We start from the raw sequence: 60,948 nt of genomic DNA, 5'->3' as shown, positions 1-60,948 counted from the left end.
AGATCAGCTGTGAAAACAACGCAGCAGCTGAAGCTTGCCTGTTGAAATTCCACTCGCAAGAAGAAAGTACGCATAGCAAACGATGCACCAGCTCGACGAGCTCGACCGAGCCAAGATGGAAACCGGAAGTTGTGGGCGCGGTGTTGCCAGACTGCCAAGCAATTTCGCATATCATTAAGAATCGCCATCATCTTTACCTAGTTTCCTACAATTCTAACCTTATGCCACATCTCTGCTTTTCAGCCACCAATCCTCCAATCGCTTTTTGCTAACTTCCACTGCAGATTTGTTTACATGGCCTTTGTTATCTTTAAACCCTAGGTGGCGTTGCGCCGCAGCGCCGCGGCGCGGCTGTCCGCCAGTGCATATATCACTTCAGCAGTTTTTTGAGGAGTCATGTGAGGAGGATAATATCGTAGGTTCTGAAATTTTTTCACTACATTACATTTTTCACTATTCTCTGGTGTTTCAGCGGCGTTTCTGAGATTTTTCCCCCAACACAGGCGAAGAGAAAGACGAAGACGCGCGCTTGACCATTGCGTCCTCTATGCTTGACAGCGCTCTCAGAACGGCACACGTGTTGAGGTTCTGAGCCCCGCACTGCTACCAGACGTTAGTGTTCTGAGCTCATACTGAGGAACGCCTTTCAACTACCTCGCTGGACAGACTGGAGGTGATCAATGCATGCCTATTTTATTGCAATTGCCGTCAAAACTAAATCATAATGTATGTGGCCTCTACAACATCCGGCGGCCCGGGAAGACTTTGGTACTTTCTGTAATTGGCTAGGCTTAGCCGCCGAGCTCTGATGCTGAAAAACTTTCTTCCTTAATGTCGCCTCATCCCGCAGAAGCTACCAAATGAGCGTCATATGTGCAATAGCGTCTAACGGTAGTGCGTTGTGTGTAGTAATTGTATTTAATTACGGCGTGCCAGTAATTCACTCGCGCTGAGCATTCTGTGATCGGAGGCTTCGCAACAATGCCTAGGACTTCGATTGAGCTCATTAACAGCGAGTGTTTCTGCATTGCTTTTCAATCAAAATGTTGCAGGCGTGTCCAACACAACCTACAATCCGTTTCCGATATCTAAATGCCATAGACACTTAGTCGCCGTGGCACACCTTAAGAGCCTCCCTATACAGTGTGCCGCAGACTTCACCTGGATAAATACCTTCGAGGTAAATTCCTTCATTGTAAAGGACTTTACGGTAAAGGCCTTGTAGTGAAGGCCTTCATGGTAAATGCCTTCCTAGTAAACACCAGAGGCAAAAATTTTTTAGGCTCAAGGCCTTTATGTTAAAGGCACATGAGGACCATAAGTGCTCATCATAACTGGTGTTATTGCCCGATACCCCACGCTGTCATGCTAAACCATCTGCCATTTTTAGGGCGTGAACCTTTGTTGCCTCATAAGTGGCGTGGACGGAAGCTGTCCGCACGTGTCCACACAAACTGTCAATCATTAGTTCCATATGATAATAAATAAAATGTAAAAGTTGATCAGCAACATGTAATGATTTTAGGAATGATAAGTAGATAGTAAAAAATAGTGATAGTGACAATGGTAGCTACTGATAGTGACAGTTACTGCTAGAGATAGTGATGGTAGTGAAAGTTACTTAGCAATTGATATATTCACTAGATAGTGAAGACTACAGATATTATGATGACAGCTATACTGTTAGTTGGTGATAGAAATCATGATTATAGCGTTAGTGATAGTCTGTGATAGTGAGGCGATTGAGATAGAAAATAACAGATAAGGCAATGAGGAAAAGTTGAAAAAAAGAGAAACAATGAAAAAGTAAATAAAAATAGTAAAATTTAAATAAAGAAAAACAAAAATAAGAAAAAACGGTAAACGAAATGAAAAAGGGAGGGAGAAATAGTGGAAAAGGGAAGGCCTTTCCGTTTCTGCTCCTAAGGAGACTTAAATTCATTGTTGTAATTTTCTTTTACAGCAGCACTGCGTGCTACTACAGAATTGCTAGTGGGTGATACAGATGCTATGGATGCACAACACATGGCTCCTACTTCTACAAAACTGATTCACTACGTAACATTTTCCTACGGTATGCCTGAATGCAGCTGTCGAAGATGGCTACCTTGAAGCAGCATAATGGATGCCTACACGAAGGTATATTGATGCCGCAGCTTGGCTTAGCCTCCACGCCGGCGCTCCTGCTGTTCCTCAGCGGCAAGAAGCCGCGACTTCAGGAAGCCGTCACACTGGTGGGCCGAGTGGACGTGGTGGTCGTGGTGCCCAAGTACCGGCTCAACCTATCTGGCTTCTTCATGGCAAACAAGAATGATACTCCAGGTGATTGTCGACAAACGACAGCTGCTTGGATTCAACTTGAGAGCAGTAAATATGTGCAATAAATTTAAAGACATATCTTCAATTTGTTTTATTATTGTTCTTTTACTGTGGCCAAAGGAGCATTTTTCATCATTTTGAAGTAATATTCCAAAGCTATTACGTTGCGAAATAGTGTTCCGGGCCTTGAACGTACAAGCAAAGGCGTAATTTGATTGAATACTTATTTCAACAGTGCACTCTTTCCACAGTTCTAAAGCAACGTTACAAAGAAAAATAATTCAATAACTATTTTAGAAAAAGCTTAGTAAACTCTTTAGCTTACTAATATAAACATCCGTAGTTTCTCTCTCTCATTGAAAAGTTGCCAAAACCATCCAAGGGTCACGTGATAAGAGTAACGTGACAACGATGATTTGCCAAATAAGTTCCTGATATTGAAATGCTGATTTATGCAATACAGCAGACTGCAATTCTCCAATTATTTTTTTTTAAATTTCTCCTCATGCTTGTTCTGCTCAGTACTAGAGATAATAAATGCTCGTGTACGAATGAAGCTCTTATGGTAAAAACAAATGTTAATGTTGACTGCCAGCCACCTGCATTTCTCATCATCAGAAAGCGTCACTAATATGTTCTTCAAAAACCAAATGGCGAAACATGCCCGAAGAGTGAAGGGTGCTGAAAGGGGAAGGAAGCATACTTATTAGCATGGTATCAACAGCACTTGCAGCATTCGTGAACAAAGCACTGCGACGACTTATAACCCAAGGGGGGGGGAGACGACCGCTCTGATTTTTTTCTTTTCCTTTTTTTCCAATGTGCTTTTGAACTTTCACAAGCAAAACAACGCAAAGCTACCATGTTATCGTAAGCAATGCATAAAGTGACCAAGAGGTGGAGGGGAAAAAAGAATCAGAGCAACGAGCTTTATTGAAATTTCCTTAAGCCTCATGGTTCTTATCTATAGATTATATTGTAAAAAGATGTGAGCAGTGGATAGTTATTTTCAATATTGTTCTTATACTTCCACTGTTTTTTTTACTCTCATTTCACTTTCGCTTTGTTTAATAGCAGGTCATGAAAAAACAAAAGATGCAGTCTAACGCAAGTGAATTTGATTTCCCACAGGAGGAAAAGAATGGCCTGCACACATTGTGTGTGGGTGCCCCGTTGCAACTCAAAACGCGCATCCACAGTGCGTTGGAGCCGCGCTTCCAGATGTTGTGCCGGCCGTGGGAGAAGATCTGCGACTTCTCAATGCCCCCAGCTGGTTGCGAGAAGAAGCTGGTAATGCCTAAGTCATCGATAGCTCCCTCTGGGTCGCCACACGGAATGTGCTTTTTGGACACTAATTCTCAATGACAGTATCGCAGTGGCATTACAGAAAAAATTGAAAATGGCCGTGCTGAAAACTAGGAAAGCATCCATTTAAGGCACTCTAAGAAAGCTCGACAACACAACGGTGTGAAATATTGCTTGGAATCTTGAAACAAAATGCACAAATTTATGTCCCCTAGCATGTGCCAGGAAATATACGAAGCTTGACTCAGAGAACAACAAAAAACAGTGACACAGGATCTTCTCCCAAAATGTTTAAAAATAATCTAAGTGAACAAATGAAAATGGAGCACTCGGCGGTGGTATATTCGTGCCACTTTTAGAAGTGTTTTCGTTTTTCTGTGTTTTTTCTGACCTTATACTCTAATTGTTCTTTTTTGAATGCAAGAGGTCTCCTGTTGTTCTACTGGGGGCACTTTGGGTGCGCAGTCTTCTTGTTGGGTCTGGTGACAAGTTTTCTGTTCTGTGCGGTTGGCTCACAGTTTCAAAAAGGAAAAAAACAAAAATTACGGGACATTCAGACAAATGATGTGCCAATTCTGTGAAAGCAGTTAGATTCATCCTTAGTTATTAGTTTCATGTTTTCACATTAATGAATGCTTTTGCTCTACTCCGAGGCTTCACAGATGTGATAAGAGGGTTTCTGGAGGGCAAATAGGGGCAGATATGAGTGGGTAATGGTGGGTGGATTTGTGGAAGGTGCAGGTGGGGTGAAGGTTGGCGGCGGGTGGGGGGCAGTCCCCTAGATACGGGGAAGAGCCTGGTGGATAGCGCTTCTGGAGGCCAGCAGATTTACTCGCTGCTTCCTTAACTTCGATTTCACCGTCACATTTTGGTTCAGCTGTTGCAGGGGTTTCTAGGGAAAGGAGGCCTCGTGGATGGAGAGGTATCAGGGCTGGTGGTGCGTGGTGCATCTGGAAAGTAGAATTCAGTGGTGAATGGCACCTCTGGTGGGTGGCAGGGGGCGGGGGTGAGGAGGTTGACCGAGGGTGGCGGTGCGTAGATGGGAGCTCCCTAGCTTGGGGAGTGAGGTCTGGAAGGTGGCCGGTGGGACGTGTTGTCTCCGCAAACGCTTCTGTCAACCAGATCGGGGTTTTGCCGATGGACACTAGCTGCTTCTGGTGAAGCAAGGTTCATATCATCTGCACATATTCAGTTTGTTGTATTATGTAGTCTTATAACGGTTATATCACACATGTCTCATTTGGTCTTTGGCAACAAATTGAAATCGGTTTATAGGATTTAACATCCCAAAGCGACTCAGGCTATCAGGGATGCTGTAGTGAAGGGCTCCAGAAATTATGACCTCCTAGAGTTAGAGAACCCCAGGTGGTCGAAATTTTCTATGGCGTCGTTCATAGCCTGAGTCGCTTTGGGGCATTAAACCCTATAAACCTATTAGCATTTGTTTCGAAGTTTATTCCGATGCTGTTCCCTACTGGTCAGTACGCATATGTATGTATATGCATCATGACTGTAAGGACAGGACACAGACAACGCTGACACCGCTGTGCTTGTGTCCGCCTTTATTTGGTGTCATGTCGCAGCATTTACAGTGAACTCATTATAGATATGTACAATCATTATAAAAAAAAAAAACTGGAGGGTACACTTAAGCGCCACCTTAGCGTTCATTGCGATAAGTGCGGTATTGTTAACAGGTAATAAGTCTGATAGCAGTAACTGGTCATTGCCCTTATATGCGGAATTGGTCATCCTCAACTTCACACTCGTCCATCCCTTGGGGCCCTCATGCCACCCCTGGCAGAGTGGTGCAGGAGTTAAGCTATGCACCACTGCCTGGTGATGGCAGGTGCTGCCGTCGGTGCGGCTTGAGACTCAGGTTGCTCTTTCCGAGCAATCTCTTGCAACAAATTATTAGAGTTTTAGAATAGGGTCAGGGTGAATAGGGTGACCCTATCTGCATGTCCTCAGCGTTAAGGAAACGGGTTCAAGTTTTCTGTCTAGAATAGGGTGGTGGATGGTCGCTTTGCATTGCTTGAAGGCAGCGACATAACGGCGGGAAAGGGAAGCTTTCAGAACAAATCACTTAATATATATGCTGTATTTTTCCAATGCGTAAATAAAACGACATGCAAACTGTTGCAGTTACCAATTTCTAATTAGGAAATGCGGAAAATGATGCAAATATTTTTTTATAATGCGGACATGTTCAATCTGAGCCAAGACTATCCACATAGGAAGATCAAAGTTGTAAACCTGTTTGTGGAGATCAGTAGTTCAAACCTCCCGCGCTTTCTGACGTCAATCGACGTGTACTCGCTAAGCCTAGCAGCTCTGTAAACACAGAAGCAATCTGAGAATTTGGTGTGTTATATCGTTAGAATTTTGTTGTTCAGCCAACTTCAGCCAAAGCAAAACCTTCGGGCACCTTTAGTTTGCCGTGAGCGTGAGCCACAGAGTAGCAGCAACGACAAATCGGTGATGAAGCGAGACGGCCTGCTTCGATGGCCGCCACCATGTTGACCCAACGTAGAGGGGCTTTGGGGTGCACGCTATTTCGTCGATTTTGCGTTAGTGTCACCCGCTCACCGAAACACCCAAGGGCCGTTAGCGTTCTGCGCATGCGCAGTAGCATCCTGCTATTCCCCTATGACCCAAAGCGATAGGGTGACCCTATACTAAAACTCTCTATTAACTGAGCTGCCACCTGCCACAGTGGTCAGTTTGCTCTCAATCCGGTGGGCAGGTTGTGGTGATGCCTCTAGATCACTTGACCAACGTGGCTCATCTAGGCTCCTTCTCCGAGGATTTTTCACTCACTGCGCTGAGGCCACCGCCGGAATTTCTGCAGAATGGAAACATTAATGTTATCGCTTTAACAGAAAGCTGAAATGGTCTCCTTTCCAGCCGTGTGGTGCGGCTCTTGTTAACCTTTTGAAGATTTATGCTCAGGACCGCTTAGGCCAAGTCCTGCCGCCACCTTCGAAAGATTCAGAACGCCCAAGAGGCATAACAAGCCTGAGGCCCCGACTAGAAACACACCAAGTGGTCTATATATTTTTGACAATTTCTGTAGCAACTACCTCAGCCTCAACCTCAGTTGCAGTTCTAATACAGTCTGTTTTCGTGTGCCAGCAGGAGCTGGGGAGGTCTTGTGAGGCTTACGGTGTCAGGAGGTTGGGCAATGGAAAGTTGTACTCCAACTGATATGGATTTCACATTGTGGTCCACGACACATTGCTACCCCACCCCCTCAGCCTCGCCCCCCACAGTTCAGGTGAGACGAATGAAATTCTTGCTGGCTGGCTTTCTATTTAACGGATTCTTTAGCTGAAGTTAGCAGAGCATAGCTGATCATCGTGTGTTTCCTGTGGGAGAGACATCACGAAAGATTACAGATTGGGGATATTCCGGATCTGTAGCACATGCTTCAGTGATGCCCTTGTAGTATCTCCAGTAGCGCGCAGAACCCAGCGATGTTACTGAGCCTGTTCTCATATCGAATGCTTGTGTTAGATTCCCAGATGTTCTGCTGGTGATTTGAGCCGTGTGCTGGTAAACGTGCGGAAGAGAAATGAGTGTTGCTTCGCACATTAACACTTGGACCAAACCAAATCTTATAGTTTGTGAGTTTGTGTTGCAATGTGTTGGAATCTTGCCGTGCAGGGTCTTCCCCAGGTTGGACAATGGCTGTTGCACGGCAGCCTTCCGGAGACCAGAGGAGAGCCGCCACAGGTGGCAACGTTTGAGACTGGAGTTGTTGGCCGCAGGCACTCAGCAACCACATGGCGTTTTTCCGAGACTTAGGAGCCAAGTGACTGCTTTTTGGCCTGGAATTGATTGATCGCGATGGCGTATTTTGCTGCCATGTATAGAATGTCTACAAGTCGTGGCATATTTTGTATTCTTTTATAGTTTGTAAAACGCAACATATATTGCGGACCAAAAATTTGTGTTGTGCGTGTGCTTATTACTTAACCATGCCCTAAAGCTTGCAGTATGCGGTTTCGATGCGAAATATATCTGCGCAGTCAGCCAAAACACATCAATTAACAGCAATGAATCGCGAGGCAACATGTCTGTTGCATAAACTGGAATAATACCAGCTGATATACTGGTGAGCCTGCGCAGAATTGTTGTTTTTTCTTCCCTAAAAATCCACATACCCCGAACTTTTGTCCATGACAGTACAATGTGAAATTATACACACCGAACCTTACATTCAGTTCCTTGCAGGTGTTTGTAGCGCTTGATGCATTTGAATACTTTAGCATTTGAAGCCCCACCATGAAAAAGCGTGTCAGTCGACGTCCTGACTAGTGCAACATGGCAGGTGGGGCCACGTGCAACTGCCATCCGCCCGCCATGGTTGTCACGCAGTGGAAAGCTCGGCGAGACATTCCCCTCTTCACTTGTAGGGTAGAAGAGGCGAGGCCGAAAGGTGGTTAGTACAGGAAGAACAAAAGACTAAGAAGGTCTAGAAAATCTCAGCAAAAGTAAAAATGACTAAGAATGACTGAGCAAAGAGCCCAGCAAAGTTGCTCAGCAGTTTTCATTAATGAGCAAAAGAAATGCACACCAAAGTATGTAAGAAATTATGAAGAAACAATAAGTAGATGTGAGGAATTGGAAGGAGGATACCTAATGCTTACGTATTGCCACCACAGAATGACGGATAAGTACTCCCATAATTTGTTACTGTGTCTGGCCACTTCCAGACCGTTAGAGCTAGGAGGAAGCAGTCTTGCATATCTGCATTCGATGCAAGCGTAGATGTGAGAGAGTGTGCTTTGCAATGTATTCGTGCAGTCCAACGTGTAGCATGTTTGGTTTCGCTACGCTTTATCTATGCCAAAAAAGACTACAGTGACGCATTGCCCTGCTTAATTGTCCATGCATCACGGAGAGGCCTCCCTGTGTTCTAAAGGGAAAAAAATTTCCTTGTCTGCTGCACTAGCGATCCCCATAGATTGCTTGGGAGTTGAAGACAATTATCTTAGGACAACCGAGTTCTTTTGGGCCAGAAGGGTGACGGAACTCTTGCAAAATCGCCTAATGTTCACAATCGTCGCATCGACGATAGTGGGCTTCTGCAATAATCCGTTGATATTAACATGCCCGCAGCTTTGAGGCAGCATCACCATTACAGCAAGTAGCGGTAATGTATTGCATCATTCTGGGTAGAGGAATGTAAAACAACAAAGGGAATTATTTTTATGAAATTAGCGCTATAAGAAGAATACAGAGAACTGATGCAGGAATAAATTGTGCTTAAAAAAATCATAGATGCAGGGAGCAGTTGTCGACCAGCACTCGAGTGAGGCCTTGCACTGGAGTACCAAGCACAAATGAAAAACCATACAAAACCGATAGGGAATGCTTTTGAGGATAGCAAAAATTCTAATAGCAGAGAAAGATTCAAAGCGCCATCAAGTGGTTGGTGGATATATTGTAATTATGGAATCTTGCATAATACGAAAAAATTGCATGTGAAGTGTTTCTTGTTCAAAAATGCTATTGTCTAGAATCGTTGGCCATGGAAGTGAGAAAAACAGATATGGAAGTGACAAAAACAGATTTTTAATGCCTGCCATGAAGTACTGCATTAAAAACTTTATTAAAAGTGAACTATGGCCGAGTTCTGGGAGCGAACCTTTTGAAATTCGGAACATCACTCACAACCACCGTGGCCATGTAAGAAAGGAGATGGTCTTTCGGGCCGCGCCCACTTGACTCTAAATATTCACGAGAACTGTTTAAGCAAGTTTACTACGTAGTCACCACTCTCACTTTCCTGCGCTGTGCTGCTAGCACTGTGGATCTCCTTTGAAAATTTATCATCATCAATCAAATCCATAGTTGGTGTCCCGAGGTGGCACCAACCCCTTCAAAGTTGCACCCTGCCCTCGGACTCAGCAGCAAGTCGGAACATAGCACACGCACTCTATGGTCATCTCACACTGTCACGGGTTCTTTAGCGAGCCTTAAGGGATCCTGAATTTCCAGAAGCAACCCACAACCCATAGACCACCGCTGCTGCCGCTGCCACTGCCGTTGGGTCTGTCGTATAGCGTTCTGCGGTGGTGACGGCCCAGCGTGAGCCGAATAATTAGTAGTGCAGTCACCTTTGCTGGCTTCAACCCCTCTTCTCCTTCCCTGATGCTTCGTCCTCGACCGGCGGGCAGGACCCCACCGTCAGCACCGTTGGCGAGTCTGTAATCCCTTTGTGTCCACCGACTTCCTCGGGTTATGAAACATCTCTTGCTGCTGCTGCTGTTGTTGTTGGCCTCATAAAATTGCCCATACCCACAAAGGGGATTGGCCATAACCAGGTGGTGACGATCTGTACTGCAAATTACAGGTGGTAAACATGGGATGATCTAAAATTGCTATACATTTATGTTTTGTAATTGTGAAGCTGCAAACGCAATTACTGTGCAGAGTGTAGAAGTCTAACCAAGTGACTTGGTATATTGCCGTATGATCAGTGCTGCACCTGCGGCAGAAGGAGGAACCGTTTCAAACATTTCTTCACACATTTTACACAGTCTACAGTCAGTCTACAACTGTCTATAGGAATCATTGCATAGAAGTGGAGGGATGAGGCAGACATACTGCATGAAATGACTTCTGTTGCGTTAATCACAGCGACAGGTGTGTTCTACATGAAATACTGCAGAATAGTGCAGAATACCTATCTTGAGATGGCCTAAATAGCGCACGCTCTCTTGTACGTTCCGTAGTTTCTTATGATGTGAGGGAACGAAACTGCCGATAATGAGGAGGTGCACACTGTTCGCATGCTTTGCTGGCTGTATTCAGGTGCCCCAGACCGCTGAAATGATTGACAAAACTGTTTCCAGATGATGGCTGACGATAAACAGTCTGAGAAGGGTGCAGTGAAGCTCACATTTTCCACTAATTCATATAGAACAGGCCACCTTCGTAGGGCCTCTTACTAGGCACTTGGCTGCAGACTTGAAAAGCTGCACAGCCCATGCGGGATTCTTTACGCCTTTTGAGCGACACGGGTGTCGACTCGCGATTGTGGTGCCAACGAACTTGCATATACATATTAGAGAGTTTTAGCTGAGCGGGTTTACTATCCGCTCCGCTCGCAGTTCCCAGCGGAGCCACAGCGGAGCATCGCATAGAGTTTTAGCACTGCGTCTTCCCCGTCCGCTCAAGCGAGGCGACTCGTTACGCCTCCTAGTGGTGGTAACTGGACTTGCCAGAAAATGATCATAAGTAGGCCTCTCTGATATATGCGTGAATAAATAAATAATAGCTGTTTACGTTTGCTGTATGCTTTCTGGTAACAACAGAGATTTGGTTTCAGCAGTGAAGCTTTCGTATTACAAAACAAATTTAAATGTCTGCCACTGCGAGAGCCAAGCCAAGACCACGCAGGTCACCCCTCGCAGCGTGCGCTTGTACGCATTTGTAGCGTTGTCTAGCGTGTGCATTCATCCTCTACGCGTGCGAGCGTCGATCGTGATCGATTTACGTTCGCAAGTTATCCGACACCGCCTGCGATCTGTTCGCCATGCCAAAAAGTATCCGGCAAGACCCTCGCTGGCGGCCGCCATGTTGAATGTTTACGTTTGGTTCGGCTAGCGCGAGCCCAGAAGGCTTTGCGCGAGGCCCGCTCGTCGGCCCGCTCCGGACTCCGCTTGGCTCGCGCGGGAGCGGGGCGGAGGAGCCGTTCCGCTCGCGCGCTCCCGCCTGAGCGCTTCGCGCATGCGCAGTAGCGCTCCCGCTAGCTCGCTGAGCGGAGCGAGCGCACAAACCCGCTCAGCTAAAACTCTCTATTTACTCTCAGGGCCGAAGCATTAGAGAAAGAAGTGGGTAATAATAAAAAATATACAAGAACAATATTGGCATATTAGAATTAGATTATATAATCACTAACAACATTCTTAAATGATATTCATGATTAGAACAGCGCGAACTACAAGGGACAAGAAAAGAAGGGACACAGGACGAGCGCTGACTCGCAACTAAAAGGTTTATTCACTGAAACCTTCTTATATGAAGAAACAATCAAAGGGAAGAAACACAAAAAACACAAAAAAGCATGAAACGCAACATTCGTCAGGTGCTCCCGAGAAAATTCATCTCCCTATCGCAAAGGAAAACAGATGGTTTGCTGACGCAATTCAGTTGCCCTGCGATGTGAAAAGCCTCGACAACTTCTCGTGTCGTCTGATCACTGTGGGTGTATAGTACACGTGTTTGATTGAATAATGCAGTGCATTTTTTCTTTTTCTTTTTCATGACTTTACACTCTAGACAATGTTTAACCAAATGTGAAAGGTCATCACCATTGTTTAAGTTGTTCCTGTGCTCTTGTAGGCGCTTGTTAAGGCAACGCCCTGTCTGACCAATGTAACGCGATCCACAGGAAAGGGGTACACTGTATACAACACATGTTTTACAGGCCACAAACTTATCCCTGTGCGCAACGCCACATCCTTCTTTTTTCTTCTTGGCCTCTTTCTTTCTTTCAATGGCAGGGCATATCTGTTTGAGCTTGACGGGGGCTGAAAGGAACACGCCAACTTTGTACCTACTTGCTACGTTCTTTAGCCCGTGGGAGACGCGGTGAACATATGGCAAAACGGCAAATTTCTTCTTTTCAGGCTGGACGTCTGTCGTAAGCGGAGTAGCCTGACGCTTTAATGACTGAATTAAACGAGAACACGCCCCTGCTATCATCTGGTCTTGATATCCAGCAAACTTAACCCTAGACAACTGGGTCTGGAAGCTATCTTGAATGTAGGTACAAGTAGGTACAAAGTTGGCGTGTTCCTTTCAGCCCCCGTCAAGCTCAAACAGATATGCCCTGCCATTGAAAGAAAGAAAGAGGCCAAGAAGAAAAAAGAAGGATGTGGCGTTGCGCACAGGGATAAGTTTGTGGCCTGTAAAACATGTGTTGTATACAGTGTACCCCTTTCCTGTGGATCGCGTTACATTGGTCAGACAGGGCGTTGCCTTAACAAGCGCCTACAAGAGCACAGGAACAACTTAAACAATGGTGATGACCTTTCACATTTGGTTAAACATTGTCTAGAGTGTAAAGTCATGAAAAAGAAAAAGAAAAAATGCACTGCATTATTCAATCAAACACGTGTACTATACACCCACAGTGATCAGACGACACGAGAAGTTGTCGAGGCTTTTCACATCGCAGGGCAACTGAATTGCGTCAGCAAACCATCTGTTTTCCTTTGCGATAGGGAGATGAATTTTCTCGGGAGCACCTGACGAATGTTGCGTTTCATGCTTTTTTGTGTTTTTTGTGTTTCTTCCCTTTGATTGTTTCTTCATATAAGAAGGTTTCAGTGAATAAACCTTTTAGTTGCGAGTCAGCGCTCGTCCTGTGTCCCTTCTTTTCTTGTCCCTTGTAGTTCGCGCTGTTCTAATCATGAATATCTACCAACTCGCCCAACTGAACGTTTTGCTAAATTCTTAAATGACTCTTGAGTTTGTAATGCATGCAGTGGAAGTGGGAAAGTGATTCCATTCCTTAGCTGTCTTTGGGATGAAAGATGCGAAATGAATGTTCGTGCGACTGCTTGGCACTTCAACTTTGAACTGATGTTCGCTGCGGGAAGAAATATATGAAACCGGCAGAAGTAGCGAGTTTCTGAGATGAGGGTTATAATGGTAGATTTTATGGAACAGGCAAACACGCAATTCTTCGATGAATGGAAAGATCACGAAGGCCTAGATTCCTTCCGGTTACACTAGCATTTCGATTATAGTTGGAAAAAGTGAAACACGCCACCTGGTTTTTGATGGATTCGATCTTTTTTAGAATTAGTAAGGAAAGTTGAGGGTCCCTTACTGATGACGCATGTTCTAGCTTTGGTCCGAACTAGTGTTTTGTAAAGTATAAGTTTCAAGTTGGTGGGCACTATAGAAAAATTCCAACGTAAGTAAGCAAGTGTACGATTAGCATTACTTGTTATGTAGTCCACCTGAGCTTGCGAGGAAAGGTTACTGCATATATGAACACCGAGGTATATATAAGATGAAACCTGTGTTAGCGGAGTTTTATTAAGTGAATAATCACAAGAAATCTCATTAGATACATGACGGTAAATTCTCATTAACTTGCACTTAATAACATTAAACTTCATTAGCCAAGTGTTACACCAAGAAGAAATCTGATTAAAGTCTGATTGGAGGGTAAGGTGGTCAGCAGAGCTTTTTATTTGACAATAGCACAATCACTGGCAAAAAGTTTCGTGGAGAAAGATATGCTATTAGCCAAGTCATTAATATAGATAAGATTTGGCTGATTGGTTTATTGGGGTTTAACATCCCAGAGTGACTCCAGCTATGAAGGCCACCGTAGTGGAGGGCTCCAGAAATTTCGACCACCTGAGGTTCTTTAACATGCACTAGCATCGCGCAGTACATGGGCCTCTAGAATTTTGCCTCAATCGAAATTCGGCCGCTCTTTCAGGTCAGCAGCTGAGTGCTATAACCACTAAGCTACCGCGGCGGGTTATATAGATAAGAAATATCAAAGTTACCAGCACTGATCCCTGCGGATCCCAGAGTCCACACTGCAAGAATCAGAGCTACGGCCATTCGCATTTACAAAGGGTGTGCAGTTAGACAAGAAGCATTCGATCTATCTTAAAACGTTAAGATGAAGATTAAGCTTACTTAGTTTCAGAAGTAGTAGTCTGTGGCAAACCGTACCAAAAGCTTTGGCGAAATCAATGAAAATCCAGTCAGTAATGAGTGAAGAGTCAAGGGCGGAAAACAAGTCATTCGTGCAGGCTAAGAGCTGAGTTTCACAAGAATAGTGCTTTCGGAAACCGTGCTATTGAACACTGAAATCGAGTTATACCCTTGTTACATGGGCAGAGTTAACTGCGATTAGCATAACCACGGTCAATCATAACCGTGGTTAGCGTATGTTACATGGCAGACCAAACCACAGTTACGTGACTAACCGCGGTTCTCGCGAACCGAGCTTGGCGACCTTGGTTTGCGTCATTAACCGAGAACATGGCGGCGTCTGTGGACAAAGTGCCCGTAGGCGTCAGAGTTTTGAAAAGCGTATGAGCTGGTGCACTTCAGCAACATACTTTTTTCGCGTGAAATCACGTTTCAAGAGCAACACATTAAATGAGACTGCACCAAAGCGCCGTCCGATGGCGCTTTGGTGCAGCCTCTGAGTGCCGTCTGACGGCGCAGCAACAGTGTACTGCAGCACCGTCCCACAATGCTCGAGCTGCACATTGTAGCGCTGTAATATCGAAAAAGGACCGCTCCCTGCACCGCATCTTTAAAGCAGGCGACAAGAGCGCAACACTCGCTGCACCAGATTTCACGAGCTGACTGCGGTGGTGCCGCTTGCGAGCGCGGCGGACGATGGCGCTCTGACAGTGCGCTACTCCCTAGTCGTTGCTAAGCCTAACTTGTTTCGCATCGAAGCCACAGTGGGCTGCGCTTTTGAATTTACCAGCGCTACAGTAAATGGTCTACTCATTGCACTGCCTTACTGACTACCCCATTGTCTCATGCTAAAAGAAAATATATGATCAATTTCAGTGACGGCTTAGCAGCGGAGCTAGAATGCAAGAGATCGGGTGAGCCACAGTGCACCAGCGGCAGCTGGTACGCCCTAGCTTGTATCGGAGTTATTACTCCTACAGTCAACGTGGTACAGATCAGCGATCCTCGAAGAGGAATCATTTTTGACATTCCCTTATCCCAGGGCTTATTATTTACGACAGCATGAAAGCATAGCATGATTTTCAGATGCTGGTGCCAGGGCTCCGTCGCAAAGGCATTGCCTTGGCGTGGACGGCTTTTCAGGAGGTGCGCCGATGTTTGTACTATGGCAGTGGAGGCAGTGCTGCCACCGGACGGCACCGTCGGATGACACTCTAGACACTGCGTTGTAAGGTATTTGCAAATGCTGCTTCACTCTGCTGATCATTGTGTCACTTCGTTCGTTGCACCCGGCCAGTGGATGCCAAAACCGAGAACGGTAGCGAGCAGTGTGACAACGGCGAACCGCGGTTTGAGATAACCACAGTCAAGTTTGGTAACCACGGTTAACTCTGCCCATGTAACAAGGGTATTAGTCTCAAGGAAAGTTATAATATGGCTATAAATAACATGCTCCAGTAGTTTGCAAGGAATGCTTGTTAATGAGATGGGTCTGTAATTGGAAGGGGAATTTAACATCACCTGACTTAAAAATAGGAACCACCTTCCCCACTTTCCAGTCGTCCAGAGGTTCACCACATTCCAAGGACTGCGAAAGAAGTTTTTACAACAGTATCGAAGAATAAGCTTCAGTGTTTTTCAAAAATTTTGGGCTGATACCATCTTTGCCTGGTGAAGAAGAGCTAATTTCATGCATTAATCTGCTTATTCCAGTCCAATCTATGATAAGATCCATGGTCTGGTAATCAAAATGGGAAACAATAGGAAGGGCAACAACTTTCTTTGGAAACAATAGTTTTGTCAGAAGCGAGTAATTCGATTTCTGACTTATCACCGCGAGCAACATTCCAAAATTTGCACGGGTTTGAGGCAAGCATCGACAGCAGCGTTCGTTCAAAAAATGTGCGCTTCGCATTTCTAAGCCCTTTAGTGTACTCTGCTGCTGTGCGATGATAAGCCTCTCATCTTTCTTCAGACACACATAACTTGACTTTATGGGAAAATTCGTTTTTTTTTGTTCAGTAATCGCTAGAGTGATGTTGTAAACGAAGGGGTATTAGAGAATTTTTTTATCCTGCATAAAAGAATAAATTGGTTAGTAAGCTAGATGATTTTCGATTTGAAGGTGAGCAAATTTTCTTGCACTGAACGCTCTCAAAACTCTGAAGAATTTGCTTGAAAAATCTGCTAGTCCTGTGTTGATAGAAGTATAGTCGACTTTCCCATAGTCCCTAGTAAACTTTTTGCTTACTTCCTGGCGAGGTGAAACGTTCATAATATTAAAATGAATAATGGAATGATCACTCAAACCAGGCAGAAGTGAAAGTGAGTGAGCGAGGTCCGGATGTACGGCAAGTACTAGGTCAAGAATACTGGCGCTAGATTGAGTAACACGCGTTGGACTTTTAACTAATTGATAAAGATTTAAGTCAGAGCATGTGCGAAGAAAGGAAATGCATTTGGAGGAGCTGCAGTTTGCAAGTGGAGGATGCATGTCCCGATTAATGTTGGGAACGTTAAAGTTAAAGTCGCCCTGAACGAAGCTGGGTGATGATGGAAACTTGGTGTGCAATTGCTTAGAACATCGTGAACATCCGACGAGAAACCATTAGATGAATTGGGAGGATGATAACATGTGACGAAAATAATATCTTTATAATTGAGGCAGATGTTCAAACAAACCATTTCAAGCGGGGAAAGAACAGAAACATTGAAGGAAACAAGGTCATTATCGACTGCTATCAAAAAGCCACTGCCAAATCGCGTTCCCCAATCACGCTTGTAGAATTTATATTTTCGTTTGCAATTCAAGAATTCTTTATCGTTGTTTTTTGCGGAAAGCAAAGTTTCTGTAAGAATCACCACATCAGCTGAACAGGTGTAAATCAATGTTGACAGGGAATCATGTTTATTGCTAACGCTCCTAATGTTAGAAAAAAGAAAAGAGAAGCTACATTTGAACGACCGATGTCTGCTAACATCTAGCTACGGTGACGACGGAGGGGCAGATGCACTAGAAGTTATTAAGCTAGTCTTGTCTGTGGAAAGTGCGCCACCAATACAGAGCTCACATACGCTGTCGGTGACGGGGCAGTAAATGTAACTTTAATTGTCGATAAATACTTTGTTGTATTTCAGTGACTAAGCCCGTACAGTAGCTTTTGCAAAATCCACCAGCTTTCTGTGACTAGTGCCCACCGACTTCCTTGTGTTCTGAAATGTCTCTTGCTGCTGTTGTTCACCTCATAAAATAGCCCATACCACAAAGGGGGATTGGCCATAACCAGGCGGTGACTACCTGTTATGCAAATTGCAGGTGGCAAACACGGGATGATATCTAAAATTGCTATACATTTGTGTTTTGTAATTGTGAAGCTGCAAACGCAATTACTGTGCAGAGTTTGGAAAACTCTAATCAAGTGCCTCGATACATGGCCATATGATGAGTGCCGCATGTGCGGCAGAAGAAGGAACCGCTACAGATATTTCTTCACACATGTTTTATAGAGCCTACACGCAGTCTACGACTGTATAGGAATGGAGGGAGGGTGCAGAAATACTGTGTGAAATGACTTCTGTAGTGTTAATCATAGCGACGGGTGTGTTCTGTATGAAATGCTGCAGAATAGTGCAGAATACCCGTCTTGTGATGGCCTTAATAGCACATCCTTTCTCACATATTCCGTAGGTTCTTGTGATGGAATGAAACTGCCGATAATGAGGAGATGCATGCTATGCGCATGCTTTGCTGGCTGTATTCAGGCGCCCCACGCCGATGAAATTATTGATAAAAGTTCTTGCCAGACGACGGCTGCTGATAAACAGTCTGAGGAGGGTACAGTAAAGCTCACATTTTCCACTTATTCTCCTAGGACAGGCCACCTTCAGAGGATCTATTGCTACGCGCTTGGCTGCAGAATTGGAAAGCTATGCAGCCTATGTGGGCATGCATGAATTTTGAGCGACACGGGCGCTGACTCGCGATTTTGATGCCAACGAATGTGCGTGCACATATTCTCAATTCTGTTCTCACCCCATCGTCACTGGCCCTCTTTCTTCTCCTCTTCCACTTTCCCAATGCAGAGGAGCAGGTGGAGTATTCATCTTTCCTGCCAATCTTTGTGCCCTTCCAAGCAATCAATTTGTCTTTCCTTTCTTACAAGCTTCGAGTCCATAAAGGTGCTATACGTAATCCATGTAAAAAAAAAATGTTGCATCTCCATACTGGACAGTAGTTGTCACGGCTGTAAACTAAGATGATTTCGATTCAGTTGAATTTATTTTTCAGTATACACTCAAACGTTCTCCAGGCTCGTACGATCACATGATCGTATGAAGACTCCCTAAACATGACTCACACCACTGACACCAGTGGTGGCGATGCCTAATCACATGCTGCGATATGAGTCTGATGTTGTTGCGGTCCTCGTGCTGGTCATGTGACCTCATTAATTTTGTGCGGCGGCGGCAGCAATCCGACTATCGATTGTCAAACATTATTACAGTAAAACATGCAACTAAATGCATTGGTTGTGAATCTGCATTTCACAGTGGACATGATAAATGTGAAAAAGTTTAGCAGAATTTGTAGTGTAATATTCGTAGACCGAATTGTGGTACCCATAATTATTCTTCAAATTACGCAGAAAAGAGTGCGTTGGCAATCGCTCGGCAGATATATGGCAGAAGGACAAATGCAATGGTGTACAGCGTGGCTGGCATTGAATTTTTATTTGTAGGTATTGAAAACAACTGGACTACGCTAACGTAGAAGCTGCTGTGTCTTACTTAGCTTTAGCCCCCCCCCCCCCCCCCACCTTCTCTTACACTTCGCTGGGCTGCTGCCGCTAAGAATTCTACACTAATGAGCAAGCATATGAAGGAGCTGTATTTAAAAGAAAAAAATAGTAAAAGCATTCACAGCAACGTGCAGGAAGACGATGAGCACAATGAAAATTACGTCAGATCAAGTAAGAGCAATGAGTTCTCTTAATTGCTTAATTTCAACTCCAGTACCGTGTTTACGGTGGAGGTTGAGTAACCTACATAAACAGTTTGCTTTTTCCAAGCCAGTAACTTGTTTCTGTACACGTAATGTGTTACTTTTAATTCACGCTTTTGAAGAGTGAATGAAGGAATGCGGGAGTGGGGTGGCGGACGCAAGTAAGGATCAACCCAAAAACCCTTGTTTCTGAAATTCCTACCTTTCCTGCTCAAGCTTACACTGAACGTTCGCATCATGCACTGGCAACCATACTCTGAGTGATTCCGCCTGCTAGATGAGAGTGGACTTGCCGTCGATGGGGTATGTCGATTATGACCGCATCCACTCTACCTCGGCCACCGGATCTTGGAATTTTGGTGTGAATTGACTACATTCAGGAAGCGCTCGCTGCAAATAATAGGATATGAAAACTTTCAATGTTCAGCAGAAAGAGAGCAGCTAGAGGGCTACTCGCCTAGACAATGACAAAAAGGTCTTGGTTCTCAGAGGTGGCTTCAGCCAGTCGGATTAGTTGTAGTTGTCTGCGGGTCGGAGCTCAGTAGTGAGGCCTCCCATTAGTCTTTCGACTTTATGTGTCGTCGTCCCGAGGGGCATGAGGACACTCCAATAATATGTGGTCCAAGGTTGCCCTAAGTTCACAGTGTGGGCATTTTTCTGACAACTGCCCTGGGTACATAAGACTCCAGAGGGCTGGGTTTGGAAATGTGTAAGTCTTAACCAGCGTGAGCTGATGGCTTCGTATCCAGTTAAGAACCTGCCTGCAGGAGGAGTCTACCTCGTTGAAAATGATAGTGCTGCGTAATTTCTCTGTATCCCACCCTGCGATCCCTGTCTGTCAAGACCACCTCACTCAGGTCCGCCCGGAAGGAAAAGCCTCGGGCCAACTCGTGCAGGGATGCATGTGCTGGCGTCCAGACTAGCGTAATTTTTTGGTCTATTACTTGGTGGCTTAGAACTGTACTCGTCAGGAGGGGGGGGGGGAATCCGACCCCTGCTGAAATCTAGTATGGCAACAATGGAGTCACTGATGATATACATTGCTTTTCTGCCAACACAAGCCAGTGCTACGGCAACTTCCTCTGCAGTCTCTGAGTTAGTTGACAGTATCATCATCATCATCAACCTGACTACGCCCACTGCGGGGCAAAGGCCTCTCCCATGTCTCTCCAATTAACCCTGTCCTTCGCCAGTTGCAGCCACCGCATTCCTGCAAATTTCTTAATCAAATCTGCCCACCTAACTTTCTGCCGTCCCCTGTTACGCTTGCCTTCTCTTGGAATCCACTCCGTTACCCTTAAGGATCAGCGGTTATCTTGCCTTCACATTACATTCCCTGCTCAAGCCCACTTCTTCCTCTTGATTTCAACTAGGATATCATTAACCCGCGTTTGTTCCCTCACCCACTCCGCCCTCTTCCGATCTCTTAACGTTACACCTATCATTTTTCTTTCCATGGTTTGCTGCTTTGTCCTTAACTTAAGCTGAACCCTCTTTGTTAGCCTCCACGTTTCTGCCCCATAGGTGAGTACCGGTAAGATACAGCTGTTGTATATTTTTCTCTTGAGGGATAATGGTAAACTGCCATTCATGATCTGAGAGAACCTGCCATATGCACTCCATCCCATTCTTATTCGTCTAGTTATTTCCCTCTCATGATCCGGATCAGCAGTCACTACCTGCCCTAAATAGACATATTCTGCTGTTCTGTTGCTAGACTGTTGAATATTGCTTTGGTTTTCTGCATGTTAATTTTTAGCCCCACTGTTCTGCTGTGCCTGTCTAATTCATTGATCATGCTTTGCAGTTCACGTCCTGAGTGACTTGGCAAGGCAATGTCATCAGCAAATTGCAGATTACTTAGGTATTCTCCATTAACTCTTATCCCCAACTGTTCCCATTTCAGGCCCCGGAATACTGCCTGTAAACAGGCAGTGAATAGCATAGGGAAGATTGTGTCTCCCTGCCGGACACCTTTCCTTATTGGGATTTTATTGCTGACTTTATGGAGAACTATGGTAGCTGTGCACTGAGCCCTATGACATCCCTATTAATGCCCGCTAATTCCTCCAACAGCAGTGCTAAACTAGCCTCACGGGATAAGGTTCTCGCGTTAAATGTTGCTAGGTTCAGTTTCGAATGGTGATCTGTCCAGAGCCAATGATTTTTAACACCCTCCGCTGCGTCACAGGTCTGACCGTCGCCCCATATAGAGGCACTTATTTTTAGGAGTTGGTTATTATTCACGACTGCGAGGGTAATTGTATTATTACCATGCTCCATGGCACCCACGTAGACCACGTCCTCGTCTTTGCAGGAGTTGAAGTATTTCTCACGCTCTTCTGTCCGTTTGGCCTGGCACAGAAAGAGTGATGAATAGAATCCATATTCCTGGGTAGTGGTGGTACGATATTGCTCTGAACTTCTTCGAGCTGTCGACTTTGGCGGTTGTGCTGTTGTCTTGACTCAGATGGAGTCTAGAATGGCCCTGCCGGTTGTGTTCAATTTGGGACGTTCTTACCGCTTGCATAATTTTTTCCAGGGTATTGTGCATGCCTAGCTCTAGGAGGCGGTGAGTGGATGTATGGAAGGCAGCCATAGAGCTTTACTTCATGCACTGCCTGATAATTCCATCTGTCTTTTCCTTTTCTGCCCCTTTGAGATGGAAGAAGTGGGCAGCACGTGAGATATGGCTAACTACGATGGCCTGTACTAGCTGAAAGAGATTGTGCGCCTTCATGCCATGCCTCCTGTTACCAATCCACTGAGTGACGCGTATCGTTTGTTGTGCACTGTCCTTCATCTTAGCTCAATGGCAATGCAGAACTCGAATGCAGTACTAGACAGCTGCCTTCATATATGGGAGGCCAAAGCTAGTATGGAAAAGCGATTAAAGAAACAAAAGTGGAATTGCAATCTCAGAAGACGCCTAAAATGCCATAACAAAGAGATCGAGGAATATCCATTTCAACTCTGCAATCACAACTGGGGAACAATATGCGACCATATGGAGGGCAACATCCCGCTCGCCAAAACATGGAGCCTCCTTCATCATCTCCTGAATCCAGATGGTAGAAAGTTAACACAGCGACAAAATTTACAGAAATTTGGTCGTAAATGTGAGGGTTCAAAACAGGAACTCCTCGATGCAATTCTTTGCCGATACATAGGATCCACCTCCACAACTTCCTGTGGGTGAAACTCGCTTGCATGGCAAAGGTGCGTACTATACATAAAAAAAATTGGCTGTAGTTTAGCTCTGGTCAAACCTGGAGTGACACGATAGCTACAGCTGGCCGAGTGGAACTCGCTGAGTCGAACTGCAAAGTCAGTCTTTCGCCGCTGCGTTTTGCTGGGCATTCGTTGTTTGGCTGAGCATTCTACTCCATCTTCATCCCTGGACGTGGATTCACAGTTACTGCATAACTTCCTTTCCTCAAATTCATTTTCTTCACTACGGCCCCTCTTTCTCTTTCTTCTTTCACTCCCACTTCCTCCCTCCCTATACAAACGGATGACGGGTGTCCACCGAGGTATGCAAGACAGTTACTGCGTATTTTCCTTTCCTCAAATAAAATTTTCAGTTTCTTTATTAAGGCCCCTCTTTGTTCTTTCCCTCCCACTTCCTCCCTTTCTGTAAGGTGCGGTGAGGGTGTCCACTGAGATGACAGAGAATTACTGCATCACTAATTAGTGAGCTACAGGATATGACTACGCTTAGGCTTTGCTGTGGTTAAGCAATGCAATGCTACTGATGATTTCCTTGGGTAATCTCTGACGTCGTCAAGTGGATTACGGGTGTCTACAGAGATATGTGAGACAGTTACTGTGTCATTTCCTTCCCTCAAATTCATTTCCTTCATCATTTCCTGTTACTTTTTTCACTCCCTCCCTTCCTCAACAAATGGAAGACAGGTGTCCACTGCAGGCATGGGCGTACGGCCGAGGTGTGACCACGCTCAACAAGGCAGAGTGGCTGGCGTAGTGAAGCTATCGCTTCAAAAGTATGAGGTGTGGAACGCATGCGGACAGTTGGGCCACCACAAAGATGTTTGCTCGGACCCTGACACCGTCAAGTGTCGAAGATGCGGAATGGAGAGTCTGGAATCGGGCCATACTTGGGAAGTGAAGTGTCAGCTCTGTGGCAAAAATCACCTCCTTGGTGACAATAAATGCAGGGAAATCTACAGGACTTCCTATCTCACCAAGAAACAGCAGTGGGAGCGAAAAATTGCCTAGCAACAGCAGCAGCAAATATCTGACGGAACTCCGGAAGGCAATTCGAGATGACGGGACTCCTGAGGCCGGTGTGGGGATTTCCGTGCTGAGAGCGGAGACTTTCGAACACGGAGCGGGGACTTGCCGCGATCAATGCAGACTACCAGTTGGGGCCGTCCAAGCTCCCGTGGCAGCGGGCGATCCGGTTCCGGAGCCAGGGCCAGCTTCAGGAACCCACTGAACCCGTGGGCACTGTTTCGGTAGCCGAGCCTCTCAGGCTAAAAATGAGAAGGTTAAGGGAATAGAAAATTTAAAGAAGGAAGTCGGTGAACTTAAGGAGGTCATTAAGGAAATCACTCAGGAGCTTCACCAACCTAGACTACAGGCAAATTCAGGGTCCCCCCCACCTCAGCAGGCATTCCTCTCAAAACGGGCAGCTCAACCTGCAACCCCCCCCCCCCCTCCAGGTTTAAAATGTGGTCAAACCATCCCCGGCACCGGAGACAGTAAAACAGTCAAGGAAAAGATGGTCATTGGGACTGTACCAATTAGCCCCCCGCCCTTCCCCCCGCAGAAATGGAGGGGTGGGGAGACGGATAAGCTGGTGGCATTAGAACGGACTAGATGCCAAGTTTCAGGCCAGATTCGAAAGAATCGAGATCAGCATGACCGAAATTATGGGTGTCCTAAAACAGGTCTTGTGGCGGGAGCAGTGCAGCACTAGACAAAGAAGAGTGAGGCAAGACACGATGCTGAGAGCTGGCATAAAGTGCTCATGTCAGCACCCAACAAGTTAAGAAGCCTGTGCACCAAAGTTAACAGCGAGCAAAGAAAAAAATCAATGCAAGAAAAGCACCGGTCATAACATGTGAATTGTGTGAAAAGCGTGGTTTATGAAATACCTTTGTCATGTGGACGCACCTATATTGGCCAAACAGAGCGCTGTTTGAATGAACCGCTTCAAGTACACAAAAGATCCCTAAAGGGCGCCATCAGCAGTGAATTAGCAAAACATTGCAGCGAGCATGAATGCGCTCCACAGCTTAGCAACACAATGGTCATCACGTCATATTTTTATCAACGGAACAGGGAGATTCAAGAAGCCTTGAACATCCGACAAAAGAGCAATGTTTGCGTCAGCATACCTTCCATAGTGCTTCATGACAGCAAAATTGGTTATCTGCGTGATTTGTTTTAATCTTTTACCCCGTGTACATCTTTTGTGTTTTTTATACTTCTGTCCTTTCCTTCTTGAATGAGCGAGATGTATATATTCGATGAACGTGCATTAAAAATCTGGTTGTTAGCGTCATATCCCGCCACTCTCTTCTTTGTCTCGTGGTGCACTGCTCCTGCCACAAGATCCTGCACCAACCAGCCCAACTTTTCACCTTGTCCTAAATCAGATTCAGGAACACCTTAAACACATGAACGCGGCCTCTGCTGCGGAGAGGCAGGCAATAGTTGAAAAAAAGATTTGACCAATCCCAGTATGGCCAGAACTTCAATAGCGAAAACTCGACCTTGTGGCAGTGGAACTGCCAAGGGTTCCCACGCATGCGAGCGCTCGTCCTACAGTAGCTCTAACAGGAAATTCAGAATCCTTTGGCCATAGCCCTGCAGGAAGCGGGCAAGGGCGTGGTTAAATTTTCATATCAAGCGTTTACTAGTGACTGCGGGGAAAAAATCCCGGGCTACTACATTCTTCAAAAGGAATGCAGCGGCAATTGCACACGAAATCAATTCTCCTGACGTTGAGACAGTTCTCATCGAAATTCGCACGGGTAGGAAAGAGGAGGCCTGTATTTTCCTGCTAAAGATTCACAGCACCCCCATCAGCACAAGGTTAGGTTCAGGGCCCTCGTTCGCAAAGCGATCAAGGTGGCAGGAACCAATCCCCTGCTAACTGCAGGGGACTTTAATGCGGACCACCAACTGTGGGGATACAATACGCATGACCCAAAGGGAAGGCAGCTGTGGGAAGACTTTCGCGAACTGGGCCTCACCCTGCAAACAGACCTGGGCTGTCCGACCAGGGTGAGCAACAGCGTGAGCATCGGCACTACCCCAGACCTAACCTTCACGAAAAGCGCAGAGGAGGAGGAGGAGGAGGAAAGGCTGGCAGGTTAAATGCCCAGTAACCGATATAACCTCACATCGACATCAGCAGGATATTTACGCTGGACATTAGACACCTCCACCAGACCTCCAGTTTAGTACCGTTTACCAAAAATCCACGTACCTACAACACCAAAATTCGTGTCCAGTCCAAGGTATAGTACCTTGTGCAGACATCTAGCTCGATATTTACCAGATATTTGTGCATAGTGTAAGCATGCCCAGTCTACGTAGTCTAGACATCTATATAAAGAGTATATGACTACATATAGACCAATAATTTCTCTTAAATACTGCAGCTGTAATAACTGAAAAATTCTGCATTACAAAAATTGTTGATGTCCTCATCCTACTATTCTTTGAGTCATCTCTTGCCTAGAGGCTTCCATGCCACTATAGCATGCTACGATAATGCTAACATAATGCAAAGAGCATTATGTTGCAAAAGCATTCTGTTCACAATGCCAGCGGACTGTCACGGGAAAAAATGCTCAAGGGACAGAGGAATGAAGACCTTATATTTTTGTAATGCAGCACATAAATCATGGGTGCTTGCAACCCATGCTTTGCACAATTATGCACGCTTTACGAAAAAAAAAATTAACTGTGGTTTATCTCCGGTTAAACCTGGAGTGACACGATAGCTACACCTGGCCAAGTGGAACTCGCTGAGTCGAACTGCAAAGTCAGTCTTTTGCCGCTGCATTTTGCTGGGCATTCCTACTTCATCTTCATCCCTGGACGTGGATTCACAGTTACTGCACAATTTCCTTTCCTCAAATTCATTTTCTTCATTACGGCCCTTCTTTCTTCTTTCACTCCCACTTCCTCCCTTCCTCTACAAAGGGATGACGGGTGTCCACTGCAGCCACGGGCATACAGCCGGGGTGCGACCACGCTCGACGAGGCAAAGTGGCTGGCGTAGTGAAGCTATCGCTTCAAAACACAATTGCATTTTTTCCTTGACCCATGCCGGCTTTATTTCAACTACGATGTTATTAACTTAAGTTAAAAACATCCTAGTCGAAATAACAAACAGGCATGTGCAGTGCAAGTAACGTGAAGGCAGCTAACCGATTGTCATTAAGGGTAATGGGCTGGATTTAGAGAGATAGCAAGCACAGCCGAAAGGATCAGGTCAGGTGGGCAGGTGAGGTTTGGAGGTTTGCTGGGATAGGGAGGCTGCCGCTGGCACAGGACAGGGTCAAGTGGGGAAATTTTTGGCCAGCAATGGACATTGGCTGGCGATTTTTGGACATTGGCTGGTGGTTTACTCTCAAGAAAGATGAGGTCACACATTCATCTGCACAAATGCCAAAGCTTTCCTCAGTTCAACTTACCAGTAGTTAGTTATCATTGCTAGCACGACTACCAGTTTTAGCATATTTTTGAAAAAAATTTATTCCAAAAAATTGAATTGAACCAATTTTTGTACTTTAAATAGTTGGATATGTTGAATAAAACACGCTTAATCGAAAAAAATGGTTATCATAATCCTGGCTGCTGATTTATAAAAAAATTTTTAGTGTGGCCTTGCACCTTAAGCTGAGATAGCTTGTTTGTTGTGTTGTGTTGGGTTTATTGGCGCATAAGCAGCTAAGGCTATCATGCGCCAAGAACAAGGTATGGAAAAAATATGCTTGAGCAGAGTTTGAAAACAAAGTGTATAAAAACGTTGGTGTAAAGGGCCTAAAAGTTATTTTTACTAACTAGCTGATAAAAGACAAGAATTTTAAAAATGTCTGATAGAGAAACTTTTAAAGGTTGGGTTACCTCCGCAGACATCCTTGGCTCGGCAAGGATTTCGAGGCTCCCAACAACTCAGAAAAAGACCTCAGCCTCCTTCTCATGATTGAGAAAGTGGCTGAGGTGTATAACTGTATGCAGTGAAGAACGGGGTGAGTAAATTAGAGTTGATGAAGAATACTGGCTTCCCTTAAAAAGCTAAAAACACAGGGTATACTGACAAGTGCATCTTCGCCTAAAATCAATGCTGGATGAAAAGGAATGTGTTCTTTGTAAAAGGCAGTAAAATGTTTTTTCCTTAGTGATTCAAGTTCTGTACATGAGAATAATATGTGGTTTATTGTTAGATCATCTCCGCACTTTTCACAAACAGGTTTGTCTTCTTTTGTAAGTAGGAAGTTGTGTGTGAGATGTGTGTGTCCAATACAGAGGCGGCATAAAATAACTTCGATGAAACGTTCTTGGTGGGAGCATGACTTCCATTCTTCTATAAATGGTTTTACTAAGTGGAGCTTATCATTACCTTCAATATTCCATTCAGACTGCCATTTATCTCTGAGCTTAAACTGTACTAACTTCATGCCATCTTTGTAGGGAATGTTCACTTTCTTTATTTCTTTGTTCCGAGCTTTTCCAGCATATTCATCTGCTTTCTCATTGCCAGCGATTCCAATGTGGCTGGGAACCCAGCAAAATTTTGTCTTGTCCCTGTATTGTGGCGCTCTTTATGTTATGTATGATATCCCCGATTAGTGGCATCACTGCATTGCTATGGTGAAGTGAGGTTAGTATGCTCAGAGAATCAGTGTAAATGATACTGTTCTGAATGTTCTCATTTATTATTTTTTCTAGAGCCACCAAGACTGCGTAACACTCGGCGGTAAAAATGGATGTACACTCAGGTAGCCGTACTATTTTTTCCCAATTATTCTGAACTACAGCACTTCCCACGTAGTGCGGCGATTTTGATCCATCGGTATAAAATGCTTCGTATTCTCCGTATTTTTCGTTGAGTGCTAAATATTCTTGTAATATCTGTTCATGTGGTGTATGTTTTTTCCGAAATTGTGTTAATGTGAAGTCGCACACAGATGGTAGGCAGTACCAAGGCGGGAGTGGATCAGGTTTGCGGGCAATATTAGGTAATATGTTCATTATGTCTAGTTCTTGGCATTTCTCTTCAAAGCGGAGAAGAAGTGGTCTGATTGCTAGAGGTTTGTTGGTAAATAGTGTTCGGGATGGGCACTTTGTAACGAGTGGGTAACAGATGTGTTTAGGCTGGGAACGGATCTTTAAAATGTAAGAGCATGTAAGCATTGTTCGTCTGTCTGCAAGTGGTGGTTCATTGGTTTCCACGTAAAGGCTTTTTATGGGTGATGTCCTGTAAGCACCAGTTGAAAGACGCAAACCCATATTGTGCACAGGGTCCAGTCGCTTCAAGTACGACGGCCGTGCTGATCCATACACTATGCAGCCATAATCTAAAACGGAACGTACTACAGAGCGATAAATCTGTAGAAGGCATACCCGATCAGAACTCCAGTGTTTGCGTGAAAGGAATTTAAGAATGTTCAGTGATAGCGAAGCTTTCTTCTTTAGTGCGTTTATGTGAGGAAGGAAAGTAAGCTTTTTATTAAAGGTGATGCCTAGAAATTTGTGTTCCTTTTTTAAAGGCAGTTTGGTTTGGTTTAGGTGTAATGTGGGATCTGTGTGCAAGCCTCGTTTGAGTGAAAAAAGTAAGGCTACTGTTTTCTGTGGTGAGAACTGGAAACCATTCTTGTCTGCCCATGTTGCCAGTTTGTTGATTGTAAGTTGTACTTGTCTTTCACATGTAGATATATTGGAAGATGTGCACGCTATCTGAAGATCGTCAACATAGACTGAATATGTTATGGACCTTGGTATTATTTTCTTAAGAGAATTCATTTTTACAATAAAAAGGGTTGTGCTTAAAATACACCCTTGAGGCACTCCATTTTCCTGAATAAAATCCCTTGAAAGGGTTGAGCCTAGACGGGCATTAAATGAACGGTTAGTCAAAAAGTCTTTAATTGAGTTCAGTATTCTGCCACGGATGCCAAGCTCATCTAAGTCCTGGAGAATCCCGAACCTCCAGGTAGTATCATATGCTTTTTCTAAATCAAAAAAGACGCTAAGACAGTGTTGCTTGTGTATAAAAGCTTCTCTGACAGTATTTTCAAGGCGGACTAGGTGGTCTGTAGTGCAGCATCCCTTTTTAAATCCACACTGATGGATATCAAGAAGTTCACAAGATTGAAGAACAAAGGTTAGTCTTATATTTAGGACACTTTCGAAGGATTTGGCGAGGCAACTGGTCAGGGCTATGGGTCTATAACTGCTAGGAGAGGTTGGGGGTTTACTAGGTTTAAGAAGCGGTACAATAATAGCTTTCTTCCAGGCTTCCGGTATTTTCCCAGATATGAAAATTGTGTTGAAGAATCTTAAAAGTGCGTCCACGGCTGGCTCGGAAAGATGTGCAAGCATTTCATAATGTATTTCGTCGGGTCCTGGAGCAGTTTTTTTGCCGGCAGATAGTACTTTATTGATTTCTTGGAGGGTAATTAGACTATTGTATTCTTCATGTGAAAGAAAAAGTGTTCGTGACTGCGAATCGCTTTCTTGCTTCTCGAAATGATATATTTTCCTTTGTTTTTATGGTGATTATTTCTTTCTCTTTCTTCCAGGACGGATATGCCCTGGAGTACGCAGCATGGTTTCCTTCACAGTTAGCGCAGCGTAGAGCTGCGTCACATTCCTCAGAATGGTGGTCTTTTGATGCACATTTCGCGCAAGTTTTGCGGCCGCGGCAACTCTGTGAGCCGTGGCCAAACCTCTGACAGTTAAAGCATCTTCGGGGGTTAGGGATATAGTGTCTAACATTTACTTTGAGGTATCCAACGTCGATGGTTTCTGGCAATGTGCATGTGTTGAAAGTCAGGATCAGGTGTTTGGTATCTATTTCGTTGTTGTCCTTGTGGATTTTGATTCGGTACACATCAATGACATTTTGATCGGAAAGGCCTTCCAGCATTTCTTTCTCTGTAAGATGTAGAAAATCATTTTCTGAGATGACGCCACGGACAGTGTTGAGGGATCGGTGTGCTCTGATGGAGACAGGTGTCTCCCCCTTACACACTATGTTTGCGAGTTTGGAAGTTTGAACATTATCTCGGAGTTCCAGCAATAGATCGCCGCTGGCCATTTTTGATACTTTGTAGCCGGGGCCCAAAGCCTCTGTTAAGCATTTCGATACGATGAAGGGGGATAGAATTCTGGCCTGTTTATCTTGCACTTCACTGTGGACGACATGGAATTTGGCGAATGTTGGTTTCTTTTTGGAAAAAAAGTACTCTGCTTCGTTCCGCCCTCTCTTGAGAGAGCGATCAGGTTTCGAAAGGTGGGGAGCCATAAAAATTTAAGGTTTTTCGGTCATGGTGCCAGCCACCCACCATGGAGCCCAACAAGGGGACGCGACAGGAACTTGAAAGAAAGTCCTGCCCACGCCAGCTGTACACCTTAACTATAACCTAATATGACTCAACTCAGGGTAGTTGGTCACACACGGTTAACCCTCGCCGCCAGGAAAAAGAGGAACAAACGAAGAAGAGAGGAGGATACAGGAAAGTTGTAAGAAAGGAAATAGGAAAGTGAAAGATAGAGGGGCGGACAGGAAAAGGCGACTGCTGATTTCCTCCGGTTGGGTCAGGCCGGAGGTGCCGTCTACAGGAAGCTGGGGCCAAAGTGGTGTGTTGCTTCCGCCGAGGGGCCTTAAGGGTCCAAACGCCCGGCATTGGCTCAACCACCAGGATCCCCTTTTCCCCGGACACGGCGATGCCACGCACGGCTAAGCGCGGATGCTCGGGTCCGTGGTGATGCATTGTTCACCATCATCCCCCTGTGGGGATGTCCCTGCGGATGTTCGGGTTAACCCCGTGGTGTCGCCACTCACCAACGTCTGCATGCTGCAGACGCCTCCCTGCGGGGATGAGATAGCTTGATTTAAAAAGTAAGAATAGTAACGAAATAACATTGCGAATCCTGACCAAAGTGACTGGCATTTTAAACCACCTGCGTCCAGTTGAGTCAGAATTCTGATGGGTGTGCATTTGCCTTTACTACTTCCAATATTTTTTCTTCTATTTAGGCATGGTAATGTTTCCATGAAGCAAGCACGAACACACATGCAAAAATACAGGCAGTGCTGGTCATGCCACCTATTTGCAGTCAACAGCAATTTCCAACTTTAAATGCAGTAAGGCAACACGAAATATCGAATGATTGAAAAATATGGAATTCTTAAATCATATCTCACATTCCCAGGATGTCGCATGTAATATCCACAAGGAGTCTAGGTTAAGGCATATATAATGTCGTGGGTATGTCTCCAGATTTTCCCCGAAAAAAGATTGGTGAATAAGACATCACAGAGATTATGCCTCGGTACATTGACGTTTAGACTTAATCCCGACATCTCTTGGAGGTTTGTGGCTTGCTGGGCTGTAGATCAAACCAGTTTGCGTGGAAGAGATTAGCTGGAGAAACGCCGAGCTCAACTTTGAGAGTGATCAGTAGGTCCTCACATTAACCCTTATAAGGGCAGTCAAACTAAGACACGTTAAAGAACCCCAGGTAATCGAAATTTCCGGAGCCCTTCACTACGTCTCTCATAGCCTGAGTCGCTTTGGGACGTTAAACCCTATAAACCAAACCAATCAAGTAAAGACACGAAAAGAAACCCAGTGTAACTGAATGGGATAAATTCGGGCAAATCGGGGAAACCTCCGCTGTAGGGGGAAATGTTCAGAATATTGACCAATGGGCAGGGGCCCTCATGCACCATGTTAGACCCACTACCACAACCTAGGTACTGGAGGATGACGCGCCAGCGACCGCCGATAGCAAACTCCTGCGCATGTGAGAAGCTAAACGGGGCATGCAAAAGCTTCTACGCACGCAGAGATGGAGCTGAAATTTGAGGTGAAGAATAGCGAGGCATGATAAGGAAATTGAGGATTGTGCAATTAAACTTTCCAAATAAAACTGGTGCAGTAGGTGTGATGAAATGGAAGAGAACATGAGCCTTTCAAAGACGGGCATGCTACGACACCCCTTGGACCTCGACAATGCAAAAACACAATCAGGCACTAGACTGGCAAAGGCCAGGCACGCGTTCGAGGGACGGATGTGGAGCTCGTGGCAAAATTAGTGGACACCTACACTGGCTACACGAGAACGCTCCCCCTCCCGCAGTAGGAGGGCCTTCTGAACGAGACTCTCGATGTGCCCATCACGGAGGCTGAGGTCAGGGCTGAAATTCTGAGTTTAATCTGAGTTTAAAGACGTAATCGGCCTGCGGCACTGACGGGGTTTCGAACAAAACATTCAGTAATCTGGACTACACGTATATAATGGCGCTCACCAAATACATGCAGGAGGTGTGGATTAGCCACCGTCTCCCTCAGCAATAGAAAACTACTAACGTGGTGCTAATCCCTATACCGGCCAACCCTCCCAAATTGGGCCACCTCAGACCCATTTCCCTAACTTCGTGCATAGGAAAGCTTATGGAACGCGCGATGCAGGCCAGACTGACGCGCTACGTGCAGCAGAAAGACCTCTGGCTGCACGAGATGGTAGGGTTCCGGCCGGGCTTATGCATGCAAGGCCTGATGCTTCCTTTACAACACAACAGTATAAATTCAAGATCCAAACACGCGAAGGCAATTCTAGATTTAGATCTAACCAAAGCCTTCAACAATTTTAAGCATGCGGCGATCCTTGTGGGGCTTCAGGAGATATAGGGGTCGGCAAGACGACATATAATTACCTCAAGTATTTCCTATCAAACAGCACGTCAAAACTAAAATTTTAGGACCTAGAATCCAACACTGTCCACCTGCAGGAAGTAAGGGCATGCTGCAGGGCTCGGTACTCTCTTCCTATTTAACGTCTTGATGAGGGGCCTTCCCGCCGCCCTCAGGGACATAGAAGGCCTAAAGTTTAGCATGTACGTGGATCACATTCACATTTGAATGAACAGTGGCAGTGACGGCAGGATACAAGAGCGCCTTCAAGCAGCAGCAGACACTGCAGTGTCCCACATGGCCAAAAGGGGCCTTGCGTGTTCCCCGCAAAGATCCACTCTTCATATACAATCCGAAAGCACTCCGGTGCATGTGCGACTAAAATTTCGAAATTAAGTTTGAGGGCAAAACCGTGCCGAAAGTCAAGCAAATCAGGATCCTTGGACTCTTTATCTAAGAAGATGGGTATAACGAAGGAACTATCAAGAAGCTCAGCAACTACGCTGTGCAAGTAACGGGTATCTTCAGGAGGGTCACGCTCAGGGGCAGATGCCTCAAAGGATGTAGCCTCCTGAAATTGATGCAGGCATATATCACCAGCACAATGTGCTACGCCACGTCGTTCCTCGATATTAGGGTGAACGAGAAAGATAGCATCAATGCACTTATTAGTTGTTGCATCAAGAGGGCGCTGGGCTTACCTATCTCCATCTCTACAGACCGCCTGTTGGAAAAGGGGGGTGCATAATAGTTGGACTGAACTCGCCGAGGCGGTGCAAATCGCCCAGCTCGAAAGAGTGAGTACAATGAGTACAGGCTGGACCATTCTGGAGTGGGTCAGCCAAAAAATCGATAGGGGTATATGCGACAAGGTCGCCCAACCGCCACAGTGTCGCGAGAATATCGTAGTTCCCCCCTCCCCTGTAACATACACCCAGAACACCATGAGCAAAAGCGGGACAAGAGGCCAGACGCAGTGGCTAAAAAGGCCGGGAAATTTAGGGTAGGAGAGGTAGCTTACGTAGATGCAGCAAGTGCCAGATCGGGGGCAGCAGTCGCCTCGGTTGTCGACGGCCAAGGTGCACCAATAGCTGCCGCCTGCATTAAGAGTAGAAAGGTAGATACGGCTGAGGAGGTTGCAATAGAGCTCGCTTGCTCCAGAACCAAGTCTAGTTTGGTTCTTAGCGGCAGCAAAACTGCAATCTAGAAGATCAGAAAGGGCAGGGCTTCATCGGAAACAGCTCGCATCCTGTCCACTGCCAAAATCGATCGCCAGATCACCATGATTTGGGTCCAAGCACACACATTTGTTCCCGGTAAGGAGGCGGCCCAAGCGTAAGCCCGAGATCTCTACTTCCGGGTAACCGGCCGACCGACTGCCAGGGGATCGACGAATGCAAGGACGAAGGAAAACTTTTGCAAATATACGCGGAAATCGTCGAGAACTATAGGTTAGGAAGACGTCTGGTGCCAGCACCGGATTCAAGCTTAAGGCCATTCTACGATCGTTTTTTGGGCAGATCCGCCAGCGAGTGGACTGCTTTCTTTCAGCCTCCGCCCAGGCGTGAGGCGGAATAGTGTTGTACAACCACTTTGCTGCTGGCGGACAAGACGGATGGTTCGAATGTTCTGATTGGCGATCCCGGCAGTGCCGCCCATCTAATCGCGTACGGCGGTACAGGCATGTGTTTGTAGCGAAACACGCAGATATCTTGCGGTAGGAATTGTCCGTATTGATTGCGGCGTATTCAAGACAATATCCCTTGCGTCAACATTTCTTTTGCTGCTTTTGATTTTCGTCGAAGGTAGAATGGTGGTCAGCTGTGATTCGGGCTGGGACGGCACGGATCTCGGTTCGTCGAAGGTAGAATGGTGGTCAGCTGTGATTCGGGCTGGGACGGCACGGATCTCGGTTCTGACGACCCTGATGGCCGTGAACCAATTCACGACAAAACTTTGCAAGATCGAAGGCGAGTCTGCTCATCTGAAGCAATGTCGTCGAATAGGATACATGTTTGGACCATTTCTACCCAAGAGACTAAAAAACGCGTCACATTGCAATCGAGCACTCCTCCTCGTTCGACGCTGCGTTCTTACAAAGGCCCGTGATTCCTGCCCCAAAATAACAGAATGCGGCCTGCTCTGAAAGTTACGCTGCCCCGACGATTTCACAGCGATGACGTGATTCTTACTGCGAATTCTCGATCGGGCCAAGCTGCAGTACAGGCTGCTAACAACCGTCCGTAATTACAATCGGTATAATCACATTTTTTTGAATAGTTAAGATTACATACTTAAAATTTTTAGTCAGTTATCAAAATAGCACACTGCAGTGTTTTTGCATTGCTGACAGAGAAAAAAAAATAATTGCACTTGCAGCCTTTCCCAAGCATTTTTCACAGTCACTGTAATATGTAAACGGCCTTCTCCTTGGCTCCCTATACTGTTACAGCAAGACATTCTTACCTATTCAATATTTACGTTGTGTGTGTGTGTGTCTGAATTGTGCATGCATTTAACATTCACAATTTAGCCCAACACTGCTGTCAAACACAAATGCTAATGAACATGAGAAATTATGTTTCCAGCTAATTGCAACAGGTAAAATCAGTTGTAATTAAAGCAGTTCCACATTTCACAGAACAGTGACACTGCAACAATAGTGATTGATTTTTGTCATGTGTTTCAGGCCATTATTAAAAGTGTATGGCTTTGTTCTGCACAGTGACAGCGGGCCATCAAGTTGTGGTTTAGCATTCCTTCCTGAGCTCATATTGCAGTTGCACAAGACAGAATGCAGTGCTGAAAACAAGTATGGAAAGTTCTGCTGAAGGCCATGTCATTGTTTCTATGTACAAAACAAGCTGGCATATACTCTGTGCAACTCCAAAGCATTCTCAAATGTCGCTGTGAATGCAAAACAAAGTTGGTGCCTTCGTATTGCATAGAAGTCTGTGCATGACATTCTCATTAATATAAATATAATGAGATGTCAGAGCCAGTAAACTGGATTACAGGTAGAGTAAATGCAAGAACCAATTTGGAGGGTTTACATTGCCACGGCTCCCGGCTTAGGCTGAGAAAGAATACTTGTATAGTGAGGGAAACAAGGTATGATGGCCATATCTCGTTGTCCCGAACAAACACTAACAACTCAAGCAGAATTTGTAGAATTGGATTTCCATTAAGGAAGCTATGATGTTGTGCAATAAAATGAAATTACAAATAGGCTCTTTAATTATGTGACAGGTATATATGCATATGTTCTCTGATACAGCCTTAAAGCAATGTCTAAAGTTATTTTCACAGATCAGTAAAATGTAGAATGGCTGAATGTAATGATGACCATTTCCCAAGGCACCAAGCAAAAGTGAGCATTGCTAACTGTTAACTGATGTTCATACCACTTAACATATGCTGAATTTTAGAGTGTATTAGTTGCTGACTATCAACATGTTCAGCAAAATATACCTATATCATTGCCTGTCTTCTTTCAAAGAAAGAAATTAACTGAGGAACTGACAGGCAACAGAAATTTGAAAAAGACCAATATGAAGTTAGGCCGAAGAAAAACAGAAAAGCAGTGATGGCTTGTCGTTTCTGGCATCTCTATACTGCAACTTGAAGTTGACGGCTTTTGTGTTTAAGATGAACCAACAGTCCTGTTAACACTATCCTGAATATATAAAAGTCACATGCATAAGTATGCATTAGCAGCATTCTCACTAAGCCATGTTATGAAGTCGATGTCTTGCTTAGCTGAAGAGACAATAAGAGAGAAGCAATAAGGGAAGTCTGACACAGATAGGCACAGTAATGCATGCTTAGGTTTTCAGTGCATGAGTTTAGCTGGCTAGACCTAGCTTGTGCAGTGTGCAAGTTAGCCTAAATGGAACTGTTTATTTATTTATTTATTCAACATACCCCTAAAGGCCCTCATTCGAGGGTATTACATAGGGGGGGTCACATGTAACAGGAACATTATGAACAAGCAAATGAACAATAAATAGGCTAAATATAACATGGGAAAATAATTAAGCAGCAGAGGATAAAGAAACAGGCTAATAGAAAGCAATATAATAATAGGTTTGAGAAAACAATAAGGCATAACAGAAATGAACGTACACAGTGTGTACGTATTGCCCATAAATCACATACATTTCAATCAGCAGTATATTTCAGATGCCAACGTCGCTGCGGATGAGATCGAGAAATGTGGAGGCGTTAGATTCAGTGGCTATGTGTGCTGGTAGATCGTTCCACTCTATGATAGTGCGTGGTATGAATGACTTCGCAAATGCAGATGAACGACACGCGATGCGCTTAACTTTGTGCGGATGGTCGAGCCGTGGAAAGAAGGCTGATGAGTATAGGAAAAAATCGTGGTGGAGCGATGGATGGTGATACAGTTTATGGAAAAGAGCTAGTCGTGATAATTTGCGGCGGACAGACAAGTCTTCTAATTCGGCACGATGTTTTAGGGCAGTGACACTGGTAGTATGTGAGTAGTCTGAAAAAATAAAACGCGCAGCATGGTTCTGCAAGGACTCAATGTTTGCTATGAGATAGGCTTGTTCAGGATCCCAGATGGCTGATGCATATTCAATCTTCGGACGAATGAGTGTGAGGTACGCAAGTTTCTTCAGGTGGGGGGGAGCTTGTCTGAAATTGTGCTTTAGTAGGCCGATTGAGCGGTTGGCGGAGTAATATTAATGTGGTTATGCCATGTTAAGTGAGATTGCAGATGAACTCCAAGGTACTTATAGGTAGTAGCAAGTTCGACAGAGTTATTTAGAAAATAAGTTGTGGGAATGTGAGCGCTGCGAGTGAAAGACAAAAACTTAGTTTTGGAAGTATTAAGTGGCATAAGCCAAGCCGTGCACCATGCGGTTACTACATCAAGGTCAGTTTGCAAACATTGTTGGTCAGTGATAGATGAAATATTTCGGTATATTACGCAGTCATCGGCAAAGAACCTAATTTGAGAAGTCACAGAGTTGGGTAGAATAGATCATTAATATATATTAAAAAAAGGAGTGGGCCAAGGATGCTCCCCTGTGGTACCCCAGAAGTGACTTTAGAGTGAGTGGAGTTGTAGGTATTAATGGAGGTGAACTGAAGTCCAGCACTGAGGAAGTCCGCAATCCAAGTAACAACAGTAGGGTGAATATTCAACTGAGTTAGTTTGAGTATAAGCCTATGATGAGGAACACGGTCGAAAGCTTTTGAAAAATCGAGAAAAACGGCATCAATTTGTTCGCCAGCATCAATGGATGAATGCAAATCATGAACGAATCTGGCGAGTTGTGTGTCACAAGAGAAGCCCTTGCGAAAACCGTGCTGGTATTTTAAAATTATGTTGTTGTTTTCCAGGTACTTAAACATTTGACTATGAATGACGTGTTTGAGAAGTTTGCAGAAAGTATTCGTTAGTGAGATAGGGCTATTATTAAGCGGAGAAGAACGATCACCGGTTTTGAAGATCGGTATTACTTTGGCAACACGCCAGTCATGAGGTATGAGACCAGAAGACAATGATTGAGAGAACAGGGCAGTTATTATTGAACAAATGGAGTGCGATATGCTTTTAAGTATTTTATGATTGAAGCCATGTTGGTCAGAACTGGTAGAAATCTTAAGATTATTTAGTAGGCATAATATACCAGTTTGACTAACTAATATTTCGGACATTGATATGTTAGGAAAATTAATTAAGCAAGGTGCTAACGAGGCATCTTCATTAGTGAATACGGAAGAGAACGCGTCGTTAAATAGCTGAACACAGTGGGCTTCAGGAACTGGAATCCCATCATTATCAGTAAGAATTATATCGGGATTGTTAATTGGGTTTATCACTTTCCAGAATCGGTGAGGGTTATTCGCTAACATTGATGATAAGTCCTTAAAGAAAAAGTGCCCCCTGGTTGACTTGAGAGACATTTGGTAAAGCTTGTCGCGTTCCATATGTTTTTTCCATGCCCTCGAAAGATGGTTCTTATCTGCTTGCCTGCAAAGGCGCTTCTTTTTATTATTTAGTCAACGAAGCTGTTGGTTGAACCAAGGTGCACATTTATTCTCTTTGATTGTAACTACAGGGATGAAGTTATTGATAAGGTCAGTGAGGGTATCTTTGAAAAGTGTCCAATTTTCTTCAACAGAGCGAGATAAGAAATCATCCAGAAACTCCAGAGGAAAAAGATGCAGTTTGTTATTAATAGTCACATAGTCGCCTTTATTGTAGCATCGGATTTGTTTTGTTCTTAGGTTCTTTTTGTTGGAAGAGCAAGATAGATTGCCAGTTATAATGGCATGGTCAGAAAGCCCATTCAGGTGATTGAAGTCGGAGCAGATGTCGGGATCGGATGACAACACAAGATCCAAAATGTCAGCATTACTAGTAGAGGATCACGTAGGCAGATGAACGAGCTGCGTTAAAGAAAAATTAAGACAGGAGTGGAGAAAAGCATGAGCTTCAGTGTTACTGGGAGGGACGGCTAATAAGTTCAAGTTAATGGTTGGAAAGTTAAAGTCGCCGAGGATGATCAACTTACTGTTGGGAAAACACGTACACTCCTCACTCAGAATTTGAGAAAATTCTTGCAAAAAACCAGCCACTAGGTCAGGGGGATGATAAAAAACACCAATTATAATGTTAGTTGTCCCGCACCGCACTGACACTAAAACGCACTTGAGAAATGAAGTAACAGTGACTGGAACAACAATAAATTCTTTTCTGATAGCGAGAAGGACGCCGCCTCCCCTACGAGAGTTCCTATGGCCCCTAAAAAAATTAAAGAATGACCCCTGTACTAAAATGCAGTCATCATGAACGGTATCATTAAGGCACGTTTTGGTAAGGGCTACCAGTGATGCAGAGCATGAATCAATGAGTGATGACAGCGCAACGCTCTTCGGCAAAACACTTCGGATGTTAGTGTACAAAAAGCACAGTGTTCACACGTGCAGGTGGACGTTGGCTTGAAGAATGTAGTGAACTGCCGAGCGATTGACTACGTGAGCAATGTCATTCCGCACTGCATCATGAGACGCACACAGCATGATTAGCATCAGTGTCCCATTCATACATGTCATCACTGATAAAAAGCTTGTTGAAAACCAGACGCATACGGTCGCCTTCTTTTTTAACCGTTTTACAAAACTGCAGTAGCTTGCGACGTTTGACACGGACGGCCTCGGAATAGTCCTGCGAAATGCTGAACCTTTTCCCTTTTAGCTTGAAGCCCATACTTATGACTGCCTCTACATCCTTGTCGTTATAAAATTTAGCAATTATAGGATGACATTTGTCAGTTGAAAAGCGACCCAGCCGATGAGCTCTAGCGATGGAAGAGGCAGTGACACCAAGCGTCTCGGCACAAAAGTCGCTAACGAGACGTTCCGAGGCTTCCCAGCTTTCACTCATCAGAATCCTCGATTCCAAAGAAAAGTATGTTTGACCTACGAGAGCGGTTTTCAAGGTCGTCAATTTTGTCCTGCATTTTACAAATTCCTTGATCAACATTCCTGGTGGCAGGGACATTTGACGACGATTCGACCTTTGACTCAAGCTCCTGGACACGCTTGCTTAGGGCTTCCATCTCGGTTTTAAGTGCAATATGAATACTCAGAACTTTGTTAACAGATTCGAGAATGTTTGCATGACCAGCGTCTATACGCGTAACTACCTCCGCCAGATAGTCAAGCTTGTCTTTTCTGAGCTTTGGTCATAGGTCCGGGGTTAGCTTCGATATTGCCGCCAAGTAGCAAGAGACGCCGAAGGTACCCAAGTACAGCACGGAAGCGCTTGAAACAATGGGGGGGCCACGACACCGCTACAAGACAAACGTCGCCGTCCCGATAACACTGAGCACCATTGTAACTAACCTGGAAGTACATGACGGTTGAGCGTTGTGCCACGAATACAGTGCCGTGACCCGAAGGGGCGTTGAAGTGAGCGCGCTTATAGGGGGGCTGGAAAGGGCGAGCCGATGCTGTCTCCAGTGGCCAGCCGAAAGCGAGCGGTTTGGCCAGACTTGGCGGGAGCCGTGGCGGCGGGCTTGATGGGAGGCTGTAGTTCGCTGATAGTTGGTGCAGAAAGGCAGCCGGTTCATCGGGAGGTGGCTCGGCAAAACAGAAAGGGTCAGCAGGCGACAGGCCACCCAGGACGGTGAACAGCAAAACCTGGAAGTACATGACGGTTGAGCGTTGTGCCACGAGGACAGTGCCATGACCCCTCCTGACCCCTATACCATCCGACAAAACTATTGTGTAAATCTGCCCCTATATTACTTGAAAAAGATTGTGAGGAAAGTTCTTACGCATAAGATAGCATTGTATTGGTTTGCTGAGCTGAGCAAGTGGCTGAGCACTTCCTTAGAACAATTTATTTTAACATTTATTATAACTAAACAGTACTAAAGGAGAACACTTGAGTTGTGAGCTAACACGATACGTCAAGTAGGAACTTGATGAGTTTGTAATTTACTATTAAGTAATTAACCACTGACATCCAAGTAAAGTCATACCATTACAAAAGAAAGCTTTGTCGGTTTTCTTTGTAGCCTTATGTCTTCGCTCGAGTTGATGCTATTGAGTAATTACTCCCTTATCACAAATCTTCACCTTAGGGGATTTACCTAATTCAGTGGATGAACATCATCACTTACTGCATGGATTTCTGCAGTGACTAGCTCAAAGGACAAGAGGTTAGTAAGCCCTGTGAGTTGGAAGGCCATTCCAAGCCCTTTGTGGCAAAAACAAAAACTTGAAATGCAGTGGCCTGAGCTAACTGAGGCACAACACTGCTTGTGCAACTAGTGCAGAAGGAACCATGAGTGTCACGATATGGTGGGCGGCTTGATGTTTGATTGGCGCCGAAATTATAATTAATCGGGCCAACCTGCCCACCACTGCACTCTCCGTAAATTCGGAGGGGGAGGAGCGACAAACCTCTCCACCCCGCGTGCGGAAGATGAGGTTAGACTGCTGACCGGCGATAGGGGCCACGCCTGATTAGCGGTTGACCGGAGGCATGAGGCGTATAGGCAAGTTTCCTCAGCAACCCTTTTACTTGGGTAAGAACAAGAACAAACGGCTACAAAACAAACCAAGCAATATTGCGAAAATACACAGGCGCGACGCGAATAAACACAGGATCAGAACACAAGCAACTATTGACAATAAGAACTATACAACAAAGTTACACGATTAAAGCAATATACAAAAGAATAGGACGAGAACAGCGACAGAACAAAGAAAAGAGCAAAGCGAGTGGCGAGAATCGGTGACTTAGCTGCGTAGTGGAAATAAGGTCCGGTCGCAGGGAGCGTCGGGCTGCGGAAGCGCGCGGTGCTGATGGGGGGGGGGGGGGGGGGGGGGTGCGGATACGGGCGAACTTGGGCCCCGGGTTACGCGTCTTCCACGCGTCTTTCGGGGCCGCCGTCGCCGCGCTCTACGCGTCAGACACCGCCTAGGCTCGCTTGCCGAGCACTTCCCTGGCTGACCCCACACACGTCGGCACGCACCGAAATCTCTAAACCAACTAACTCGGTCGTGATTTTCCCGCCACCGTGTTCACGTGACAAACCACAAAAAAAAACAAATAAAAGCAAACGAATCCTCTCGGCCCCGTGCACCAACGATTTACAGATGTTGAGAAGGGGGGAGAAGAAACATGAAGAAACTGAAGGGGATGCGAAGGAAAGGTATGGACCTAACGAGGAGCGATGTTAACTTCCCAAGGTTGGGACGGGTGCTAGGGCATTCACCGGCCGCTTCCCGTCCCCCCCTCGCGAAAGCACTCGCTTCCCGGCGATAATCCTGAGGAGGGGGGCGGCGTAGTCTTGACCCCCCAGCGTCGCGAGGGGTCAACGCCCACGCGGGGGGGAGGCAAAGTCATCGCCGCTGCGTTGCGACATGCCCGCATACTACCGGCGCCGTGGCCAGCCGTCGCCAATTTGGTCGGAGAAGAAAAAAGAAAGATAAGGCATGCGCGCACTTTGTGACACAACCCCCACGAAAAGAATGTTATTCTTAATAACATTTCAAAATCAAATGCACAAATGTCGTGCATGCACAAATGCGTCTTGCCGAGGAAGGAAACACAGATAAAATACGCGCACTTCACAGACACCAGCGCGCACCATCTCGTCGCCTCATCAGTTTTCCCCGACGGCTCGCCAGATCGCGCACTGCACACCTCACGCAGTCACGTCACAGTCACTGCAGACTGTTCCACACTGCACTTGGAGTCGAAACAGTTCAACACTGCACACAACATACGCACATTTTGCGTTGCCAAACATTCCAAGCACAAAATAAAATCCACAACAAAGACAAAGAAAAGGAATGACCACTTAGGCGGAAAGGAGCTTCGGGGCTCGTGATCGCCTAGGTTCCGGTGAGTGCAATGAGTGCCGGACTGTTGTCTTCCTTTAGCACGGCACTGAGTGGGACTTCACCGTACCTCTTGGTGCGGAGCTTTCCACACAGAAATTTTCCTCCGCCTACTTCGACTGTGCGGCAGTTATCGCGAAAGATCGCTCGAGCGTCGGTGATATGACGCTTCCACCGTAGTGCTCTAACGCGAGCGCGTCTCTGGTCGTCTAGCTTTTGGGATAGCTTTGTAAGACGCATGCGATCGTTTCACGCCTTTTCTCTGTCGCCTTTGAGAAACCCTTCATAGGTTTCTCCTCCTTCCTGCGATGCAATAAAAGGAAGCGGGTACTGTCCTTTACTGCTAGGCTTGTTCGTCTCCTTCGGCGAGCAGTACACGGCCAGAGTATTGTAACCTGACCGCTCATGGGAATAGCCACCCTGGCGAGAAGTTACTGACTGTACGTCATTTGCCGGTTGTGCGCTTGGCTGTGCGGAAACGGCAGTCTCGCAGCAACCGGCTCGCCCTACCCCCACGTATGACTGTACATCCATCTGCACACCTGGCCGCTGCTCCGAGAACGGACCCGTCAAAGCGACCGATCCTGTTTCGGCCGCTTGTCGCGGTTCTAGCCGCGCGGGAACTGCGGCATCACGATGATGCGCTGATTCCCCTACGGGGCACAACTGGGCTCCGTTCTCCCGGTCCGGCTCTACAGCCGACGCGTCCGAACAATGCTCCTCGACTCTGACCGCTCCGTCGAGCTCGGCCTCGGGTTCTTCGACGACATCAAGGTCGTCACACTCCCCTCCTTGCGGCTCTCTCAGCCTCTCAGGAACCGAGACAATCCTAGGATCCTCTCTGTCAGGCTCTACAGCCGACGAGTCCGAGCAATGCTCCTCGACTTCGACCGGTCCGTCGAGCTCTGCTTTTCTTTCCTCATCGTCATGAGGTTCGGGGCGCTCCACAGCTCGCTGCACTGTCCGCCGCTCGGGAGCCGTGACGTAGACGGGATCTCTTTTCCCGAAAGTGTGCCCCAGTGTCCCGTCCTCCAGGTCAGGCGACACTGTTGCCTCCAATGTGCCGTCTGAGGGCGGTGCCGGCATTCGGCTGAACAGCTCTTTCAGCGTGTTCGCTTCAGGCGTTTCCGAACTCACCTCTACCCCGATTGCATGGCCGAGCTCACCACTTCGTCCGTTGACGATACAAAGTTCACCCCCTTTGAACGTGAGCTCCCCATGCTCGGGAGGCGTCGGCAAACGCACCTGATCTGCTGCCGATGCCACTTCTGCTACCGCCCTGCAGTCGCCGTGCCGGTAATCTCGTTCGCCGGCATCAAGCACCTTCCGTGCTGCCTCACGAGTTACCTCGCTTTCTTTTGAAGCGGCATCAGAGCCTTCGCTCCTCATAGCCTTGCTTCGTGCTCGGATATCCTCAAGTTCTCTCTGCAGCTCCAGCATCCTGCGCGCTGAGCGTTTTTTCTTTAGCTCGTCCTCCTGACGACGGCGCTCATACTCCTCGCGAAGCCGCTGCTCCTCACCTTTCAAGAGCTCTAGCCGACGAGCGGAGCGCGCTTTATCCTTTTCGTCCTCAAGACGACGGCGCTCATCCTCCTCGCGACGACGGTCGCGTAGACGCTCATCTTGCGCCTTCCGCTCCTTGAAGAAATATTCCCGAAGGCTAGGTCCCTCGAGGCCCAGAGCCTTTCCTCGCCTGATGATGCTCTCTAAGTCATCCAGCGTACACATGCTCTTAGCTGGGACAGCACGCGCTATCTCACTTTAACGCTATGCCTCGCGGTCAGGGCAATCGTGGTCAGCAAGTCCTGTCGCGGACGCCAGTTGTCACGATATGGTGGGCGGCTTGATGTTTGATTGGCGCCGAAATTATAATTAATCGGGCCAACCTGCCCACCACTGCACTCTCCGTAAATTCGGAGGGGGAGGAGCGACAAACCTCTCCACCCCGCGTGCGGAAGATGAGGTTAGACTGCTGACCGGCGATAGGGGCCACGCCTGATTAGCCGTTGACCGGAGGCATGAGGCGTATAGGCAAGTTTCCTCAGCAACCCTTTTACTTGGGTAAGAACAAGAACAAACGGCTACAAAACAAACCAAGCAATATTACGAAAATACACAGGCGCGACGCGAATAAACACAGGATCAGAACACAAGCAACTATTGACAATAAGAAGGAAAACAACAGGGCGAGAACTATACAACAAAGTTACACGATTAAAGCAATATACAAAAGAATAGGACGAGAACAGCGACAGAACAAAGAAAAGAGCAAAGCGAGTGGTGAGAATCGGTGGCTTAGCTGCGTAGTGGCAAGGTCCGGTCGCAGGGAGCGTCGGGCTGCGGAAGCGCGCGGTGCTGATGGGGGGGGGTGCGGATACGGGCGAACTTGGGCCCCGGGTTACGCGTCTTCCACGCGTCTTTCGGGGCCGCCGTCGCCGCGCTCTACGCGTCAGACACCGCCTAGCCTCGCTTGCCGAGCACTTCCCTGGCTTACCCCACACACGTCGGCACGCACCGAAATCTCTAAACCAACTAACTCGGTCGTGATTTTCCCGCCACCGTGTTCACGTGACAAACCACAAAAAAAAAAACAAATAAAAGCAAACGAATCCTCTCGGCCCCGTGCACCAACGATTTACAGATGTTGAGAAGGGGGGAGAAGAAACATGAAGAAACTGAAGGGGATGCGAAGGAAAGGTATGGTCCTAACGAGGAGCGATGTTAACTTCCCAAGGTTGGGACGGGTGCTAGGGCATTCACCGGCCGCTTCCGGTCCCCCCCTCGCGAAAGCACTCGCTTCCCGGCGATAATCCTGAGGAGGGGGGCGGCGTAGTCTTGACCCCCCAGCGTCGCGAGGAGTCAACGCCCACGCGGGGGGGGGGGGGGGCAAAGTCATCGCCGCTGCGTCGCGACATGCCCGCATACTACCGGCGCCGTGGCCAGCCGTGGCCAATTTGGTCGGAGAAGAAAAAAGAAAGATAAGGCATGCGCGCACTTTGTGACAATGAGTTAGAACAGATTTTTGGTTATGTGACGATAAACGGTTAAAAAAATGTGCAGTTTCTGCAAGACATGCAGAAATTTGAAGATTCACCTTTAGTGCTGTTACAGTGGAGCTTCAGAAATAGCCTGAGAGAATAAAACAAGCAGCTCAGGTCTGAACTCATTCCAGGATTTTAGTTAAGTTAGATTTGTGGCATGTGCCATTAGGTTTGGTGTGGTTTACGGGGTTTAACGTCCCAAAGCGACTGAGGCTATGAGAGACGCCGTAGTGGAGGGCTCCGGAAATTTCGACCACCTGGGGTTCTTTAACGTGCACTGACATCGCACAGTACACGGGCCTCTAGAATTTCTCCTCCAAAGAAATTCAACCGCCGCGACCGGGATCGAACCAGCGTCTTGAGAAGCTTTCTTTTTGAGGTTGTTAATGTGTGATAGAAATGTGAGCTTCTTGTCGAAAGTTACGCCTAAAAATTTGTGTTCTTGTTTAATTGGTAGCGCAGTGTGATTCAGGTATAAATTGGGATCGACCTGTAGGCCACGTCGCAATGAAAAAAGAACAGCTACTGTTTTTTGAGGAGAAAATTTAAATCCATTTCTGTCTGCCCAAGCACCTAGTTTATTTATTGTGATTTGTATTTGTCTCTCACAAGTTGATATGCTGGAGGACGTGCATGCTATTTGTAGGTCATCTACATAAACTGAATACATTATGGACTTGGGTATTGCTTTAGCTAAGGAATGGACAACTTGCAAAATTGCAGGAAAGCTGACTTACAGGAAGATATTTTCCAACCAAAAACTCTCATGCACAGGCATGTTTTCACTTCCTGCCCTGCTGCCCGAGGGGGTTAGCGTGAGGGGAGGTTTGTCAGCAGCCCTCCACTGTATCCTTCTTGGAAAAGATATGCGGGCCTGGCCCCCAAATCTGCGTGGACCTGAAGCCCCGCTGGTCACCACCTGCTTTCGAGATACAGCGTAAAGGGTTGTTGTCGAAAGGTTACAATGAGGCATTCCGTTGACGAGCACCTGTCTCGACCCGCGCCTCGCTTTCGCGCCCCTGGTCTATTGTGTCCTTTCAACAACTTCCCTCTCATAGAGATGGTGGCCTCCCCTCTCCCTTTTCGAACAAGAATGCGAGATTGCCGTCTGCGAACGAGAGTTTTCGGTTCGAAAATTGTAGAGGGCGCTCGTTATTCTGCAAGTTGTCAATTCATTTTTACTATGAAGAGTGTCGTGCTTAGAACGCACCCCTGGGGTATGCCGTTCTCTTGGGTGAAAATCATGGAGAGAGTTGCTCCTAGGCGGACTCGGAATGTGCGGTTAGCCAGGAAGTCGTTCAAGCAGTTCAACATCCTGCCACGGATACCTAGCTCTGCTAGGTATCCGTGGATCTGCTAGGTATCCGTGCCGCGGATACCTAGCTCTGCTAGGTATCCGCGGCAGGATGTTGAACTTCCACGTGGTATCGTAGGCCTTCTCCAGGTCGAAGAAGACCCCAATACAGTGCTGCTGTGGATGAATGCCTCCTGGATGGTGTTTTCTAGGTGGACAAGATGATTTGTGGTCGCGCATGCTTTTTTAAACCCACATTGGTGTGTATCTAATAGCTGCCGAGATTCGAGTACAAAGGTCAGTCTAATGTTTATTAAACTTTCAAAAGATTTAGCAATGCAGCTGGTGAGGGCTATTGGTCTGTAACTGCTAGGACTTGGTGGTTATCCGGGTTTGAGAAAATGTATCATGACTGCTTTTTTCCATTGGTCAGGTATATTTCCAGTTATCCAGATTTTATTAAAGAATTTTAACAGTGCCTCTACGGCAGCCTCGGAGAGATGGGCAAGCATAGCGTAATGCACGTTGTCTGGTCCTGGTGCTGTCTTTTTTCCAGAAGATAATACCTTATTTAATTCTTGCAGTGTGAGAGGCTAGTTGTAATCCTCACGTATACCTGCTCTGGTTGGGAATTTTTGTTTTTCAGCTATTGCTTTGCGTTTCTGAAATGTGTTTGTGTAGTTGGATGAGCTTGAGATCTAAGCAAAATGCTCGCCCAATATGTTGGCCTGTTCTTCTAAAGATGTTTGTGTCCCGGGTGCTGTCAAGAGAGGAAGTGTGAAAGGGGTATGGTCACCAGTAAATTTACGAACATTTTCCCACATTTTCTTTGATGTTATTGAACTGTTTATTGAGGAGACATATTTCTGCCAAGAGGTTTTCTCTGCATTTCTTCGCACATACCGCGCTCTGGCTTTTACCTTCTTAAAGGTAACTAAGTCCTCTGCAGTGGGATATCGACGCAGAGCGCTCCAGGCTTTGTTTTGTTGTTAAGCATGAAATGCTTTTAGCCCCCGTTGTCGGCAGTGTGGTGACGTCACGCCGAGACCGAGATCCACTCATCCGGGCATTGAAATCCACTCATCCGGGCATTGATATTCACTCATCCGGGCATTGAAATCCACTCATCCGGGCATTGAAATCCACTCATCCGGGTATTGAAATCCACTCATCCGGGTATTGAAATCCACTCATACGGGCATTGAAATCCACTCATACGGGCATTGAAATCCACTCATACGGGCACTGAATTCCAGTCATCCGGGCTCTGAAACGAGAACATCCGGGCACCGTACGAGACTTAACGAGAATTAACGAGACTCTGTAAGCCCTCCTACGCGACCTGCATGTAAGCGCCGGTTGGTCTCCAAAGGAGTCACAAAAAATAATTGCTGCCAGTGCCTTCTCAATGTTTATCAAGCTTTCAGCCGCTGTGCGTTTGATAATGCACGGAATTATAATTTCCGATTTCTAATAACGCGTGCAAAAAGCACATAAATGCCACGATACACTTGGTTGTCGTACGTGATCTCTTAGGGGCTTCGCGCATCGAAGCAAAGCCGCGCAGGCGGACAGGGGCCCGGGGGAGAAACGCTGCGTTCAAAGGGCAAGGCATCGCGCCGAACGGGTGGTGGCGTTCCTCCCTTCCTTTACGGTGCGGTTCGGGTGTCCACCGAGATGGCAGAGAATTACTCCGCCATTTCCTTTCCTCGAAAAACCTTGCGTTCAAATGGCAAGGCATCGCGCTGAACGGGTGGTGGCGTTCCTCCCTTCCTGTACGGTGCGGTTCGGGTGTCCACCGAGATGACATTAGGCCCGTAAACATTTCATGCTTACTCTACTCTCGGTTACGGGAGAGGCAGAGATTTTTTTAAGCATGAAATGCTTTTAGCCCCCGTTGTCGGCAGTGTGGTGACGTCACGCCGAGACCGAGAGCCATCATCCGGGCACTGAAATCCACTCATCCGGGCATTAAAATCCACTCATCCGGGCATTGAAATCCCCTCATCCGGGCACTGAATTCCAGTCATCCGGGCACTGAATTCCAGTCATCCGGGCTCTGAAACGAGAACATCCGGGCACCGTACGAGACTTAACGAGATTTAACGAGACTCTGTAAGCCCTCCTACGCGACCGGCATGCAAGCGCCGGTTGGTCTCCAAAGGAGTAAAAAAAATAACTGCTGCCAGTGCCTTCTCAATGCTTATCAAGATATCGCTGTGCGTTTGATAATGCACGGAATTATAATTTCCGATTTCTAATAACGCGTGCAAAAAGCACATAAATGCCACGATACACTTCGTTGTCATACGTGATCTCTTAGGGGCTTCGCGCATCGAAGCAAAGCCGCGCAGGCGCACAGGGGCCCGGGGGAGAAGCGCTGCGTTCAAAGGGCAAGGCATCGCGCCGAACGGGTGGTGGCGTTCCTCCCTTCCATTACGGTGCCGTTCGGGTGTCCACCGAGATGGCAGAGAATTACTGCGCCATTTCCTTTCCTCAAAAAACCTTGCGTTCAAATGGCAAGGCATCGCGCTGAACGGGTGGTGGCGTTCCTCACTTCCTGTACGGTGCGGTTCGGGTGTCCACCGAGATGACATTAGGCCCGTAAACATTTCATGCTTACTCTACTCTCGGTTACGGGAGAGGCAGAGATTTTTTTTTTTGCTAATGTGCATTCTTGTGTACACCACACTTTATGTTTCTTTTGTGCAAGTCCTGTTGTTTGTGGTATAGCGAGTGTTGCAGCCGATATTATACATTCAGTAAACTTCTCATTAATTTCATCTGTGCTGAGGTGGTCACAAAATTCATTTTCCAGAGTGGCACTTTTTGTGAAAAGTGACCAGTCGGCGAGGTGAATTTTCCAGTGCCGTGGTCTTGTGGGGATGATTGGAGTAGATGATGAGAGCCTGATGACAGTAGGTAAGTGATCGCTGCCTATGGGGTCATTTAAAACATCCCATTTAAAATCGTTAAAAAGTAATGGTGATGCGAAAGCTAAATCGAGAGAGCTCACTTTTGCTGAGCTTGGGCAGGAATATGTGGCTTTTCCCGTATTTAAAAGACAGACATTATTCGAAAGTATAAAATCTTCGATTGTTTGGCCTCTACAGTCACAGCGTTCGCTGCCCCGAAACGGAGAGTGAGCGTTAAAATCGCCAACTACCAGAAATGGCTCCGGCAGTTCATCGATCGGGCCTTCTAGATCTTGGCAGGTTAATGTGATGTATGGGGGAAGATATACAGAAAATATTGTTATGGTTTTGTAGCTGATGACGCTAACCGCAACCGCCTCAAATTTAGCTTTCAGTTTGATTTCTTGAGCCAGGACGCTGCTTTGAATGACGATTGCGACGCCTCCCGAGAGTCTATTTGCATGCTCGCGATCACGCCTAAAAGTTTTATGTTTTAAGATATTTGCATGTTGTGGACCAAGATTGGTCTCCTGAAGACAAAGCTAGAGGCATCACTGACCCTAGAATATGTGTTAGATCACTGTAGTTCCTCAACATTTCTCTACAGTTCTATTGAACCACAAATGTCATGTGTTTTTTTTTGGGTGGGAATGGAACAGAAGGAATTTACTGTTCTGGGCCCGTTACTGGGGTTCTGTCTTTTCTTCGCTCGAGAGAGCCGGTCCGCCGCTGCAAAGCGGGCGGAGTGGGAGTTGTATCCATCACCTCACCAGAGGTGCTGGAGGACCGCAAAGCCGCGGATGCGTTGGTGTCGGGCCTCCCCCAGCGGGGGGAAGTCCTGCGGGGTGCCGACTCGTGGGCCGGTACTCCCTGCTTTGGAGATGGCAGGGCAGCCTTCGCTGTCCCTGCCTGGGGTGTGGATGACCCTGCCACAGGCTCCGTGAAGGTGGCCTGGGCAGATGCCGGAGTGCTGCGTGGTGCACCGCCCCTGCGCACCACGTCAGCAATGTTTGTTCTTGTGGAGAACGTGAAGGTGTTCTTTGCGTGGTAGAGTTCTCACTTCCCTGAAAGTGATGTTTTGTTTTGTTTTCAATGTTATGATCTAATTCTCAGCGTTCCAGGAAGGACGTGACCTATAATATGCTGGATGATCACCTTCGCAGTTTGTGCAGCGAAGTGCTGCTCCTTCACAGTTCTCGGAAGCATGGTCTTTTGAGGCGCATTTAGCGCACGTTTTGTGGCCACGGCAGCTCTGTGACCCATGTCCATATCTTTGACAGTTGAAGCACCTTCGTGGATTCGGTATGTAATGATGTACATTTATTTTCAAGCAGCCTGCTTCCATGGTCTCTGGAAGTGTGCTGGAGTTGAATGTCAGAACAATATGTTTCATCGGGATTTCTTTGTCGTCTTTCCTTATTTTAATGCGATGCACATTTGTGACATTCTGGTCACGGAGACCTTCAAGGATTTCCTCCTCAGTGAGGCAGACAAAGTCTGCTTCGGAAATCACGCCACGGACACTGTTCAAGGAACGGTGTGGAGTTATTGAGACTGGGGTTTCCCCGACTGACAATGTGGAGGACAGCTTGGAAAGTTGTATGTTGTCTTTAAGTTCCAGAAAGAGGTTGCCACTAGGCATTTTTTTTAGCTTGTAACCCGTGCCCAGGGCATCGGTCAAGCTTTTCGCTACCAAGAATGGGGATATCGTTCGGGAAGTTTTATCTGTCTCTTTGCTGTGGAGAACATTGAATATGGTGAAAGTTTCTTTAGACTTCTGGATGTACTGAGCTGTTACATTGGTCCGCACTCTGTTCTGAGGGCGATCAGTTTTTTGGGAAGGGGGAGCCATGAAATATGTGTATTGTTCGGCCACGGTGCCAGCCGCCCACCATGGAGCCCAACGAGGGGACGGGACAGGAGCTTGCAAGCAAATCCTGCCCACGCCAGCTGTACAGCCCGACTATAACCCAATATGACTCAACTCAGGGTAGTTGGTCACACAAGGTTAACCCTCGCCGCCAGGAAAGAAAAGGAAAAAAACCATGAAGGTAGGAGGGTACAGGAAAATTGTGAGAAAGGAGATAGGAAAGTGAAAGATAAAGGGGAGGATAGGAAAAGGCGACTGCCGACTTCCCCCGGTCGGGTCAGGCCAGAGGTGCCATCTATAGGAAGCTGGGGCCAAAGTGGTGTGTTGCCTCCGCCGAGGGGCCTTAAAGGTCCAAACGCTCGGCATCGGCTCAACCACCAGGATCCCCTTTTCCCCAGATACGGTGATGCCACGCACGGCTAAGCGTGGATGCTCGCGTCCGTGGTGACGCATTGCTCACCATCATGCCCCTGCGGGGATGTCCCTGCGGATGCTCGGGTACCCGTGGTGTCACAACTCACCAACGTCTGCATGCTGCAGACGCCCCCCTGCGGGGAGTTTGGAGAACTGAAATGCTGGTATTGATTGCAAGGTGGCAGACCCCATAAAGCTGTCAATGAAGGCATGTGACAAAACACTGGAGGGAAGGTAATAATGCAAGTAATAAAAAACTCAGGCTCAAGAGAGTGCCATGGGGACGCCCGAGATTGCAGGAAAAGGCAGGATGCATGAGAATTGGCAAGCGAAATCTGCCAACGGCTGGCTGTTTAAGCTTGGATCCAGTTTAGAACTATTGAATGCAAGTTAAAAGCATGAGAAAACCGGCCTTACATAAATAAAGGAATCGCATGCTTTTTCAAAGAAAAAGAAGAAAGCATCACAGGGGGATGTTGCAGTCAAGGTGCATGTCGTGAAGAACAAGAGGAAGTTGGCTATTGCAGAAATGTCTTCTAAAAGCTTGCCGATTTGTATGAAGAAACTTAATGGGCCACAACAGTCTAGCAGGGGCAAGATTATGAAATGTGTTTGGTGATTTGCGGCACATGCCAATGCCACAAAAATGGGCCATAGGTGCTGGGTTATGAAAGGTAAGAAACACAGAGGGGCCAGACTATGATGAGGCAGGAAGCTATCAGCACAGCATGCACAGATACACCTACACAACCTGCTTCCTTTTACATTGTTGCTTAATGTAAATTTCACAGAACTTAATCATAGTGCACTGTGGGGTGAACCGGTGGCAAGTTGGAATGTTGAAACTGTGCTAAGGGACGACGAGAGAGCAAGAATTGCTACCCTGTGCAGTGGTGTTGTTCCCATTATCTTTGTTCTTAGCGTAGCTTTACCAGCTTTGCAGTCTGCAAGTAATCATGTCTGTAGCAAGCAGTCACAGGAAAATCAAGGTAGCATATAGACATATGCAAGTGCATCAATGACATCTTCTGAAGACTTCGAGAATGTCTTGTTAAACTGGTGTGGCTGACCCAGGAAGCACTGCTGAACAACCGCTTAAGGCGGCGGTACCACGCTAGCGGCGGCCAGCAGTCGTTTTTCGTCATGTTTGTGTGAGCGGTGTGGCTCATCCACTTGCGCTAGAAAAATGATATTGAGCGCATTGTAAAGATAATTGTGTCTTCTTTGCGATGGTATGTGTCGCTAAAAGCTATTCACGTTAGTATAATAGCAGTGAGCAACAGAGCGAGGGGCATAAAACGATATTTGTGCTCGACTTGCCTGCGTTGGACCGGATTTTTACGAAAACTACTGCTCCGAAAAGAAAACTGCTTCTGCAGCTTTTAGATGAAGTGTGACTCGAGAATCTTACAGGCAAGTCATTGAGTTATATTGGGTAGTTATTTAGAACTGGTGCCATAAATAAGTGTGAAATTTAAAAGAATGACGCATTAATAACTCCTAGTCCAATTCATAAATCACAAACATATTTAGCAGGATTGTAGATAGTACCCATGTTGTTAATTCTTGAAAATTTCATTGAGCTACATGTCATAATTTTTTAGTTTTCATTGTTCAAAGTTGGTCGTAACCTAGAAACTGTGCTTTTTTGATCTGAGTTTTAGAAGCAAGTAAACGTCGTATAGGGAACAAATTCGGCACACGAAATATTTAGGAAATATTCGAAATCCTCTCGAGGCGGCATTTCGCTATGACAAACTATGCGCCATGCGCTATGCGCCATTCAATTGCGCCATTTTTTGTGCGCCGTAACCTCCGCAAAATACATCCAGTGCGAAAGATCGCTGCTGTATTCCAGGCTTTTTTGACAGGAACTGAAGTCGCTGGTCTCAATACTACCAGTGATGTAAATTTTGGTATGATAAACGACTCATGTTAGCTCGCACTCGCCCCCTTTGTTGGTCGACGGGGCTGCTGCATTTGAATCTCGCGGGCGTTTTGACTCAACAATGGAGTTCCGCCGGTCAACGACAGTGGCGCTGTCAAACATTTTGAAGCAAGACTTACGAGACAGACGACTGACTTCGCTGAAACCTCTCCTGCCTTTCGGTCGTTTCTTCGGCTGCTCAGCAGGCTGTCATCGGCGTATCGTGCTGTTTTGCTTGTTGGTGTTTTTTACTGTGCTTTTGTATTTATGTGCAGCGCCGTTTTTTATCACGTTATCTTGCCAGTTTTTTTGTGTGTAAAAGTGTCAAATGGGGAATCGGCGGCGATACCTTCAGCGCAAAAGGTCGACGATGACAAAGCTTCGTACGCGCATGACTGATGTCAGGGCCAAACGCAGGTGAGCCATTCGGACCGCAATTTTGTTATTAGTACGTGCATTGAAGTCCCAACTGCACCTGTGTCGCCTGCATGAGCTACCTCGTAGTGTGTGTTATCGAGTGCGGTTTTTCATGAACGCGTGTGCAAGATTACCAGTGTCACGGCACTGTGACATTTCGTAAGGCGAGAGCAGAAATCTGCTGCATAATTCTTTGTTCCTTAGCTGGGGTCCTGTAGAAGTGGCTCTAAATTGGAGAGTTGAGGGTTAAAAGTCACAGAGGGCATTGAGGGATATTTTATGTATATGACGACTCTCGTCCTGAGCATGCGCACGTCGCGGGTTGGATCCCAGATGTGGCAGATGGAATTGTTTTCTTCACTCCGCTCTGAAGTCTATAAACTGTTGGCATTTCTAAAAAATATACTACAGCTTATACAAGGCGATAAAATCACCTGCTGATTCTGCATTGCGCAAAACATTTCGCGTTTGCGTTTTGCATTCCTCCTGAGCTCGTTAGGAGCTCGCAGTGCGTGGAAGCGGCAGTTTACGTTGTGGGGGGATGGACACCTTTCTATGCGAGTGGCATTTGGCAGCTTATGTGTAGATTATGATGAGGGAGGGGCAAAGCCTGATCACCCATACCTCTCGCACACTGGTCACTTGTTCGCAACCTATAAAATAATCCCTGTGACTTCTTTGTACGACTTCCGAATTTTGCGCACGTTTTATTTTTCATACGGCCCATTTCATGACTTTGTAATTGCAACCGCATCACTACAGCGCCACGAACATATTCTTTCTACCAGAAGCATTGATAACTGGTACATTCCGCGCTTTCGAACTAATTATAAACATCAGTCACTAAAACATAATCTCCCTTCGGTTCTAAACACGTACATATTTCCTACTAAGCCTACGATAAACCAGTTGAGGCAGACATTTCTTAACACATTATGACAAAGTTCTAAACACTACCTTGAATGTTTCTCACTTCCAAAATGTTGGTTTTGTTATGTCTAATGTAGTTGTTGCTTTTGAAATTAAAGATGTGTAAGCTGGTTTTTCTTTTTTTTTATTATTTCTTCTTATACATGCAGTATGTTTTGCTTTATGTGCCACATTATAAAATGTCTGACTTCGTATTGTAATCAGTATAATGATGAACTTTGAAAATGTTGTCTCTCCTGCATCTAGAATGTACACTGAACATCTTATGTAATACGCTCATTGATGACTGACTGCACTATTGCAATACTAACTGCTTGTCTACCTACTTGATTTGTATTGCGTGTCTTCATGTATGAACATGCCAGCTTCGATTTTATATTTGTTTTCTCCCTTGGTGTTTGTATTGCCACGCTGGCCTGCCTTGTTGTGGTCTCTTGGGCCCTGTCAAGCTGCCTCGAGCAGCTTTTTGCCCAAGAGTTCCTACCATGCATATGGTGAAATAAACGAATTGAATTGAAAAAATCGTACAAGCGCACTGCGAGCCGTAGCTACTGCAGATACCTTAGTACCGGTGATAAACTAGTTCTTAGCACTTGAAATTTTTTGCTGAGGAGGTTCAATTTTCTTCATTCATGCACCTAGCACGCGCCTATGATGCTGATTATCTTCTAGTTTCGTGCTAGGAGGCCGGTGCTTTCAAAGAAATATAATTGTGCTCGTGAAATTCACTGCATAACTGTGGCTAGAGAAATGCGCTAGTCAGTGCATGCTTCTGTTTCGTATTCACTGCAAGTAAATTTTTCTGCTCCTACTTCGCTGCAAGAATAAATTGTGAAGTACAATTTAGGGATGTCGAAGAAGCCCCATTTCTCATTTTTTATTGTCTGTAGTGTTGAAAAACGGGCCAGAGGGCAAAACTTGTGATGAAAGTGATGGATGTTCAAGTTCCCCAGATGAAAACTGTGCTCTGTGCACTATCCAGTGTACTTCCTTTGACACAGTGAGAACCATGCCAACCATGTTATCAAGACGTCGGTCTGCCTTGACTGTATGTTGTGTGTGGTTCTAGAAAACAGGAAGTGTTAGCAGTGTAATGAGTGACAGGGACTCGTCAGGCAAAAGTGAATTGCCTTTTGTCCTGTCCCTCACACCAAACTTGTCTGAAATAAGACTTCAATCATTTAAATCAAACCAATCAAATTAGGAACCTGTATCAAAAGTTTGAAGCGAACTTCAAACAGCCCACTCTTGGCAGTCACGGTATAAAGTTATCACCAGGCTGCACTAATGTAGTCTTGTGATCCTGTGCAGGCATGTGAGGTACCTAGGCTGTCGGGCAAAAACATCGTTTCCATTCCGCAATGCAGGATTACAAAATAAAAATCAAGATTATTAGATATGGTGTACTATAACTGTTCTTGTTGAAACATTTACTGCAGGAAAATAAAAGACAATGAAAAGCATGTAACCTGCTCTTAGTAGTTCATGTTTCACATTACGCATTGTGGTTGTATTACATAATATGCTTTTAGTATTGCCAGTTGTAACGCATTTTAGCGCACAATCATGTCTTCAACATGACTGAAATTATAAAAACAATGGAAATGAAAACTGAAATATAGCTATTTCTTGGAGGTTGCGTGCACTAGTATAGCACACAGCAAGGACTTGTGTGAAGCAGCTTCACTGCACATCTTCTGCAGTATTTCTGATAAACGGCCAGACATGCTTATTCTGCAGTCGTTGAGACTGCACACTTCTGAGCATGAGCAACCATTTATGGTTTTATTGCTTCATCATGATGCAACGAAATTGCTACCATTGTCTGTTGGATACATCACAATTTCGAATGGAGAGCATTGTCTGCTTTATTCTGAAGCTTTATTTTAAAATGATGGACTTATTTACAATGATTTTAAGAGTATATTCATTTCACCACATATTTCAGGCAGGAAGAAACCCTGCCAGAAAGCAGCAGAGGTGCAGAAATGTCCACTCCCCCACATGTGGAACCCAGTATGGGCCTTACAGATGCTGGAGGACCTGACTATTGGAATGGTCTGGGACTCGGCGGTGACGAACCCTTACCAGCCCTTTCCTTTGAAAGGGACACAGATGCAGTGGAGACGCCACAGCCTAACGCTATTTCGGGGAGGAGGGTGGTGTCACTGACACACTTCATAGCTGCCATATGGCATCTTGACACTCATAGTTGCCCTCAGTCGAAAGAGGGCCGCTTTGTATTTCAAAAGGAGCGAAAAATAGGGCTGTGGTCTGAGCTGATCTTTCAATGCAGTGGCTGTAATGAGGTCAGAAAGGTCACCACAGACCCGGTTCCGGAACCGGCATCCCTCGGAAACAACCTTGAGCTTGGCGTCAATGATGCTGCTGTCTGGGAATTTATGAGTATAGGGTGTTGCCATTTTTGTATGACGGCAGGTGAGCATATGTCTTTGTGTGTTACTGAAACACTAAGTCAATGGAAAGTAACTGCAATGGTTGAGCAGTAAAGAACAAGCTAATACCCACTTTTGAGCACTGACATTTCCTGTCACTTCCTGAAAATACTCACATATGACATTGGTATGGACTTGTTTGCTTGCAGGCAGCCACCATGATGTGTGGGGGAGTTGTGCAAGGCATCTGAACGTGCTTAGCAGATGTTGCAATAAAATGGTCATGTTTTTTATAAGGAACATGCATTTGTCTTTTGAAAATGCACATCAATGGAAGTGAATGAAGCCTTCTGCTTCTGCCTCTACCAGTGGCGAAGTGCATGTGTGGACAGTGCGATTTCGCTAGCATTGTAGTGAATGCAAAGCATGCCCCCAAAATTATATGTCAATCACACACTGCAAGAAAAAAAGAATGCACTGATAACATTCTTGAAAGGTATATAGGAGCGTAGCTGGTGATATGCATGCGCACAATGCAGCAAAAACAATGCCAGCATCTCTTGCCATTGTTTGCACTGCATGAAATACCAGTACTTTCCCTCAGCGGTGTGCAAACCACGGATACCGAAATCGTTAGAAATGCAATGAGTTGTCAGTCTCGGCTACAGAGTATTATGATTCAAACAAGCTCTTGTAAATGGCGCGGTTTCCGGAAGAGCTGCTCCGCAATAGTACAGCGACATTTGCTGCGCATAGCGCTGCACGAATGCGCGTGTAGTGTCTAGATAGGAGTAGGTGAGTTGCATAAATACTGAAGTCTGCTATGGTGGGCTTGCTGCTCCCACCGCTGCACTTCCTCTATGTGCATGTGCCAATCTGCTCGCGGGTGCTCAAAAGGGGTGGTGTCCCTCATTGTTAGTCATGGCTGGAATTCCGCTCCGGTCAAGAATGGAGAAAATTGTGCTGCGGGCGTGCGGGGCGGCTTGGTGCATGCGAGTGAGAGGGGAGCTTGCGGAGCGGGCGAGCGTAGTGTATGTGTGAGAGAGAGAGAGAGCGGTCGCCCTCTCCCGAAGTGCGCGCCTCACGTGTCAGGTCGCCGGCAACGCGAGGCTGCTGAAACTTTTCGCGGTCCTTCCCACTGGCTGTATCGCCTCGCGTAATGGAAATACAAGCAGGTGGGAAGGTATTCCCTCTCTCTCTACCCTTTGTTTCCCCTTCACTGTCATCTCGCTTTCCATTTCCATCCCCCAGCCCCAGCTCAGGTGCTTCTAGACATGATAGCAGATGCCGGGGCTGGAAAGAATCCTTTTACCTTCTTTTTCATTTACAATAAAAGCCACTTACTACTACTACTCAGGATAGTTCGGTGAACACGAGGGGCCGAGAGCTTCCGGTGAAATTTCTTGGAAACCGGTATGAAGTCCTTTGGCTGCGTGGTCTGTGGATGACATTGGTGAAAACATTTTGTCTAATGGCCGAGTCACACTGCGGAAACAGTCCGCCAACCCGTCCGACAAAACAGTGTTTTCGTCGGGTTGGCGATCCTGTCACACCGCGTCAACACGAACAGAGGGTAAACGTGTCGCTGTCTCCCGCCAGCCTATGTTGGCCACATGTGCGCAGCTTGTTCACAAACTCTCTGTCACACCGGAAAAACCACCTCAATCGCGTTCCCCGGCGCTTCTCTGCCTTTGCTCGCGCGCTCTCCTCCGTGCGTGTGCACAACCGCGGAAACTGGAGACACCTTGCGCTGTCGTAGCTACTGGCGGTTTTGCAGAATATCGGACGAACTATGATCGTGCGCGGCGGCTGAGGTGCAGCCTTGCTCGATTCTGACTCGGACGACCAGCCGCCACCGCAGAGAAACCGCGCTGGATGATCGACTGGCTGAGAAGGGCGCCTGAGAAAGGCGTTTTCGAAAACTTCATGCGAAAGAATTAAACACGGACTACATGCGTCTACTTTCTGTGCCCTGTGTCTACTTCTACACATTTTGTGTTTTGCGCTGCTGTTCCACAATGCATTATCAACCCGGCCGGTCACTACAAATCACGCCACAATCTCGGCAGATTCATCGAGTTTGTTCCACGCTCTGAGAGTACTAAAAAAAAGATATAA

At 46.2% G+C, this 60,948-nt stretch overlaps 1 protein-coding gene across 3 annotated transcripts; it reads left to right on the top strand.

Annotated features, from left to right (window-relative positions):
* Positions 1-326: 326 nt before the first annotated feature.
* LOC149356532 (uncharacterized) lies at positions 327-7,681 on the top strand. 3 transcript variants are annotated; one of them, XM_089577787.1, is made up of 5 exons: positions 327-415; positions 504-673; positions 2,091-2,367; positions 3,451-3,609; positions 7,291-7,681. In XM_089577787.1, exons 3-5 carry the CDS (start codon positions 2,100-2,102, stop codon positions 7,371-7,373), a joined length of 510 nt encoding a protein of 169 aa, XP_089433913.1. In that variant the 5' UTR covers positions 327-415; positions 504-673; positions 2,091-2,099; the 3' UTR covers positions 7,374-7,681. The 3 variants fall into 3 exon arrangements, with proteins under 3 accessions (XP_089433913.1, XP_089433914.1, XP_089433915.1); XM_089577788.1 differs by having other exon boundaries at positions 2,091-2,322; positions 7,291-7,675; XM_089577789.1 differs by lacking the exon at positions 3,451-3,609 and having other exon boundaries at positions 2,091-2,322; positions 7,291-7,676.
* The last annotated feature ends 53,267 nt before the right edge of the window (positions 7,682-60,948 follow it).

The sequence above is a fragment of the Amblyomma mixtum genome, chromosome 3 (assembly GCF_055824585.1).
Source record: "Amblyomma mixtum isolate Tamu chromosome 3, ASM5582458v1, whole genome shotgun sequence".
Classification (NCBI taxonomy): domain Eukaryota; kingdom Metazoa; phylum Arthropoda; class Arachnida; order Ixodida; family Ixodidae; genus Amblyomma; species Amblyomma mixtum.
The sequence above is the reverse complement of the archived record's forward strand: the minus strand, read 5'-3'. Positions and strand labels throughout refer to the sequence as shown.

Bases quoted from the DNA above. Each gene is read 5' to 3' on its own strand.
- LOC149356532 (XM_089577787.1), top strand. From the start codon at position 2,100: ATGGCTACCTTGAAGCAGCATAATGGATGCCTACACGAAGGTATATTG. The intron at 2,368-3,450 runs GTAAATATGTGC...GATTTCCCACAG, and splicing joins TTGGATTCAACTTGAGAGCA to GAGGAAAAGAATGGCCTGCA. The intron at 3,610-7,290 runs GTAATGCCTAAG...CTTGCCGTGCAG, and splicing joins CTGGTTGCGAGAAGAAGCTG to GGTCTTCCCCAGGTTGGACA.